The sequence below is a fragment of the Nicotiana tabacum genome, chromosome 5 (assembly GCF_000715075.1).
Source record: "Nicotiana tabacum cultivar K326 chromosome 5, ASM71507v2, whole genome shotgun sequence".
NCBI lineage: Eukaryota > Viridiplantae > Streptophyta > Magnoliopsida > Solanales > Solanaceae > Nicotiana > Nicotiana tabacum.
Window position 1 is genome coordinate 74,601,768 of NC_134084.1, and position 72,089 is coordinate 74,673,856.

The 72,089-nt window shown below is 39.2% G+C and overlaps 1 protein-coding gene and 2 long non-coding RNA genes across 5 annotated transcripts; all 3 read right to left on the reverse strand.

Moving 5' to 3' along the window:
* Positions 1 to 20,075: 20,075 nt before the first annotated feature.
* Positions 20,076 to 20,690, reverse strand: LOC107815178 (uncharacterized). The gene is made up of 2 exons (XR_012709226.1): positions 20,491 to 20,690; positions 20,076 to 20,309 (listed from the first exon to the last, which is right to left on the reverse strand). It is a non-coding gene; the product is annotated as an uncharacterized LOC107815178 (long non-coding RNA).
* Positions 20,691 to 53,950: 33,260 nt separating this feature from the next.
* LOC107758907 (uncharacterized) lies at positions 53,951 to 54,805 on the reverse strand. Its single transcript, XR_012709227.1, has 2 exons — positions 54,522 to 54,805; positions 53,951 to 54,333 (listed from the first exon to the last, which is right to left on the reverse strand). It is a non-coding gene; the product is annotated as an uncharacterized LOC107758907 (long non-coding RNA).
* Positions 54,806 to 58,393: 3,588 nt separating this feature from the next.
* LOC107774946 (uncharacterized) lies at positions 58,394 to 64,723 on the reverse strand. Of its 3 annotated transcripts, none has more exons than XR_012709578.1 (3): positions 64,579 to 64,716; positions 61,007 to 63,147; positions 58,394 to 59,263 (listed from the first exon to the last, which is right to left on the reverse strand). XR_012709578.1 is itself a non-coding variant. In XM_075253684.1 (2 exons), exon 2 carries the CDS (start codon positions 63,109 to 63,111, stop codon positions 61,165 to 61,167), a length of 1,947 nt encoding a protein of 648 aa, XP_075109785.1. In that variant the 5' UTR covers positions 63,112 to 63,147; positions 64,579 to 64,723; the 3' UTR covers positions 60,889 to 61,164. The 3 variants fall into 3 exon arrangements, 1 of the variants encoding a protein (XP_075109785.1); XR_012709579.1 differs by having other exon boundaries at positions 64,525 to 64,661; XM_075253684.1 differs by lacking the exon at positions 58,394 to 59,263 and having other exon boundaries at positions 60,889 to 63,147; positions 64,579 to 64,723.
* Between the last annotated feature and the right edge of the window lie 7,366 nt (positions 64,724 to 72,089).

The following is a 72,089-nucleotide window of genomic DNA, read 5'->3' on the forward strand; positions in this document are numbered from 1 at the left end:
GTTGCTTGTTTGGTTAGTATGATTTTGACATGTATTATTTGGTATGGCGGGATTCTATCCTGAACATTATGAAAATTATGTATTCTTAGAGGCTTGTAGATAGATGTCATATACATAAAAGATTGTATGGCCTTATCAACCTATGTTCAGTATACGAGCGGTTATTTTGGTCTTATAGGCTTGCACGTCTTATGTATAAGTTGGTATCACATGTTGTATTCTACTTATCTCATGGCAGCCTTCCGTCTTAGTTATGTATGATAGTATGACATGAAAAGATACTTTATGTTGGTACTCGGTTGAGTAAGGTATTGGGTACCCGTCGCGGTTCATCAGTTTAGGTCGTGACAAAAGTGGTATCAGAGCAGTTCTGTCCTAGGGGGTATATAAGTCGTGTCTAGTAGAATCTTGTTTATGGGTGTGTCGTGCACCACACTTATAAGCAGGAGGCTACGGGGCTTTTAGGACTATCACTCTTTCTTTTTACTCTAGATCGTGTGGTAGAGTTCAGTTGTAAGAACTCAATTTTCTAAACTCTATCTTATTCATAATACGACAATGCCTACATCCAGAAAGACGGTTGGTAAGAGATATAGTTGTGGAAGAGTTGAGTCATAGGAACTTGATTTTGTATAATTTTTATAATGGATAAATGTGAAGTTTTCAGCAGAACATGGGTGTACTAAGACGTGTAAGCCTTTGATAAGGAGCCTTAAGGCAGGAATATCTATCCACCCCTATAGTGAAAGGTAATGAAGAGATTCAGAAGATATATACAAGTTTTAACAAGTAAAAAAAAAGCAAAACGAAAAAGGGTACGAGGCGCTCAGCAATGAAGATTGTCGATATTTACAATTCATGTAGAGTAATATAAGTCTTTTGAGTTACATTCAACAGTAACAGAGTATGTACAATTGGTCACACCCATCTCATTTATGCCCAATGGGGGCTAACAGAAGTAGTATAAGAGAAGGACAAATATCAAGATCCAACTGGGGTTAGAGTAACCCAAAATGATGAATGGATTGTCTGCATTAGTTGACATTTCCGAAGGATATTGCAAGTGTGCTAATAGATCTCCTTGTGAGACACCCAGATGGTACACTCTAAAATAGTGCAGCCAGATATGAGTATTACAAAGACATGCACTAGAAGCCTTGAAGGGATAAATATTACCTTAGTGTGGCCTGCGTCCCTAGTAAAGCGAGAACGTTAAGCAACTTGAAGAGCCACTAGATGGAGCAAAAGGAAACTAAAAGCAAAAGAATATCTTGTTCTGAAGGCATAAATGTTAGCGGAAAATAAGAAAAGAGTTAATGAAGCATTATGAGTAAGATGTTATACATGGATGACAACGGTAGATCAAAAGATGACAGTATTACAAAATCTATAGTCAAGTGAAGGAAGAGACGAGAGGTGACAGGTCTTAGAACAACAAAAAAGTATAGGCCATACAATCATGTCCTTATTTCGAGAAATAAGTTCGCAATTCTAGCGCGATTACTAAGAGGAAAAGTTAGACCCCAGAGTAATAGAACCAGTATGGATTGGTGAACAAGATAAACTAAATATGAATTAGTGACTGAGTGATTGATAATAGTCGGCATCATAATAATTTCAGATTTTGTTCCGGCAATAATAGAATGGATGACAAAAGAAGATTCATGAGAAATTTAGAGAATGGTCATTCAGGAAGACGCTTCCCTAAAGCAAACAATGTGAGCAAAGTTCAGCTTAAGGGAATGTATATGCCAGTTATACTAAGTGTCACCCTCGTGAGTAAGCAATTTTGCTATCCTTGGTACGGGAGGATTACCGCAAGGCGAGTAAGGGTCATCGATGATGTGAAAGGATGCCAAAGATGAAGAGGTAAAACATCTATAAGTAGGTCATCATAGCTCTAACTCTTAGTACTCCCCAAAAGGGGGGAATATGGAATGATGTGGCGTTAAGCCAGAATTAAGTGATTCTAGTAATTATAGAATGGTAAAGGAAGAATGTGAAAAAATGAAAAAGGGATGAGATTGCAATTATCCCAAGCCTAAATATATGCTATGATTCCAGAACATTATGCAAACACGACTTCAAGGAGAGGAAGTAAAAGTTCCTGCTCGAAATGTTATTGATAGATAAGGAGCCGATGCAAGTGGGAAGTTAAAATAAAGGAAATAACCCAAGAAAGGTTACGCAGAAAATTGATATGAGAATGGGCCAACGAGTAGTTGGTAGTTGATTAAGGAAGAGCCTTGTTATTGCTAAACATGAGGTTACAGACGAGTCAGCAGATCGTGCAAGATAAACATAGTAAAACCCAATATAGTGAATTCAGCCTCGCAGTAACGTCATTGTAATACTTAAGAAGTATTTATATAGGAGTAGGGTTGTTAAAGGTACCGTATGAGTATTGTGGGAATGAAAGATAGTGCCACTAGGAAGACAGTCAAAATATCAGTTCAGAAGCAACCCTATAAGCACAAAGGCATGAAGGTAAGTAACTACGCATAATTGTAGGCGAGGAAGGACATCAAAATTTTTGTCGGGTACACGATGTAATAAGCTCACATCTTTACAATAGTCAGAGGGTCCTCTCTAAGTACTACAGTGAAATACTAGCTGAGGAGATGAGGAAGAAGGCTTCAACGTAAGCACAGTGACCTAAAAAGGAAATGGTCTTGTAACAACAGTTTCACAACAACATTGTACGTCCTCCATAAGAAAGAGAAACCTACCGTGGCTAGTGAACGGGAAGTAAAGTCAAAAGTAATATTCAAGATCATATGAGTTGCACAAAAATTCCGGCATGCGTAGGAACTAAGATACGCTAAGTATGCACGCAACAAGGAGGCAGAAGACCAGGAAAAAGTAATAGCTTACGTTTAAAGAAAGTTGAGAAGGAATGAGAGGAACTATTCGATCAATGATCCAGAGTTGGTTACGTTATAAGAGCACTTGCGATTTCGGAGTATACATATATGTTGACAATCATACAGCCATAGAAGACTCCAATATAAGTTAAAAGGAAGAATTGAGTCCAGGTTCTAGACAAAGAATTGGATTGTTAGAAGATTATATCCTGGATATTATATAGCGTCCATGCAGGACTAAAGTAATAGCTAATACCATGAGCCGCATATCATAATCTACCTTAAGCCTACACGAAGGTTGATCAAAGGGAAGAGGAAACTAAAGAGTTACATCAACTAAGTAAATCAAGAGTCTGATTATTCGACCTAGAAAATTATAGAAATCATGATCGAGAACATTGCAGGACCAACCTTAATCTCAGAATTACAAGAGAGATAGTACAACAACCATAGTCTACAACAACTCTACGATAAAGCCAGTTAGAAAAGTAATAGCCTCATAAGAAGTCAGTATGAAGCTCCTACCGGATTATAGTATTATAATAAAGCTCCAAGTTGTGGTTGTGAATCATACCTATGTGCAAGGGAGGTTATGAAAGAGACACAAGATCTGATGCGAGATTTTAAGGTAAGTAAGGTAAAGGTGAACAACGTACGCGATACTCAAATGCAAAAGGCTGTGAATAGTCCATACTTCGGATAGAAGGCTAGAAGCACAAGGATTCAGTATCCAGGAACAATAGCAACATCGTCAATGGTATATTTTTCAGCCTATGGTTTCTAGGTACCGAGAGATCTAGCCAATAGATTAAAGAAGAGATAGAGACGATGAGATGTCACTCTTGATGTTCCAGAGTAATACAAGGAAATCTATGGTGAAGCAAGATTTCGAGTAATATAAATGGATATATATAGGTCACAAGCTAAAGTATGATAAAACGACAAGGTTTTAAGAAGACAAGAGTAAGAACAAGAAAGGGTGAGTGAGAAGGTGACGAGAATGAATAAGTTCTCGAGGTTAAGCCTATGAAACAAGAGAGCTGATGGGTTCTCTAAGTTATAGAAGGCTCAATATAGTCGAATGAACTTAGAAGAGTCTAGACTAGCAGCATTTAGAAGAGATGGAATGCTGCCCTGGTAGTGAAATAAAGGTGTAATTGTGACAGATAAAAGATAACGTTTGGGCATGCGATTGAATAATGATTTGATGAAAAAAAGGGAGAAGGAGAAAAGATTTCGCGGACGGTACGAGATCAGAATAGCCCTATAAGGTGAATCACATCGAGATACTATGAAATACGATTATGGAAATCACTTCAAATATTCCTCGATGCAATGTAAGCCCTAGTGGCAAGGTTTTACGTAAGAAGTTTCAAGGTATCAGTTGTATATTGTAAGTCAATATTGCGGTAAATCATAATGGATGGACAAAAGTCACAAAGTATGAGCTGAGATTAGGTCGTCATTCTTAAGATGAATAGTAATGAGGAAGTGTCACGACCCTAAGACCGACCCGGTCGTGATGACGCCTATCGTGAAACTAGGCCAGCCGACACAACTCTCGAATTAACCATTTAATCAATAAAAATCATTTTTAAGCCTTTAATTAATCAGATATCTCATAATGAAAGTCTAAATGAACAGTACAGAATAAATACACAAGCCCGACATCAGGGTAACACAAGTCACGAGCATCTACTAAAGTCTGAATATAAAGAAGAATCTGAAAATGTGCTAAATACAATCTAAGGAAGGCAAGAGGGAGAAGAGCAGGGCTGCGAACGCCCGGAAGCTACCTTGCTAACCCCGCTGACTCTGCCACTGAGCAATCAACACCCGCTACCGGGTTCAGAAATACCTGGATCTGCACACAAGGTGTAGAGAGTAATGTGAGTACGCCAACTCAGTAAGTAATAAAAGTAAATGAAAGTTGAGCAGTAAGAAAACACGCAAGCCACGTCAGAACGCTACAACAAATGCAGAATATTTCCAAAACAGTACAGAAATCATTTAATTTGTAAATAAAGCTCAATTTCAGTAAAACCTTTTAAAACAATTTTCAATAGTTCCAAACAAGTGATAAAATAGTGAGTAAAAAGGATGGAAACATAAACAGCCTCTCGGGCAAAATATGTACCATAAATTGCCCCTCGAGCATAACATCAATAGAACCAGTCCCTTGGGCTACCTCACAATCACTCATAATCAGCCCCTCGGGCATAACATGAATCAAGAACCGCCCCTCGTTCAAATATGGATCAGGAACAACCCCTCGGACTTCAATATTAAACAACAATAGCCCCTTGGGCTACAACATATCACTCACACTGGGTATTCGAGCTCACTAGGGGTGTACAGACTTCGAGAGGGGCCCTTTACGGCCCAAGCGCAATATCAAGCCATCTTGTGGCATAATTAACAGGCTCTCAGCCTCATATCAAGCCACCTTGTAGAGTACAACTCAGGCCCTCGACCTCATAATCATGAATCAACACAATATCGCTGCGGCGCACAGCCCGATCCCATATTAACCTCAAAATAGAGGCCCTCGGCCCTACTTAGTCAGAAATCTCTAGAAGCCACTCAGGCACAGTAAAATATAATTCTCAGCTTAAAATATCATTTAAGATGTCAAAATAGAGTAAACATGGATGAGTTATGAAAACAGTAGAATGTAGCATGACTGAGTACAAGTATAAAGTCAAAACAGTGAGGAATAGTAGTAAAAATCCCCAAGGGTCCAAAACAGTTGGCACGAGGCCCAAATATGGCATTCAGCCCAAAACATGATGATAGTAAACAGTTTTAAATCAATACACAGTTAAACAGTCATACGGGACGAACAAAGTCACAACCCCCAATGGTGCACGACCCCACACTCGTCAGCTAGCGTATGCATCACCTCAAAATAGCACAATGATGTGAAGTCCGGGTTTTCATACCCTCAGGACAGACATTTACAATCATTACTTACCTCAATCCTCAGGGTAGGGGTAAGGTCTGCGTACACACTACCCTCCCCAGATCCCACTAAGTGGGATTATACTGGGTTGTTGTTGTTGTACTTACCTCAATCCGGTCCAAACTATAGCCCGCGATACCCTTGCCTCTCGACTTGGTCTCCAAATGCTCCAAATCTAACCAAATAGAGATTTATACCATCAAAATATGCTAAGGGGACAAAGCCCACTCGAAAATAACCAATTTACATCAAAAATCTCGAAATTAGCCAAACCCGACCCTCGGGCACACATCTCGGAATCCGATAAAAATCACATCAATAAAATCCTCATCCTCTCACGAGTTCATACATATCAAGAATACCAAAATCTGACCACAAATGACCCCTCACATCCCTAGAGTAAGATCTCCAATTTCCAAGCCCTAAACCCCCAATTTTGCTACTGATTTTCCATAGATTTCAAGCTTACAATGTTAAAATTCATCATAGAAACAAGTTTAGGGTCCAAAAATCTTACCTCCACGAAATTCTCTTGAATTTCCTCTTCAATTGGCTCTCCAAAGCTTTCCCCCGAAGGAGATATGGTGAAAACCCACTCAATATCGTGAAGGGTGAAATTTATATGTTCTGACCCAGCAAAATCGCATCTGCGGTCCAATTATTGCACCAGCAGACCCGCACTTGCGGTCCCAGGTGCGCATCTACAGATTCCACTTATCCGCCCAGCCACCGCATCTGCGATCATAAACTCGCACCTGCGCCATCGCAGATGCGCCCAAAGTTCCGCTTCTGCGGTTCCCGCCTTTCCCTCTCCTAGCCGTATTTGCGACTTCACTTCCACTTCTGCGGGCTCGCACCTGTGGTCCCCAAGTCGCAGGTGCAGTTATGACAGAAAACGCAGCAGCTTTGGCTACAAATTCACAACTCCAAACTTCCCGTCAACTATCCGAAATCATCCCGAGGCCCCCGAGACCTCAACCAAAAGCACGAACAAGTTATATACCACTAAACAAACCTACACCAATCTCCAAAACAACTCAAACCAATCGAATCAACCAAATAACATCGGATTCAAGTCTAAGGTTCCAAAATCTTCCGAATTCTGCTTTTGATCAAAGAGTCTATCAAATCACTTCCGAACGACCTGAAATTTTGCACACACATCACAAATGACAAAACGGACCTACTCCAACTTCCGGAATTTCATTCCGACCCCTATATCAAAATCTCACCTATCAACCGGAAAATGCCAAAATTCCAATTTTACCAATTCAGCCTAAATCTACTCCGGACCTCCAAAACACATTTCGATCACGCTCCTAAGTCCCAAATCACCTAACGGAGCTAACCAAATCATAAAAATTCCAATCCGAAATCATATACCAACAAGTCAAAACTTTCAAATTTTAAGCATCAAACTGAGGACCGTTCTTCCAAATTCATTCTGATTATCCTGAAAACTAAAACCAACGATTTACATAAGTCACGATACATCACACGGGGCTAGACATGCCCGAGAATTGGCGAGCGAAATGCAAAAGCTCAAAATAACCGGTCGGGTTCGTTACATCCTCCCCCATTTAAACATACGTTCGTCCTCTAATGTGCCCAGAGTTGTTCCGAAAACCATCAAATCGCTGTGTAACCTTACCATGCACATACCCGGGGGTGATCCCACGTCACCGTATCTCATATAGGCCCGATAACATAATGTAACTGAAATTTCACAATTCAACCTAACCCATAAACCTTAGAACCACATTTCCACTTGTGAAATAATCTACAAGATCAGAATCTCACATCTATACTCTGAATAAGTCTGAACAAGCTGTAACAAACCATACATGCAACCCTAGATGCAATCATAGATATACCGCATAACTCAGACACTTGTAGCGATAACTCCCAATCACGACAGCTGTACACAACAACCAAATACAATTAATAACCTCTTATCAACTAAAGTCTCATTACAACACTTTCATATACTGCCAATGATAAATGAAACACGTAGAAAGTCATAACCATTTCTCAGATCAACCATTTGTGAAGCCACTTCTCCTTTGGCAAGGACTATCGCAAACTCCTGAGCCGAACATCAATATTATCTTTCCAACACGTTAAAACTGAATCAGTTTGTATTCATTCTAGATCCCAACAATCTCATCTAATTCTAACACAACTACTCTGGTGACATGACACATCAATACAATCTAAAGCCAGAACTCGTGCAATTCGCGCACCAATAAGCAACAATCTGAACGTACTCAAACATGAAAATGACTCAAATGAGAGAGCCGTACCGCAAGCTCATCGGTACCACCACACCAAATGCTGAGAGCCCATCACATATCGTAGAAATAGAAAACAAGAATCTAACCCGAAGGATCATACCTCCACATAACTTTGCTACAATGCGCGACCCTATACAAACACTGGTCCACATGAAACACCTCAAGTCACTATGCTCAAAATTGACAACCACGCGGAATTTGATGTCTAGAACACAAGCAAATCATCACAACCACGACAAAGCAATTGACATAACATTACACAAACCTGAAAGGACACAACCGATACGCCATCCGCTGAGAAATACCCAATACTCTTCCCGCTCGAATTCCACTGATAGACCTCAATTAAAACCGCACCACATGCGCCTATAACCAACAAATTCCAACACCTCGCAACACGTAAAGGTAACTTATAGATCTCCCCAGGTCACTAATAAGCTCAACAACAATCAAATCAACACATCCCTCAACAATACAACTCGGAGTCAACCAAGCCGACTCAAGTTATAACACACATCCATATTGGCCTGCCAATGAACCCCTTATCAAGGAGTCCTATTCCTTCAACTCCTTTAACTCCGCCGGTTCCATACGCTACGATGCTCGGCACCAAATCAATACCAAAATCAACAACCTTGCTCGGCGACATGCCGGGCAACAGGAAACACATCAGGAAGAATCCCTCATCACCGGAACTGAATCAATGGTAGGAGTCTCTGCACTGACATCCATCACGAAGGCCAAATAAGAAAAACAACCCTTTCCGCTGGGTCTTCAAAAATGAAACCACCCTATTGAAAACATAATCCGTCGAACCTCGCCACCCAATCCGTGGTATTCCCAGCATAGCCAATGGTGAGGCCCTAGTGCAACAGCCCAAATAACACAACACTGAGACAACAAGTCTATACCCAATATCATACCACAATCTAGCATACTAAGCAACAAGGATCCACTCGGGTCTCCAAACCCTCAATAGTTACCACATCAGGCCGATACGCGTGACCCATAACCACAACCTAACCTGTTTATGAAAACTCCCAATCTCTAAATCCGTATAGCACGCGAATCACCATATCCGATCCCAACTCCACCGACCGAATATACAACACACCTCTAATTCCCAATCATCCCATGAGAGGTACTCCTATAATTCTTCTGTGCCACCAAGAAAACCTGAACATCAGCAGCCGATCCAACCAGAGAGTGCCGCAATACTAATAAAGTATCAACAACTCAATCACATTGCCCTTTTTCTGAAATGTATACCTTCATCAAGCCACACAAATTAGTAATATCATTTCCCTAATCATCTAAAGCTGGTTGTGCTGCCTAAGAATTTGTGACCTTCTTTTCAAAACTGAACTGTGACCTTACACTTGCAAATATCAATCCTACAAAACATACTGCATATACCATACTATCGTAGGATAAATGTGAGAACTTCATATCCATTCCGAGCCAAAAGCAACTACGTACTTAACTAGCCATGAACCTTCTGATAATCCCATCTAGAAGAAAATCACTATCCAGCCCAAGGTCCTCACGCTCGTAGAAAATATACATCTCTAATCGTGGTAGAAACCATCAAGAACTCTCCGAATTCCAGTTTCACAAACTAAACTGTCCAGACTGAATCCTTCTAACCCAACCAGCTACGCAGGCCACTAAGACCCAAGAGCATTGCCGTGAAACACCTGTGGAAACACATTACCTCGCAAGCACCCAAAGAACTAATCATATCCTTACCATGTTGATCCGGCCTACTACCTAGCTATCCCATGTATCCAAGTTCCTTCCGATTTACCTTCAATTTTATACTTCTTCTTGCTATAATACCGCAGTCTTCGACCCAAACTCACCATACGAGAGCCGAGCATAAGACCATACTGCCTAAGGCCCATAAGCCGCTGACTACTCTCTTAAATATCCCCAAGAGCACCATATTCCAAATACTTACTCTGAAGAGACTTCATGTGAACCTCAAGCCATTTCCTTCACCTTCTTGATACTGATGTGTAGAATTCATGATGATATAGAAATGGCACAAGTCATGACACCCTCCAATGCAAACCTCAGTTTCTAGCTAAATATACAACCTGAAAATCTCCAATTATTACATGTAAAATCTTGAACCCATTAGAACCGTTCTCGAGAGTCATCCACTCTACTCAAACCACAATTAGACCGATCAAACGGATCGGACGACCTATGCTCCAATAGCACTCCGACACCACAGAATGTAACCTCACCTTAATGCAACCAAGCAACTTTCTATTATATGCACCATACATCCTTTACCAATAACAACTCAAGGCATTCTGTGATTCTCATACACCCATAACGCATAACATAACCTTTGTTGGAATTTCCTTTAATCGAGCCATTATTGATCTCAACCTCCGTAAGCCTTAACTGATTCACCAGTATGCCTCATACTGGAACCAACATAGCACATAACCGTGCAATTAACTAATCAATAACAGACTCCCCCACTTGGCTCAAATCCATAAATCAAAACACACAATAACTCATAATGTATATACTCTATTACTGCCATAATACCATAGTGAGATTAAACTCAATCCTTCATAAGCTCGTGCAACACAGACCATCTAGTACTTCAAATTTTCTATAAATCTCGCGATCACCCTCATAACAGTCAAGCCCACTCTCTTAGGCGACCCAAATTCAACTTGCAGCACATACATTTCGCTGGTAACAGAGATCTTCCAACAAATCACATAAGGATCACACAACTTCAGAACACCCTGCAGGAGATAACCCACCTGCTTCGCCTCAAACTAACATCTCTTTATACCCTTCCACCGTCATAAACATTACGTAGTCACTTAATTTTCCTGAGTCCGAACTCATAACATAACATGAAATCTACTTCACTCCCCAACTAGAAAACATGAAAAGGTTCTTCACACACCCATAACTCAGGGCTATACCTTAAATCAAGATGGAAATCAAGCACCAAATAGTTCTTCTATCCTCAAGCAGACCCTTCTCATCTCGTTCAAATCATATGAATACATCTCACAGTCATATCATACTCATCACATAGTCATCCAGCCATCACTTCTAATAATAGGGACACTACCGAACATATAAATTCAAAAACATGTGCTCACACAATCAGCACCTCGGTGCTCAAGCTACAGGCAAAATCCAGCCTCAAGTCCTCCAAACTGGCCCAATATCAACACACGGAAATCACATCTCGTCTCTCGATTAGGGAATCACAAGCCGTCAATGCATAGCTGATACCGAGCGCACATACGAACACGTGGAAGGATTTTAAAGAGTTACATTCCAATCTGAATCTAGGACGCACGATAAGAATTCAAGAATGTGAATTTTTTACTAAAGGTTCTGCAGCCTCCTGAAGATAAGTACAGACGTCTCCGTACCGATCCGTGAGAATTTACTAAACCTGCTCATGACTCATAAGACCTATGTAACCTAGGCTCTGATACCAACTTGTCACGACCCTAAAACCAACCCGGTCGTGATGACGCCTATCGTGAAACTAGGCCAGCCAAAACAAATCTCGAATTAACCATTTAATCAATAAAAATCATTTTTAAGCCTTTAATTAATCAAATATCTCATAATGAAAGTCTAAATGAACATTGCGGAATAAATACACAAGATCGACATTGGGGTGTCACAAGTCACAAGCATCTACTAAGGTCTGAATATAAAGAAGAGTCTGAAAATGTGCTAAATAGGAGGGAGTAATGTGAATGCCGGGCAACTACCATGCTAACCCCGCTGACTCTGCCACTGAGCAATCAACACCTACTACCGGGTTCAGAAATACCTGGATCTGCACACAAGGTGCATGGAGTAATGTGAGTACGCCAACTCAGTAAGTAATAAAAGTAAATGAAAGCTGAGCAGTAAGAAAACATGTAAGCCACGTCATAACATTACAGCAAATGCAGTATATCTCCAAAACAGTATAGAACTCATTTAATTTGTTAATCAAGCTCAGTTTCAGTAAAATATTTTAAAACAACTTTCAATAGTTCCAAACGAGTGATAAAATAGTGAGTAAAAAGGATGAAAACATAAACAGCCTCTCAGGCAAAACATGTACCATAAACCGCCCCTCGAGCATAACATCAACAGAACCATCTCCTCGGGCTACCTCACAATCACTCATAATCTGCCCCTCGGGCATAACATGAATCAAGAACCACCCTTCGGGCAAACATGGATCAGGAAAAGCCCCTCGGGCTTCAATATGAAATAATAACAGCCCCTCGGGCTACAACATATCACTCACACTGGGTACTCATGCTCAATGGGGGTGTACAGACTCCGGGGGGGGAGGGGGGCACCCTGCGGCCCAAGCGCAATATCAAGCCATCTTGTGTCATAATTAACAGGCTCTTGGCCTCATATCAAGCCACCTTGTGGCGTACAACTCAGGCCCTCGGCTTCATAATCATGAATCGACACAATATCGCTACAGCGCGCAGCCCGATCCCATATTAACCTCACAACACAGGCCCTCGACCCTACTCAGTCAGAAATCTCTAAAAGTCACTCGGGCACAGTAAAATATGATGCTTAGCTCAAAATATCATTTAAGATGTCAAACACAGAGTAAACATAGCTGAGTTATGAAAACAGTAGAATATAGCATGACTGAGTACAAGTATAAAGTCAAAACAATGAGTAATAGTAGTAAAAATCCCCTAAGGGTCCAAAATAGTTGATACGAGGCCCAAATATGGCATTCAGCCCAAAACATGATGATATCAAATAGTTTTCAATCAAATACGTAGTTAAACAGTCATACGGGACGGACTAAGTCACAATCCCAAATGGTGCACAACTCCACGCTCGTCATCTAGTGTGTACATCACCTCAAAATAGCACAATGATGTGAAGTCCGGGGTTTCATACCCCCAGGACAGACATTTACAATCATTACTTACCTCAATCCAGTCCAAACTCTAGCCCGCGATGCCCTTGCCTCTCGACTTGGTCTCCAAATGCTCCAAATCTAATCAAATACAGATTTATACCATCAAAATATGCTAAGGGAACAAATCCCACTCGAAAATAACCAATTTACATAAAAAATCCTGAAATTGGCCAAACCCGACCCCCAGTCCCACGTCTCGAAATCCGATAAAAATCACATCAATAAAATCCTCATCCTCTCACGAGTTCATACATATCAAGAATACCAAAATCCGACCACAAATGGCCCCTCAAATCCCTAGATTAAGGTCTCCAATTTCCAAGCCCTAAACCCCCAATTTTGCTACTGATTTTCCATAGATATCAAGCTTACAATGTTAACATTAATCATAGAAACAAGTTTAGGTTCCAAAAATCTTACCTCCAAAAAATCCTCTTGAATTCCCTCTTCAATTAGCTCTCCAAAGCTTTCTCCCGAATAAAATATGGTGAAAACCCACTCAAAATCATGAAGGGTGAAATTTATATGTTCTGACCCAGCAAAACCGCTTCTGCGGTCCAATTATTGCACCTGCGGATTCCACTTATCTGCCCAGCCACCGCATCTGCGATCATAAACTCGCACCTACGCCATTGCAGATGCACCCAAAGTTCCGCTTTTACGGTTCCATCCTTTCCCTCTCCTAGCCGCATCTGTAACTTCACTTCTGCTTTTGCGGGCTTGCACCTGCGGTCCCCAAGCCGCATTTGCGGTTATGATAGAAAATCAGCAGCTTTGGCTGCAAATTCACAACTCCAAACTTCCCGTCAACCATCCGAAATCACCCCGAGGCCCCCGAGACCTCAACCAAAAGCACGAACAAGTCATATACCACTAAAAAACCTACACCAATCTCCAAAACACCTTAAACAACATCGAAGCAACCAAATAACATCGGATTCAAGTCTAAGGTTCCAAAATCTTCCGAATTCTGCTTTTTATCAAAGAGTCTATCAAACCACCTCTGAACGACCTGAAATTTTACACACACGTCACAAATGACACAATGGACCTACTCAAACTTCCGGAATTTCATTCCAGCCCTTATATCAAAATCTCACCTATCAACCGGAAAATGCCAAAATTCCAATTTCGCCAATTCAGCCTAAATCTACTTCGGACCTCCAAAACATATTTCGATCACGCTCCTAAGTCCCAAATCACCTAACGGAGCTAACAAAATCATAAAAATTCCAATCCGAGATCATATACCAACAAGTCAAAACTTGGTCAAATCTTTCAAATTTTAAGCTTCAAACTGAGGAATGTTCTTCCAAATTCATTCCGATTATCCTAAAAACTAAAACTGACGATTTACATAAGTCACGATACATCACCAGAGGCTAGACATTCCCGATAACTGGCAAGCGAAATGTAAAAGCTCAAAGCGATCGGTCGGGTCGTTATAGGAAGCATTAAAGGACTTGGATTTATACATATGGGATAAGCAACAAGAGTAAGCTGGAATTCGGTAGCAGACCTCCACAACGATAAATCACGGTAAGAATTATGGTATAGTATGGCCTACTTAGATGTAGTAAAGCTAATGACACCCAGAGCGACAGCTTGACATAATTTTGTATATGTTCACAAAGTAAAGCCTAGAGATTGGCTAAAAGCTGGAGGAAAGAGAAGAAAAGAGTCGCATAAGCGCACATACAAAGTTAGAGTTGTAAAGGCTGCATGATAGAAGGTAGCAACAATTACGAGATTAGAAGGATTCCGACTATAAATCGTGGTGTGAGAAAGAGTCTTAAAGGAGGGAATGCCCTGGCCTTTAGGATTCATTCACAGAACAGTTGCCTAAATGGCAAGAAGAGTATTAAAGTTTTTGCAAGAGCTATGAGTTATGAGAATGATAAGAGCATCAGTCAACATTCGAGGACAAATTTTCCAAAGGGGAAAATGATGTTACACCCCAAGTTTCGTACGTAAAAGTATGCCATAAGGAAATTGGTGAAAGCTCGGAAATGAAATATTACATCCTGCATTTTTCGTACGTTAAAGTTTCATTGTAAGTTAATCGACGTAAGTTCGGGAATGAGATTATTTTAAGATTATAAGCATTTTATTCTATTTCAAACAAATAATGAGTAAATTCGTGAAGGTGAGAAGGTAAGCAGATCGAAGAAAAAGAATTTCGTCGATGTAGGGCATTTTGGGATAAAATACGGCCCGAACTAAAATATCGGGTATTTATGGACTAATACCATACAAGGTACCCCATGGCCATGATAGTAAGGTATATAAGGTGTGTTAAAAGTGAGTAGTATTTTAAGCAATTTGAGATAATTCTCAGTTATGTGGATATTCGATTAATTGTGGATTTTTGGCGGAAGATTAACCATGTAATTAACGAATAAGTGGATAATTTTTTGAATAAGCCTTATAAAAAAACGTGGCAGCCAAATATGTGCAAACTAATGACTATTAATGTCACACGAAATATGACAAAAATTTGAAGGAATTAGTGGCCAACTAAGCTATCAAGTGGGGCCACTCATAAAGGTCAAGAAATCCTTTCTAAGTTATTTTGTAAATCTCTGCATATAACATGAAACCTTCAGCCAAACACCGAAACATTACCCACCCAAATCACTAAACATAGCAATGTTAATTCCATTTCCAAATAGCAACGTTGTTGCAAAATTCTTAAGGAAAGGTTTCAGCCAAGATTTTCTTTGCATAAGCAACATGATTGCTTCAAGCTTTTTATACGATTTGTTCCGTATTTTGTCACAATTAATGTGTGTTAGAGGAATTTCCAAGAGAATCAGCTCAGGTATGTTAAGGCTATCCCTTCTTTCTTTTGGCATGATCTATACGGCATAAACGAAACGAGCAAATGCACAATTTCCATAAATGACTCTATTCATAGAAATACTAGAGATGCTTACGTTCTTGATTCCCCATGTATCATATTATTTTATCATCTATTCATGGGTCTCAGAAGAATACGTAAGTTGAAAAAAGTTTATTTCATGAAATTACTCAAAGGCATAATGGTCTTATGACATTCCGAAAGATTTTATTAATGTACTTCTCATGCATTGCATTCATGTACATTGACCCATGACCAGATGGCGTTATATACGCGTATATATGTATATTATATGTATATACGCGTATATGGCATTATATACGCACCACCACCTGATCAGCTGGTATACGTTGATGATTTGCCCACAGTGGCCGAGATGATATGATGGGATGCCCTCAGAGGCTTGATGGTATTATGAATGCATATACCCATGAATGGTATGACTTTTATATGTATATGCATGACATTTTAAACATTAAAAGATTCACAAAGTTATTCAGACTTACATGTCAAGTCTTTTACTCCACGTTTCTCTCATGTCTATTTATTACTAATTTTCATTCCTTACATACTCGGTTCATTATTTGTACTGACGTTACTTTTGCCTGGGGACGTTGTATTTCATGCCCGCAGGTCTCGATAGACAGGTCGAGAGCCTTCCAAGTAGGCTATCAACTCAGCGGAAGATGTTGTTGCGCTCCATTTGCTTCGGAGTTGGTAGTTTGGTTAATATGATTTAGACATGTATTGTTTGGTATGGCGGGATTCTGTCCTGACCTTTATGAAAATTATGTATTCTTAGAGGCTTGTAGACAAATTTCATATACATAAAAGATTGTATGGCCTTGTCGGCCTATGTTCAGTATACGAGCGGTTATTTTGGTTTTATAGGCCTGTACATTTTATGTATAAGTTGGTGTCCCATGATGTATTCTACTTATATCATGGCAGCCTTTCGACTTAGTTACCTATGATAGTATGACATGAAAAGATATATTATGTTGGTACTCGATTGAGTAAGGTATTGGGTGCCCGTCGCGGCCCATCTGTTTGGGTCGTGATAAATCCTCTGCTGGATATCAATCCCGTCTATAGTAGGGGCTCGTCAAATTGAGTATCTGCATCTGCAGGCATAAAATGCAATGCCCCAACAATGGGATGTCAGTACAACAAAATGTTCCAAACATATAAGGCAGAAAATAATACTCCCTCTGTTCCAGTTTATGTGAACCTATTTTCTTTTTGGTCCGTTCCAAAAAGAATGACCCCTTTCTAAATTTGGTAACAATTTAGCTTAAAATCATAATTCTACCCTTAATGAGAAGCTTTTATAACCACAGAAATACTCTGGGCCCTTTTTTGACTTGTTTAGGACCACAACTTCCAAAAATCTTTATTTTTTCTTAAACTCCGGTCCCAGTCAAACAGGTTCACATAAAGTGGAACGAAGGGAGTATATATAAACTCGAAACTAAAGAACATGTATGAATACAGTAGAATCCCTACTAAAAGATAAGAACTAGAGTGGACTTATCACTTACTTTCGATCGACTTACCTGATCACATTCGGTTGGACCACTTGGTCCCTCTGTCTAACTACACAACTTATTCTATCATGGTACTTTGAACTATCTCTAATGACTGAATTTCTGATCTTTTACTATATCATCGTCTATTCATAAAAATTGAACATAAAGTAGTTCTTATGCATAGCAAGTCAGACCATCCCTAAGGCGCACTACAACCATAAGTATTTGGTGGAACGTACGCGTAGCTAAGAAGATCGTCCTTACGATTCACAAATTTGGGTTTGGCTATGCGTGCTCTTGACCGTCCATAACCACCCTTACCGTGCACTTAGGCGATCACTACTGATTGTCCATAGGGCCCACACTTATGTATATGCAAAATCAAACAACATCTAGCAATCAACAATATATAAGCTAGGTATTAGTACTTTTAAAAAAATAAACTTGTCCAGTACTCTCTGTAACTCATGATTCGTATTTGATAACTAGTTTCCTTTAAACTGATTCTTACGTTCATTAATCATATCCTACTTCCCTTAGATTTAGGAAGTTCATGTCTATCCTAGGATGTGTACGACTATCTTGTGGCCCTATTACAATCTAATTGTACAATTTATATAACTTTATCTTCTTCTACTTTCATGTTACCATTCGTTGGTTAGCTCATTTGTCCAAAATCTTTAATCTACAAGGGGACTCGTGTTTAGGCAGCTTATTACCTTTCTTAACTTAAATTTCGCTCTCCCTAACATTAGGGAGATTATGGCTATCTTTATTTAACTATCATGATCTGTTTCTAGCGATTAAGTCATTCTATCGACTGTGCAAGACCTCTAGCTCGTTAAGCCATTTATAGGTAAAAGAATACACTTCTTATTTTATATTCAATACAAAATTCCCGGAGCTCTACTCATTTCTAGGGAATATTCATGAAGTACAACTACAGAAAGTTTACAACTTATCTATATTAACGTCATGAACTTATAGACGACCTTAATTTGTCGACAAAGAACTTGTCCCCTTAACTCTCTTATAAGGGTGGCATGACTTACGAAATCATGCTAAAATAAGGAAGGAAAATCTTACATAAATCAAACGTCGCTATTCTTTACGATACCACAAGAGACTCATCAACACGCTGGGCTACAAGATGAAAACATAGCTTTTATCAATATTAAGAACATATCGATAGCCGACAAGCGGCAAGCTTGCTTATACAAAATCGGGCAGTACTTCCCCTATGTCTATCTACTTTCCCCAAGCCCTTAATAACATCAACAACAAAAAACTAGAACAACATTAACCACGTCATATCCAAGTTATTCCACCTATTTCCAGCCACAACACATCACAAACCTGGGTTCAAAACAGTCTACTACAACACAACACTTTAAATAAGATTTCCGACCTTTATCTCATGAGTTCTTAATCAAACAACACTTCAAAGACTTCACTAAACTCTTACACATGTAGGAGAGAGTGAGTCTACCATAGATGCACGAAACCATCACTTTATACCTTGCTTCAACTTGAGATAACTTCAATCTCACCACAATAAGGGAAGAACAAGTTTTCTCTTACACTTGTATAATCTCCATGGGAAAAACCACTTTGATTTCTTTTAGAACTTTACTTGAACGGTTGGAGAAGGTCTTGGGAGCTTTTTATGAGCTTAGGGTTCAGTTTTGGGCAAAAAATGGGGTGGTAAAAGGGTTGCATCGCTTTAATAGAAAGGTGAAACTTTTCACCACCTCTGTGGGTCCCAATGGGGCAGTCTACATAGTCTCGCAAAAATATAAATATTTTGTCTACTCCGATATTGTATCGGTGAACGGTTTAATGCATTGCAAAAGAGACTCATAGACCTTCAATTTGGTGGGTGAATGACCTCGTAACTCTAAGTATATTGGGAGAAAAACTCAGTGACATAAATTTCAGTAAATTTAAGCTTATAAACGTAACTTGCGATAACTTTTGCCAACTTTTGTTTTACAACTTACTTGACTTTAAAACTTAACATATCACTATTATATGATTCAAATACCTCATAACATAACCTTCTTACCATCTTAAACACTCCTAATCTCACCTCGAAAGTATGAGTTGTAACATTCCCAATTTGCCAACTTTGACGAAGTTGTTTTTTTCACTTCGTTTAGCCTCCAATCTTTACAACACTTGCTTATCACTTGCGTAAACATCAATAAAACACTTGTACCCTAAAAGATAATCTCATTCTTCCGGCTTATGTCGATTAACTTACGATTCACTTTGATGTATGAAAATACGGGGTGTACATTAGCTCACTCACAACACAAACAACATAAAGGTGCAAAGTGTAACATACTAGACATGAGCTTAAGTGCTTGTAATTAACCTCAAAAGTATGTCTCGTAATTACGTAGACTAACTTACGATGAACATGACGTACAAAGACTGTAACTCTTATAGTGTACTTACGTAGACTAACTTACGATCAACATTTTTTATCTTTTATTAAATTTTCATGGTTAACAAAGATGTTGTCTTTGACATATTGTCCAACATAATATGTAACATATTACATAAAGATTAAAGACAGAAAAATGCGTAACCAGAAAAAAGATGCAACACAATGATTCAAGCTCCAGATAAGATGTCCGGTTCTTAATTTGTCATTCAAAAAAAGAATGAGCCAGCAATGGCAACAGAGACAACAGTGGTGGCAATGGAGAAAAAGTCAAGGGTGCCAATTGTGGCACCACTATTTGGTGGTGATGGAAAACTTATGTTAGGGAAAGCATTTGCAGGAACTGGTCCGCCAATTGGTGCAGCAACTAAAACTCCATTTTCTGCGGTTCCATCAACGATACCTGAGACATAATATAAATTAATAATTAAAAATATGTTCGTTCTGCAACTTAAGCCCATTTCCATGTGTTTGACCCATAAATAAAAATGCAAGCTCAGGTGAAGGGCCATGTTGAAACATAACATAAGTAATTAAAAATGTGCGTAAAATATTTAGATGAGATGATCACAATTCAACCATACCAATGACATCATTATTTTCAACTGCAATCGGAGCGTTTGCGGCGTCTTTCAAAGCTGCCGGGCCATCAATGGCTGAGGCCATGCATACCATGCCGAAGAAAACGAGGGCAAGAATCATGATTTTACGTGCCATTATATATTGTTCTTGCTAGAACGTACGCTTTCCTCTTAACTTATTGGAGAAATTAAAATACTGCAGTTGAAAAGGAAGAGGAAAATGCAGGGTCTAATATAAGGATGCATGGAACGTAAAAGTAGAAATGCATGGTCATGGTTTACCGGAGTCCAAGGGTAGCCATGAAAGGTTTTAAGATAATAACCACAAATATAAACCAGTACTATTTATTATGTCATTTGACCAGATGTTTGATTATCTGAGTCCACGAATGATGCCACAACTTAAAAAAAGCTATGGAGGAGTTGTTTTTTCTTATCAACAATGTTACTGGTTTCATTTAAAAAATATTTTTAAAAAATTTTTGAATTAAGTTTTGGAAATACAACCTTTTCTTTTAAACTTATGAATGCCAAAGAAATAAAAACTTAAGTTTGGATGTATACACCAAACAAATAAATTTATGACATTTGTTTTTTCTATAAATTATATATTTTTACGGGCTTAAGTCTTAACTATAGTTAAATTATAAAAATATCTAAGAAACTTAAATATTAGAATAAAGCACCTTAAAATTTCACTGTGGGATTAATTGTCAATACGAGAAGATAAAATAAAGGAACGCTGAAATGAATTTATAAACCTGAGTCACAAAAGCAACTTTTTAAGATTATTTCAGGTAAAAATAGATGCCTATTCTAATTGTTTAATCTTTACTCTTTACTCATGTAGTTAAATTTACTAAACTTAATGCATAGGCGTTAGTAAACAGTTCATGATTTGTGTAACATAAAAGGGACAGTTGTTCCGGGTAAAAAGTTACCTGCATTAAATGTTTACACCAACCTGATAAACACATCACATCGTAACCATGATAAATTAGTATGATTTTATATAAACACCCCCTCTACTTTGACACGAGAGAGATTGGCTTAAAGATATGAACCTCAATTTCAGTAATAAGTCACCATTGATTAAGTTACATTCTTGGATGCATCATCTCAATTTTCATTCTTGAAGTCTAACAAATTGTTAATTTCGATGAATATATATTAAGAACCTATTTGGTTTAAATTTTACTAGACTGCTTAGTTTTTCTTTCTTTTTTTCATACGGAACTGTTTGTTATTTACTTAGAGATAGTTATGGAGTATTATGTCTCGTTAAACCATCCTTGCAAACATCTTTCTAGCTAAGCTATCATTTTTTACAAAACTTGGTCAAATCTTTCAAATTTTAAGCTTCAAACTGAGGACCGTTCTTCCAAATTCATTCTGATTATCTTGAAAACTAAAACCGACGATTTACATAAGTCACGATACATCACACGGGGCTAGACATGCCCGAGAACTGGCGAGCGAAATGCAAAAGCTCAAAACGACTGGTTGGGTTCGTTACATCCTCCCCCACTTAAACATACGTTCGTCCTCTAACATGCCCAGAGTTGTTCCGGAAACCATCAAATCGCTGTGTAACCTTACCATGCACATACCCGAGGGTGATACCACATCACCCTATCTCATATAGGTCCGATAACATAATGTAACTGAAATTTTACAATCCAACCTAACCCATAAACCTTAGAACCACATTTCCACTTCTGAAATCATCTACAAGATCATAATCTCATATCTATACTCTGAATAAGTCTGAACAAGCTGTAACAAACCATATCTGCAACCCTAGATGCAATCACAGATATACCGCATAACTCAGACACTTGTAGCGATAACTCCCAATCACGACATCTGCACACAACAACCGAGTACCAATAATAACCTCTTATCAACTGAAGTCTCATTCCAACACTTTCATATACTGCCAATGATAAATGAAACACGTAGAACGTCATAACCATTTCTCAGATCAACCATTCGTGAAGCCACTTCTCCTTTGGCAAGGCCTTTCGCAAACTCCTGAGCCGAACATCAATATTATCTTTCCAACATATTAAAACCGAATCCGTTTGTATTCATTCTAGATCCCAACAATCTCATCTAATTCCAACACAACTACTCTGGTGACATGACACATCAATAAAATCTAAAGCCAGAACTCGTGCAATCCGCGCACCAATAAGCAACAATCTGAACGTACTCAAATCATGAAAATGACTCAAATGAGAGAGTCGTACTACAAGCTCATCGTTGTTGATACCCAATTTTTCCCTATGTATTTCTTTTACATACAAATACTTTCAAATATACATACATATATAAGTATGCCCAAGTGTTTTAGTATTTTTCCAATTTTTTAAAAGATTTTTAAATTGATTTATTGCTCAATAATTATTCCCAAAATTATCACTTTGGTGAATAACTTATTTTATTCTCATATTTATACCAAAATATAGGTAGGTTACTTTTCATATATTTTTACAAATTAATTTGGTATTTTAAAAGCTAAATTGCATATAATTGCAATTTTAGCCTGCTTTAAGATTTAATAATATTTTATAATTATGAAACTGGTTCAAATATTATTAAATTAATATTTATATATTATTAACGGATCCATTGCTTTTAATTTGCTTTCAAAATCATTTTTTACTATTTTTATAAAATAAAAAGGGAAAACTGGCTATTTAAATTTTGGCCTCAGTTCGTTTCAATTATAGCCCCATTACATTTCGATTTTAGCCTAAAATTGACCCAATTTAAAACTCAAATTCGGACCAACCCAATTCCTTTTGACCCAACCCGGTTCCCCACCTACCTTCTTAAATCTAGGCCGTTGATCATTCGGATCAACATCCACTATTCGCCCTACCATAATTAAACACAAGTGACTACCCTAATCCCTCATTCTCACCTGGCCCGCCGCCTTTGAATCCCAAACCCTCTCAAATCCTCTCAAAAACTCTCCGAAACCCTAGCCTCCTCCTACCCCCTTTTCAACCACCGGTCACCGGAATCCATGGCTTCTCAGGCCATGGATAGTTGGTACTCACCTATCTTCACCAGTAAGCCAGGGTTGTTCGAAGCTTCGAGGCCTGACCTCGTCGATTCCCTCTCCAATCTTCTCAGACCTTTGATTTCATGGCTCCTCCGGCCATGCTCCAGCATATTCAAGACTCAGGAGCCTGATTCTTGACCTCTCCGACTCAAGATCGGACCTGTTTCCAAGCCTTTCTCATTTCTAGGGTTTCCCCGAAACCCTAAGCTATTCAAGGTCCTTTCACCGTTATTTGCGTAGATCTATACTGTATCTATGCTTTTCTTTCCATCTAAAGTGTTTTCCCCAAAAGTTTTTTTTTCAAAATCGTTTCTCTTTGATTTTAGGGTTTCTGAAAGGATTTTTTGGGAAAAATCTTTCTGATTTTTATTCTTCTTTACTTTATGTGTGTTTGTCCATACCCTGCTGGTGTGATTACTCTTTATTACGCATGTACTATCTTCTACCTTTTCTTTTCTGCTATGCATGTTAATCCCTGCTTAGTTTTCTTTACTCTTTTACTATGTGTGTTTACCGTTAAGTTATTTGATCTTGTTTACTGGACTCTGTTCATGTTCTTACATGCTTCATCTACTTGTGTTCACGTTTGTATTATCTCCTTCTTATGAACTTGTTTAGCTTCCGAGTTTTCTCAAATATGTTCTTCATAATTTTTCTTCCTTTGTCATTCAAACATGCTATCATATCTGTTTTGTTGAGATTCTAAAACAATGACTTACTTTCTCACTTCCATGTCTGATTCAATTTTGAAACCCTAGGATTTGGGGGGGTTTCCTTTGACGATTTTGATTTTTGAGTTCGGGTTAAGGCTCCACTTTAGGACCCTGAACTCTCAGACTCACTATGAGTCTACAAATTGAACCTGTATCTTTTTGCTTATGATTTTGAACTTCTCTTCGATTAAACTCTCTTCTAAATAATTTGATAGCCTCTTTTTGATTCACATATTTGTGTGCTTTAAATATGAGAACTCTTCTTTCAAAAGGTCTTGCCAACTACTAATTGATTCCGAATTACTTTAATGGTGTTTACTTGATTGTTACTGATTTTCCCTAATAGAACCTTTCTTTACCCTTTTTCTGACTTGGTTCATTCGAACAAAGCTTGCAGCTTTGATTTTACTAGCTGTTTGATTGATTCCCTTTCCTTATTTTTCACAAACCATGTACCATTGGACTTTTGCCTTAAATAAACCCTGTGTATTTACCCTTATTATGTTACTTTGGAATAGGTTTTAATCAAATTCTTTCCTTAATTGTCTTATGCCCGTTCGAAATCAGAATCCCTTAACCAAAGGGAGACTTTATGTGATTGATTGCAAACTATTTCCTTACCTTTTCTTACTTGTTTTCTGCACTATAACAGGGGACTACCCTTCTGCACTTGAACACACTTTGAATTGCATACTCTTACACACACACACACTCTCAATTACAATACTCTTTCAATTCTTTACTCTCTTCTGAGATCTTTTGTACTGCTTGCTTGCAATTTGGCTTATAAGACTTCTGCTTTCACTTATTTGTTTCCATGAAACTGGTATGTCATAATTTTGATTCCAGCATCATCCCTATGTGTTTACTTTACAGTTGCTACACTCTTGGATACTTTCCTATTCATGTTCTGTATTGAATATGCTACTCTCTCTTTGCATCTGCTGTTTGTTGTGAATTCCCCATACCCCTACTCCCTTCTATGTGTTTGAGTTAAGTTTTATGGCCTGGCAGTATCCAAATTGCTGCTCAGGTCTGAACCTGATCCTCAATGGATCTTAACTCCAAAATGTGGCCTAGTAGACTGTTAGGGTATGCCAGCACTCCTTATTGTTGGGTATGACCACCAGTTTACGCTGGACTTCCCCTAATTCCCCTCTATTGCACTTGCACTTACTCCTAGCCTCTAAGTTCTGCCCCCCTCCTATGAGCCTTGCCTTGGGACTTTGAGTTCCCTCTGAGCTTGGACATTTGAGGGCTGGCCCTTCCACACTGCACTATAATCTGATTCTGCAATGATATTTGGGGGTGTAAGCATTTCCTGGAGTTCTTGAAGCTCCTTGGAACTTTGACACATCCCAAATAAGAGAAAGGCTTTGGAAATCGGATCTTTGGAAGTTGGTTTATTTCATATTTCAGACCTGGGGTCTGAATTAGGCTCTCCTTGGTTGGAATCTTTAATTTCTGATATATTTCTTATCTTTTTCTTATTCATTTTGGTTTGTAATAATCTTGTAATAAGCTGCTGGGGTGTTAGTGAAAAAGGGAGGGTCAGTCATGCATGCAAAGGGGTAGATACCATGTTCATAGGAAATTACTATACTTCTGAAATTCTGCATCTCATGTAGATACCATGTTCATAGGGAATTACTATACTTCTGAAATTCTATATGTCATGTAGGTACCATGTTCATAGAGAATTCCTATGCTTCTAAAATTCTGCATTTCATGTAGATACCATGTTCATAGGTTTTTCTGCACTTCATATAGATACCATGTCTATAAGTTGTTTTTGAAATTCTGCATATCATATAGGTAATATGCCTATAGGACTTCCTGCATTTTGCATATGCATCTGTCACTAGGCAAACCTGTTTATAAGATTTAAATAACTAACTGCATATAGATGACCTGCCTATAGGATTTCTGCATGACAATAACAACGCTTAAAATCAGTAACGCCTAGAAAGCATGCCTATAGGAGCTGTCAACCAAACCTGAATCGTCAACTCGCTTATAAGCCTAAAATCAGTAGCAATCATGTTTAATGCCTGCAGATCTTATGTCCCTGTAATTGACAATTCTTTTTTCTGCAATCAGTTTGCTTCTTTATTTTTGAAACTAATAGATATCATGCCTATAGGTTCCGTTTAACACCTAGGCAAGCTTTAGGGTAAAAACTATAATTGCATTAGTCTTTGATAATTACAACCAGCAGGCAGGCCTAATTCGGACTTCTTATCTGAAAATATGTGATAAATTAGCCTGCCTTAATGTTTAAATTTAATTCAGAACTAATCAGTACGTGTAAGACATGCTAAACTATATGATTTTCTCTGATTTAAGGAGGTTTATTTGAGCCGTATCTGCTTACTTGCTTTCCCAATACTTGTTGTATATGTTTTGAATGTCGCCTTAGAATTTTATCCTTTTTAAAAACTACAAAAGCCCCAGCTCCCTTCCCTTTAGGATTAGTAGTTCCATATGCCTCCGGGACTGATAGGATTGGGACGGGTAATAGTATGCAATAAGTAACGATACTATTCCATGCTTTAATACCTTAACGGGGTGGGAAGGGTAGATATGGATATGATGACCGATGCGCTAATATCATGTGCGACCCCTCTTTTTTGATGAGTGATTGCTGGGTATTGCATTGAAGTGATCCATATTAATCGTAAACCTATGACCCCCCTCCCCTTATTTGCTTTCATCTCTTCTCGTGAAACCATTCAAATTTTTTTTTTCATAAATTTCTGTCCTCTCTACTTACCTTCAAAAGTTTTCAACCTAATTGCAATGTTGTATGCAAGTCCTTATTTAAGCCTTGATTGTTTACTTGTAAAGTCACAATTGTAACATGGCTGGAACCACACTAGTGGATCTTGAGGGGTGACTAACACCTTCCCCTCGAGATAATTTCTAGCCCTTACCCGAACTCTGGTTTTTTCCAACTCAAAACTTTCTTAAAGTGTCCTAATGCACTATAATCATTAGGTGGAGACTCTTCACAATTCCAAAACCTAATTCTCGAAAGGGAATAGAGTTGTCCTTCAAATGTCGTATACCCGATTTCGACCCGTAGAAAAAGGGGGCGTCGACAACATGGCGACTCTGCTGGGGAACTTCTTTAGGCTTTTACCATTGCATGTTGCTTGTGACTTTACTATCTCATTAATTGCTTTATTTACTGTCTTTTATTCTTTCACTACGAAACTGACTTGGCTCTTCATGTCTTTTCTTTCCTTTAACTGCTTTCCTTTACTGCTTTATTTCAATACTGTTGTGATTACTGCAATTATTGTAATCATTTATCTTATGAACGTGGAAATACATGTCAATTTGTTTCATTCTTGTAAACTGCATCTTCAACATCATATTCCACTCGTGCCAAACAAATACCATAGCAACGCTTATAATGAGTGGTTGCGCTCTTCCAATATTATCACCCTTTAAATTCGACAAAGGCATATTTGCAGTAAAACCAGTCGATCAGCGGTGCAGTCGACGGTTCCGTGCCTTTCCCTCTTGAGTTGTCCACTCAAGGGTACATGTCTAATACCCCAATAGAAACCTTGCTCTGTTTAATTGTACATGCATCATGGTCAAACCTAGCCGAGTCAGTTATGTTGTCCGCATAATGACTCATTAAGATAACCTTGTCCAAAGTCCATCGGGTTTCCTTGAAACCCAAATGGACACCACCATATTCTGTATATTTATTTAGAGAACTAAATGCTTTTTATGCTGATTATTGGTATTAAATAGTCGAGTTCGGTGGGGGTGAGGTCTTAACCCTTTTGTTTTGCAGAAAATGAATGACAAAGTTCCTAACTTCGGTATGGTAAACATACCTTCACTCTTGCAGACTTGGTGGAGAAACCTCCCATTGAGCAACCAAATCAACGAATGGAAAGAGAGAGTCACCAAGGCTAGTGAGAAGCTAGAATACCTAGAGTACAGCTTGCTGGAATTGGAAGGGAAAGTGAGGAAAAGAGTCATCGACTGTCAAAATGCTGAGGAAGGCAAAGGAGAACGTCTGGCGATAGCATTTTTACTGGAAAATATGCGTGAGCTAGAGGACTTGATCAACGAGAACATTCAACCTGAAGAAGGTTCTTCTGGGACCAAGTAGTTAGGACTTAGGAGTCTTTCTTTTCGCTTTTAATGTAATAAGGCCAATGACCATTAGTGACATTTTTACTTTCCGCTATTTTAGTGTCGTTTTGGGATTCGTCTTATTTTTGTCAATAAAATGAGGCATTTAGCATTATAAGTTCTCCAAATTAATTTGTCGCTAGGCCTACCTCGGGCACAACGAGGCACCCAAATTAGGACACGATTTACATCCTTGCACAATGTGTTTAAATACTGTGACATTTTTCTTCATAATCCTTACTAACTTGTTACCTTTTTTGTTTTTGTTTTCTTTTATTATTCCCCTCCCCAAAGGTTAGTTCGTGCATTCTAGCACCATCATCATACAGTACAAGATCTAAGGGCCCTCCACCTCCTCCTCCTCCGAGTCCTATCCGGAACAAGAACAAAGGTAGAATGGGAGATTCAAGCACCAGAAAGGAAATTGAAAGAATTGAGATTCCTCAGGGTACCCCGATTTCTAAGAAACTGCTGCCCAACTTGAGCAGAAATTATTGAAGTTTCGAGAAGAACTGGACCAAGTTCGGAACTTGGCAAATTTATCATTCTCTCTCACCGCTCCTGATGTCAACTTTCCAAATGCTCAAAATCCCGCACCTCCATAGAACACCCCACAACCACAGATGCAACCCACTCATGCTCAACACTGCAACACATGCCACACTCCAAACAACACTCCACTACTCATTCCTGAACCACTGAACACCATAAATTACCACCTCCACAACACTCCCATCTACGTAGATAACGTACCCCACTACACTCAACCAATCTCAAGTGCACCTGAGTCTGATGACAAGAACTCTCTTATCAGAAACGTAGCAGCAGAACTCAAGAAGTTGACCAGCCGAGTTCAGGGCATGGAAGGAAACAAAGGTATAGAGGGGCTGGATTATGAGGACCTCTGCATTCAGCCAGATGTTGAACTTCCGGAGGGGTACAAACCTCCCAAGTTCGAAATGTTCGATGGCACGGGAGATCCCAGAGTCCATTTGAGGACATATTGTGATAAGCTGGTCGGAGTCGGAAGGAATGAGAAAATCCGTATGAAACTCTTCATGAGAAGTCTGAAGGGGGATGTTTTATCCTGGTACATCAGTTGGGACCCCAAGAAATGGACAAGCTGGGTAGGTATGGCATCAGATTTCATGGATAGGTTCCGATTCAATACAGAGAATGCACCAGATGTATTCTACATCCAGAATTTGAAGAAGAAGCCTACCGAGACATTCCGCGAGTATGCTACTCGTTGGAGATCAGAGGCTGCTAAGCTCAGGCCGGCCTTAGAAGAGGAACAAATGAACAAATTCTTCGTCCGAGCTCAGGATCCACAATATTATGAGAGGTTGATGCTGATCGAGGGCCAGAAATTCTCCGATATCATCAAGCTGGGAGAAAGAATTGAGGAAGGCATTAAGAATGGTATGGTTACTAATCTTGAAGCATTGCAGGCCACCAACAAGGCTTTACAGTCTGGTGGCACGTCCAAGAAGAAGGATGTGAGTGCCGTGATGGTCGCACAGGGAGCCAAATCACCACTAAAATACCACACTTACCCGTCACCTCCACTTACATATCAGCCTATTCCGAATTACCAAGCACCCGCACCCTCTTACCAAAATCCACCACCTATTTACCAATCATCTCCACCTCCCACATATCAACCGACTCACCCAGATACTCTCAACCTACACCTGTTTACCAAGCTTATAATGCCCAACCCTCTCACTACCAATCACCTCCCACTCGCCAAAATTTCCCTAGACCCAGACCAAATTTTGACCGCAGACCTCCAGACAATATACAACCATCGCTGAGCCAATTGACCAGCTGTATTTGAAACTTAAAGCTACTGGTTACGTCTCCCCTATCCCTGCCATAACTTTAGAAAACCATTCCCAGTGGGTCAACCCTAATAAGACATGTGCGTACCACTCTGGCATGAAGGGACATACCATTGACGAGTGCCGCTCGTTGAAGGACAAGATTCAAACTCTGATCGAAAATAAGGTTATCGTAGCAAAGGAGCCTGCTCCTAATGTCCACAACAACCCTCTGCCTGATCACAAAGGTGGAGGCATTCACATGATCGAGATCGAAGATGATTGGGACCCCAAGAGGTCGATAGGATTGATTGCTGAGGGCGATGAGCCAAAGAAACCGGCGGTCACGCTTAACCCAATTGTTGTGCAGAATCAGCCCTCCAAGGGCGATGAAGTAAATATGTCTATACCTCTCGAATTTGAAGCACCTTCTTCTGAAAAGGCGCCCGGACCAATTAAGGTTGAGTTTGGAGTCCCGAAGGCACCTGCACCTTTCGAAGTTACTGTGTTACCACCAATGGTACCTATTCCTGTAGCAATGTCAGACATAACACCGTCCCACTCAAATGCCATACCATGGGATTACACAGCTGAAGCAAGGAGGAAAGGGAAGACCAAGGCGGGAGAAGCAATTGCTGCACAGGGTATGACCAGAACAGACAGGGTTTACACTCCAAAGCACCTAGCTGAGTCCAGTAAGCAAGCCTCTGGACGGACTACTGAAACTAGGCCCGATGATCTTTGGAGGAAAATACAAGCTAAGGAGTATTCGGTCGTTGAGCAGTTAAACAAAACACCAGCGCAGATCTCCATCCTAGCTCTTCTGCAGAGCTTTGACGCACACAAAAATGCCTTGATAAAGATATTGAGCGAAGCTTATGTGCCCAGCAACATAACTGGAGGCGAAATGGCAAATATGGTAGGGCAAATACTGGAAAGCCGCAAAATCACCTTCCACGAAGATGAGCTGCCACCAGAAGGACTGAGTCACAACATGGCCCTGCACATCACCGTGCAATGCGAGGATTACTTTATCACTAGAGTCCTAATCGGCAGAGGATCCACCCTCAACATCTGTCCACTGATCACTCTCAGAACATTGGGAAAGAGCCTGCACGAGATCAAAGATGGAGCCATCAATGTTAAAGCCTTCGATGGGTCCCAAAGGTCTACTATTGGGGAGATTAGCCTATGCCTGCAAATGGGACCAACTTGGTTCGATGTTGACTTTCAAGTGATAGATGTCCCAGCATTCTACAACTTGCTGTTGGGACGACCATGGATCCACGTCGCTGGAGCTGTAGCATCGACCCTGCATCAGGCAGTAAAGTTTGAATGGAATCACCAAGAGGTGATTATTCATGGCGATGGTAGCAACCCCATATATAGTCGTCAAACCATCCCGATGATTGGAGGCAGAAGGAGAATAGGCGGAGAAACATACCACCACATTGAAAGGGTCAACGTTGTAGACAAGGATAAATGATGGGATAACAAGATTGAAAGTATCTTGAATTATTGTGGGTACGAACCCGGAAAGGGACTCGGCAAAAACCTCCAGAGAATCACCAAACCCATTAAGCTGAAGAAACATGGTACTACATTTGGTTTAGGGTATGAATACACTTGGAAGGAGTTCAATGACTGGTCGCCACCATGGCGCGGTCCCTATATCCACTGGAGCATCCGATACCTCGCCTGAAGCAGACTTTCCAGCCGGCAAACATCATATATGGATCAGAGGAAGATGAAGCATTGGCAGCCATAAAGAATCTGTTTCTGGAAGACAATGATATGGACTGCTGTGTTATTTTCGAGGAGGAAGGGGAGGAAGACCCTTCTATACAAGATTCGGGGTAGCAAGGCTAAACAAAAGCACCATGCATCACATTTTTACTTTTTACTAGCTGATTTTATTTCCGCATTGTCTTTAATTTTGAAAAGAGCTCTGATATTCAAAACAATTATGAATTCAGTCGAAGCATTTCAGTTTGTTATATATCTCGCTCTTATTATTTTTTCTATCATTCACTTTATTTTACACGGCATTACTATTACTTGCCTTGACGATGAACCAACGATTGTGATTTGCAACAAGACAACGCAACAAACGGATATGGATTCAGAAGAGGATGATATACCAGAAGAGGTCGTCATAGAGGTTGAGAATTTTGAGAATAGGCCTAAGTCTAACTTGGACGAAACTGAGGTCGTTAATCTGGGAGATACAGAGAATGTCAAAGAAACGCGCATCAGTGTTCACCTGTCACCATCAGAAAAGAAAGAGTACACGGAATTCCTAAAGGAATATGAAGACATATTCGCCTGGTCGTATGATGATATGACTGGTCTCAGTACATCCATTGTAGCTCACAAACTGCCAACAGATCCAACATGTCCGCCGGTAAAGCAGAAGCTCAGGAAATTCAAACTCGACATGAGTTTGAAAATCAAAGAAGAGGTTACCAAGCAAGTCAAAGACAAGGTTCTCAGGGTAGTAGAGTATCCTACATGGTTAGCCAACATCGTGCCAGTGCCAAAAAAGGATGGGAAAGTTAGAGTTTGTGTTGACTACCAGGATCTTAACCGGGCCAGTCCTAAAGATGACTTTTCCTTGCCGAACATACACATTCTAATTAACAATTGTGCCAAGCATGAGTTGCAGTCTTTCATTGATTGTTTCGCTAGGTATCATCAGATATGGATGGACGAGGAAGATGCAGAGAAAATGGCTTTCATCACGCCATGGGGAATATACTGTTACAAAATGATGCCATTAGGTTTGAAGAATGCTGGTGCCACCTACATGAGAGTCATGACTACCATCTTTCATGACATGATACACAAGGAGATCGAGGTATATGTGGATAACGTCATCATCAAATCCAAGAAAGTCAGGGATCATATGGAAGACCTAAGAAAGTTCTTCAACAGACTGAGGAGGTACAATCTGAAACTGAATCCCGCCAAGTGTGCATTCGGGGTTCCTGCTGGTAAATTATTGGGTTTCATCGTGAGTCGTCGAGGAATAGAATTGGATCCGTCAAAGCTATCTAAGAATTGTCGCTGCCAAAGAACAAGAAGGACGTGATGAGTTTCCTAGGGATACTCAACTATATCAGCTGGTTCATAGCTCAGTCCACGGTCATTTGTGAACCTATCTTTAAAATGTTGAAAAAGGACATTGCCACCAAGTGGACTGATGATTGTCAGAAAGCTTTTGACAGAATTAAAGAATACCTGTCAACGCCGCCGGTCTTGGTTCCGCCTGAGCCAAGAAGACCCCTATTGCTTTACCTTGCGGTATTGGATGGAGCATTCGGTTGTGTTCTGGGACAACATGATGAAATAGGGAGAAAGGAGCAAGCCATCTACTATCTCAGTAAGAAGTTCACACCGTACGAGGCTCGGTATTCTCTTTTAGAACGCACTTGTTGTGCTCTAACTTGGGTCGCGCAGAAGTTGAGGCATTACTTCTGTGCTTACACTACTTATCTCATATCCAGAATGGACCCTTTGAAGTATATCTTCCAGAAACCCATGTCCACTAGCAAGCTTGCCAAGTGGCAAATCCTGCTAAGTGAATTCGACATTGTTTATGTGATCCAAAAAGCAATCAAAGGGAAAGCTTTGGCGGATCATCTCGCCGAGAATCCCGTGGACGGAGAATACGAGCACCTAAAAACGTATTTTCCCGATGAAGAGGTATCTTTCATAGGAGAAGATATTGCAGAATCCTATGATGGTTGGAGGTTATTTTTTGATGGAGCTGAAAATTTCAAAAGAATTGTCATAGGAGCAGTCCTAGTATCAGAAACCGGCCAGCACTACCCGGTATCCGCCAAGCTCAGGTTCCATTGCACCAATAATATGGCCGAATATGAAGCCTGCATCTTGGGGCTCAAAATGGCCATTGACATGAACGTTCAGGAGTTGCTAGTGATCGGGGATTTAGACTTGCTCATACATCAAGTTCGAGAAGAGTGGGTAACCAAGAACTCTAAGATACTTCCCTACTTGCATCACATATAGGAGTTGAGGAAAAGGTTCACAAAGACAGAATTTTAGCACGTCCCTAGAGTCCAGAACGAGTTTGCTGATGCATTAGCTACTTTATCGTCCATGATCCAGCATCCAGATACAAATTTCATTGATCCCATCCCAGTAAAAATTCATGATCAGCCAGCTTATTGCGCCCACGTTGAGGAAGAAGCGGATGGAAAACCATGGTTCCATGATATCATGGAGTACTTAACAATAGGGGAATATCCAGAACTTGCCAATGCTACTCAGAAGCGCACACTTCGTAGGTTATCCAACAACTTCTTTCATAGTGGAGGAATCCTGTACAGGAGGACTCTCGATTTGGGTTTACTAAGGTGTGTCGAAGCAAAAGAAGCATCCAGGCTATTGGACGAAGTGCATGCAGGGACCTGCGGGCCGCACATGAATGGTTTTGTCTTAGCAAAGAAGATACTCCGAGTAGGGTATTTTTGGATGACTATGGAAACAGACTGTATCCGGTATATTCGCAAATGCCATCATTGTCAGATACATACAGATATGATAAAGGTGCCTCCAAACAAGCTTACTGCAACAAGCTCACCATGGCCATTCGCCGCTTGGGGAATGGATGTTATCGGACCTATCGAGCCTGCCACATCAAATGAGCATAGGTTCATCTTAGTGGCAATCGATTATTTTACCAAATGGGTCGAAGTAGCATTCAAGGTGGTCACTAAGAAGGTTGTGGTAGATTTCGTCCGTGACCGCATTGTTTGTCGGTTCGGAATTCCGGAATCAATCATCACCGATAATGGTTCCAATCTCAACAACGACTTGATGAAAGCAATGTGTGAAACATTCAAGATCAAACACAAGAACTCTACAACCTACAGGCCTTAGATGAATGGAGTTGTGGAGGCAACCAATAAGAATATCAAGAAGATACTAAGGAAGATGGTCGAAAGGCACAAACAATGGCATGAGAAATTATCATTCTCCTTATTGGGATACCGCACCACAGTCCGCACATCGACCGGAGCAACTCCCTACATGCTGGTTTATGGTACAGAGGCAGTCATCCCCGCCGAGGTAGAATTCCCTTCTTAAGGATCATACAAGAAGCAGAGATGGATGATGCAGAATGGGTAAAAGGTCTCTACGAGCAGTTAGCCCTTATAGATGGGAAAAGGATGAATGCAGTTTGCCATGGTCAGTTGTATTAGAACAGAATGTCCAAAGCCTTCAACAAAAGAGTTAAGCCAAGGAAGTTTACACCGGGGCAGCTGGTGTTGAAAAAAATATTCCCACATCAAGATGAAGCCAAGGGGAAGTTCTCTCCCAATTGGCAGGGTCCGTACATGGTTCACCGGGTTCTAACTGGAGGAGTCCTTATTCTTGCAGAAATGGACAGAGAAGTCTGGCCAAAGCCGATCAATTCAGATGCAGTAAAATGATATTATGTGTAACCACTTATGATTCCCTCTATGATGTAATTTGAACTATGCCTGACCTGATTTCCGTTTAAGAGAAGATACGTAGGCAATCCTATGGGTTCGGTCATAATTTAATAAAAAATCCATTTTCCCCGCTATTGGAACTGGGGCAGAATTTTGAGGAGGACCCTCAAAATTCCGAAGTTGATTTTAGTCCATGCATTGCCAGAAGCGCCAGCCCAGTAAACTGGGGTAGAATTTTGAGGAGGACCCTCAAAATTCCGAAGACGATTTTTTTAGTCATTCAGCACAGCCGTCAGAAATGTCCACTCAGCAAACTGGGGCAGAATTTTTAGGAGGACCCTCAAAATTCCGGAGCGAAAGAGGTTGCAATGTCTTGAACCACGTCGCAGTCGTTGGTTCATCTAAAGAAAACTATTTTCGATTATATACTTATGTTATATTTACTAAATCATGCATAACTATTATCCGAATTGCTGTTCTTTAGCGATGCTACCCCAATGACACACAACGTCAAGAGCCCGGGGAAGACGAACTAACCTTTTCCCCTTACAGAACTCACGATTTTTCTTTGGATGCAGGCATTCGACTTGCAGTATCGTTAAGTATATTTATGTACGCATACTTTCCCAAGAATTCAACTTCTCAGAATCATCACTTGCCCGCAATTGCTATCCGTACACAATCTCCCTAGAAGTCATATTGTCGTAATCAGCTATCAGCTAAGAGATCTTACTAATAATCGTCCTTTTACATTCTTGCACTGCATAAGGCTACTCTTCTGCCTTTCGAGACTAAGCCATGTCTCCATCTGCATTTTGCATAAGGCTACTTTTCTACCTTTCGAGGTTAAGCTCTACCTCCATCATCATCTGCATAAGGCTACTTATCTGCCTTTCGAGACTAAGCCCTGTCTCCATCTTCATTTTGCATAAGGCTACTTTTCTGCCTTCCGAGGTTAAGCTCTACCTCCATCATTATCTGCATAAGGCTACTCTTTTACCTTTCGAGACTAAGCCCTGTCTCCATCTACATTTTGCATAAGGCTACTTTTCTGCCTTCCGAGGTTAAGCTCTACCTCCATCATTATCTGCATAAGGCTAATTATCTTCCTTTCGAGACTAAGCCCTGTCTCCATCTGCATAAGGCTACTCTATCTGCCTTTCGAGACTAAGCATTGTCTCCATCCTGCATGGCTGAAATATTGCCTCTTTACTTTTCTCGCACGGCTGCAACATCGCCACCTTCATTTAAATTCTTTACCGGCTAAAAGATCGCCACCTTTTGCATTTCATGGGCTGAAAGATCGCCAACCTATTCAAAGGCATCATAGTTTGGAGGCACCATCTATATGGCCCGAGAACATCATTTCATGGCCTGCAAATTTTTATTTACGCTCTTCATATCCCGGGACGTCATGGCCCAAGGACGTCATCCTAACCGTCCAAAAACAGCATTCATGGTCCAATGGGAACTTGCATCACATTTAAATTTATGTACAATCTATGCTGTATTGCCCACTTGCAGGTACACCGGCTAGCAAACGGCTGTCTCAGTGGTAGCGATCCCACTCCGGTTCTCGCAGCCTATCAGACTTCAACTATCCTTCTCAACTTAGGCATCGCGTCCGTTTCATTCAATAACTCTATCGACATATTTTGCCGATGGATCCTGAACTACATATGGCCTGATTCCTGTAAGACCAGGGATATGTAGGCAGCTCAAGAGCCAGAGCTCGGTCAAAATTCTTTGCAAATTGTCTCTTTTGGTCAAAATTGGCCATCATATCTTTACCCGACAACTCTTTCATCCTTCTCGGGTAAAAAGGGGCAGCTGTTGATACCCAATTTTTTCCTATGTATTTCTTTTACATGCAAATACTTTCAAATATCATATACATACATATATAAGTATGCCCAAGTGTTTTAGTATTTTTCCAATTTTTTAAAAAGATTTTTAAATTGATTTATTGCTCAATAATTATTCCCAAAATTATCACTTTGGTGAATAACTTATTTTATTCTCATATTTATACCAAAATATAGGTAGGTTACTTTTCATATATTTTTACAAATTAATTTGGTATTTTAAAAGCTAAATTGCATATAATTGCAATTTTAGTCTGCTTTAAGATTTAATAGCATTTTATAATTACGAAACTGGTTCCAATATTTTTAAATTAATATTTATATACTATTAACGGATCCAGTGCTTTTAATTTGCTTTCAAAATCATTTTTTACTATTTTTATAAAGTAAAAAGGGAAAACTGGCTATTTAAATTTTGGCCTCAGCTCGTTTTAGTTATAGCCCCATTACATTTCGATTTTAGCCTAAAATTGACCCAATTTCAAACACAAATTCGGACCAGACCAATTCCTTTTGACCCAACCCGGTTCCCCACCTACCTTCTTAAATCTAGGCCGTTGATCATTCGGATCAACGACCACTATTCGCCCTACCATAATTAAACACAAGTGACTACCCTAATCCCTCATTCTCACCTGGCCCGCCGCCTTTGAATCCCAAACCCTCTCAAATCCTCTCAAAAACTCTCCGAAACCCTAGCCTCTTCCTACCCCCTTTTCAACCACCGATCACCGGAATCCATGGCTTCTCAGGCCATGGATAGTTGGTACTCACCTATCTTCACCAGTAAGCCAGGGTTGTTCGAAGCTTCGAGGCCTGACCTCGACGATTCCCTCTCCGATCTTCTCAGACCTTTGATTTCATGGCTCCTCCGGCCATGCTCCGGCATATTCAAGACTCAGGAGCCTGATTCTTGACCTCTCCAACTCAAGATCGGACCTGTTTCCAAGCCTTTCTCATTTCTAGGGTTCTCCGAAACCCTAAGCTATTCAAGGTCCTTTCACCGTTATTTGCTTAGATCTATACTGTATCTATGTTTTTCTTGCCATCTAAAGTATTTTCCCCAAAAGTTTTTTTCAAAATCGTTTCTCTTATATTTTAGGGTTTTTGAAAGGATTTTTGGGAAAAATCTTTCTTGTTTTTATTCTTCTTTACTTTATGTGTGTTTGTCCATACCCTGCTGGTGTGATTACTCTTTATTACACATGTACTGTCTTCTTCCTTTTCTTTTCTACTATGCATGTTAATCCCTGCTTAGTTTTCTTTACTCTTTACTATGTGTGTTTACCGTTAAGTTATTTGATCTTGTTTACTAGACTCTGTTCATGTTCTTACATGCTTCATCTACTTGTGTTCACGTTTGTATTATCTCCTTCTTCTGAACTTGTTTAGCTTCCGAGTTTTCTCAAATATGTTCTTCATGATTTTTCTTCCTTTGTCATTCAAACATTCTATCATATCTGTTTTGTTGAGACTCTAAAACAAATGACTTGCTTTCTCACTTTCATGTCTGATTCAATTTTGAAACCCTAGGATTTGGGGGGTTTCCTTTGACGATTTTGATTTTTGAGTTCGAGTTAAGGCTCCACTTTAGTACCCCGAACTCTTTGACTCACTATGAGTTTGCAAATTGAACCTGTATCTTTTTGCTTATGATTCTGAACTTCTCTTCGATTAAACTCTCTTCTAAATAATTTGACAGCCTCTTCTTGATTTACATATTTGTGTGCTTTATATATGAGAACTCTTTTTTCAAAAGGTTTTGCCAACTACTAATTGATTCTAAATTCCTTTAATGGTGTTTAATTGATTGTTACTGCTTTTCCCTAATTGAACCTTTCTTTACCCTTTTTCTGACTTGGTTCATTCGAACAAAGCTTGCAGCTTTGATTTTACTCGTTGTTTGATTGATTCCCTTCCCTTATTTTTCACAAACCATGTACCATTGGACTTTTGCCTTAAATAAACCCTGTGTATTTACCCTTATTATGTTACTTTGAAAAGATTTTAATCAAATTCTTTCCTTAATTATCTTATGCCCGTTCGAAATCAGAATCCCTTAACCAAAGGGAGACTTTATGTGATTGATTGCAAACTATTTCCTTACCTTTTCTTACTTGTTTTCTGCACTATAAAAGGGGACTACTCCTCTGCACTTGAACACACTTTGAATTTCATACTCTTACACACACACTGTCAATTACAATACTCTTTCAATTCTCTACTCTCTTCTGAGATCTTTTGTACTGCTTACTTGCAATTTGGCTTACAAGACTTCTGCTTTCACTTATTTGTTTCCCTGAAACTGGTATGTCCTAATTTTGATTCCAGCATCATCCCTATGTGTTTACTTTACAGTTGCTACACTCTTGGCTACTTTCCTATTCATGTTCTGTATTGAATATGCTACTCTCTCTTTACATCTACTGTTTGTTGTGAATTCCCCATACCCCTACTCCCTTCTATGTGTTTGAGTTAAGGTTTATGGCCTGGCAGTATTCAAATTGCTGCTCAGGTCTAAACCTGATCTTCAATGGATCTTAACTCCCAAAATGTGGCCTAGTAGACTGGTTAGGGTGTGCCAGCACTCCTTATTGTTGGGTATGACCACCAGTTTACGCTGGACATCCCCTAATTCCCCTCTATTGCACTTGCACTTACTTCTAGCCTCTAATTTCTGCCCCCGCCCCCCACCTATAAGCCTTGCCTTGGGACTTTGAGTTCCCTCTGAGCTTGGACATTTGAGGGCTGGCCCTTCCACACTGCACTATAATCTGATTCTGCAATGATATTTGGGGGTGTAAGCATCGCCTGGAGTTCTTGAAGCTCCTTGGAACTTTGACACATCCCAAATAAGAGAAAGGCTTTGGAAATCTGATCTTTGGAAGTTGGTTTATTTCATATTTCAGACCTGGGGTCTGAATTAGGCTCTCCTTGGTTGGAATCTTTAATTTCTGATATATTTCTTATCTTTTTCTTATTCATTTTGGTTTGTAATAATCTTGTAATAAGCTGCTGGGGTGTTAGTGAAAAAGGGAGGGTCAGTCCTGCATGCAAAGGGGTAGATACCATGTTCATAGGGAATTACTATACTTCTGAAATTCTGCATCTCATGTAGATACCATGTTCATAGGGAATTCCTATACTTCTGAAATTTTGCATTTCATGTAGATACCATGTTCATAGGTTTTTCTGCACTTCATATAGATACCATGTCTATAAGTCGTTTTTGAAATTCTGCATATCATATAGGTAATATGCCTATAGGACTTCCTGCATTTTGCATATGCATCTCTCACTAGGCAAACATGTTTATAAGATTTAAATAACTAACTGTATATAGATGACCTACCTATAGGATTTCTGCATGACAATAACAACGCTTAAAATCAGTAACGCCTAGAAAGCATGCCTATAGGAGCTGTCAACCAAACCTGAATCGTCAACTGGCTTATAAGCCTAAAATCAGTAGCAATAATGTTTAATGCCTGCAGATCTTATGTCCCTGTAATTGACAATTCTTTTTTCTGCAATCAGTTTGCTTCTTTATTTTTGAAACTAATAGATATCATGCCTATAGGTTCCGTTTAACACCTAGGCAAGCTTTAGGGTAAAAACTATAATTGCATCAGTCTTTGATAATTACAACCAGCAGGCAGGCCTAATTCGGACTTCTTATATGAAAATATGTGATAAATCAGCCTGCCTTAATGTTTAAGTTTAATTCAGAACTAATCAGTATATGTAAGACATGCTAAACTATATGATTTTCTCTGATTTAAGGAGGTTTATTTGAGCCATATCTGCTTACTTGCATTCCCAATACTTGTTGTATATGTTTTGAATGTCGCCTTAGAATTTTATCCTTTTTAAAAACTGCAAAAGCCCCAGCTCCCTCCCCTTTAGGATTAGTAGTCCCATATACCTCCGGGACTGATAGGATTGGGACGGGTAATAGCATGCAATAAGTAACGATACTATTCCGCGCTTTAATACCTTAAGGGGTGGGAAGGGTAGATATGGAGATTATGACCGATGCGCTAATATCACGTGCGACCCCTCTTTTTTGAGGAGTGATTGGTAGGTATTGCATTGAAGTGATCTGTATTAATCGTAAACCTAGGACCCCCTCCCCTTATTTGCTTTCATCTTTTCTCGTGAAACCATTCAAATCTTTTTTTCATAAATTTCTGTCCTCTCTAATTACCTTCAAAAGTTTTCAACCTAATTGCAATGTTGTATGCAAGTCCTTATTTGAGCCTTGATTGTTTACTTGTAAAGTCACAATTGTAACATGGCCGGGACCACACTAGTGGATCTTGAGGGGTGCCTAACACCTTCCCCTCGAGATAATTTCTAGCCCTTACCCGAACTCTGGTTTTTTCCAACTCAAACCTTTCTTAAAGTGTCCTAATGCACTATAATCATTAGGTGGCGACTCTTCAAAATTCCAAAACCCAATTCTCGAAAGGGAATAGAGTTGTCCTCCCAATGTCGTATACCCGATTTCGACCCATAGAGAAAGGGGGCGTCGACAATCGGTACCACCACACCAAATGCTGAGAGCCCGTCACACATTTTAGAAACAGAACACACAGATCTAACCTGAAGGATCATACCTCTACATAACTTTGCTACAATGCGCGACCCTATCCAAACACTGGTCCACATGAAACACCTCAAGTCACTATGCTCAAAATCGACAACCACACGCAATTTGATGTCTAGAACCCAAGCAAATCATCACAACCACGACAAAGCAATTGACATAACATTACACAAACCTAAAAGGACACAACCGATACGCCATCCGCCGAGCAATACCCAATACTCTTCCCGCTCGAATTCCACTGATAGACCTCAATTAAAACTGCACCACATGCGCCTATAACCAACAAATCCCAACGCCTCGCCACACGTAAAGGTAACTCATAGATCTCCCAAGGTCATTAATAATCTCAACAACAATCGAATCAATACATCCCTCAACAATACAACTCGGAGTCAACCAAGCTGACTCAAGTTAGAACACACATCCACATTGGCCTACCAATGAGCCCCTTATCAAGGCGTCCTTGAAGCTATTCCTTTAACTCCTTTAACTTTGCCGGTGCCATACGCTACGATGTCCGGCATCAAATCAATACCAAAATCAACAACCTTTTTCGATGACATGCCCGACAACAGGAAACACATCAGGAAGAATCCCTCATCACTGGAACTGAATCAATGGTAGGAGTCTCTGCACTGACATCCATCACGAAGGCCAAATAAGAAAAACAACCCTTTCTGCTGGGTCTTTATAAATGAAACCACCCTATTGAAAATATAATCCGTCGAACCTCGCCACCCAATCCGTGGCATTCCCAGCATAGCCAACGGTGAGGCCCTAGTGCAACGGCCCAAATAACACAATACTAAGACAACAAGTCTATACCCAATATCACACCACAATCTAGCATACTAAGCAACAAGGATCCACTCGGGTCTCCAAACTCTCAATAGTTACCATACCAGGCCGATACGCGTGACCCACAACCACAACCTAACCTGTTTATGAAAACTCCCAATCTCTAAATCCATACAGCATGAGAATCACCATATTCGATCCCAACTCCACCGTCCGAATATACAACACACCTCTAATTCCCAATCATCCCACGAGAGGTACTCCTATAATTCTTCTATGCCACCAAGCAAACCTGAACATCAACAGCCGATCCAACCAGATAGTGCCGCAATACTAATAAAGTATCAACAACTCAATCACATTGCCCTTTTTCTGAAACGTATACCCTCATCAAGCCACACAAATTAATAATATCATTTCCCTAATCATTTGAAGCTGGCTGTGCTGCCAAAGAATTTGTGACCTTCCTTTCAAAACTGAACTGTGACCTTACACTTGCAAATCTCAATCCTACACAACATACTGCATATACCATACCATCGTAGGATAAATGTGAGAACTTCATATCCATTCCGAGCCAAAAGCAACTACGTACTTAACTATCCATGAACCTTCTGATAATCCCATCTAGGAGAAAATCACTATCCAGCCCAAGCTCCTCACGCTCGTAGAAAATATACATCTCTAACCGTGGTAGAAACCATCAAGAACTCTCCGAATTCCAGTTTCACAAACTAAACCGTCCGGACTGAATCCTTCTAACCCAACCAGCTACGTAGGCCACTAAGACCTAAGAGCATTGCCGTGAAACACCTGTGGAAACACATTACCTCGCAAGCACCCAAAGAACTAATCATATCCTTACCATGTCGATCCGGCCTACTACCTAGCTATCCTATCTATCTAAGTTCCTTCCGATTTACCTTCAATTTGATTTTTCTTCTCGCTATAATACTGCAGTCTTCGACCCAGACTCACCATACGAGACCCGAGCATAAGACCACACTGCCTAAGGCCCATAAGCCGTTGACTACTCTCTTAAATATCCCCAAGAGCACCATATTCCAAATACTTACTCTGAAGAGACTTCCTGTGAACCTCAAGCCATTACCTTTACCTTCTTGATAGTGATGTGTAGAATTCATGATGATATAGAAATGGCATAAGTCCTGACACCCTCCAATGCAAACCTCAGTTTCTAGCTAAATATACAACCTGAAAATCTCCAATTATTACATGTAAAATCTTGAACCCATTAGAACCGTTCTCGAGAGTCATCCACTCTACTCAAACCGCAATTAGACCGATCAAATGGACCGGATGACATGTGCTCCAATAGCACTCCTACACCACAGAATGTAACCTCACCTTAATGCAACCAAGCAACTTCCTGTTCTATGCACCGTACATCCTTTACCAATAACAACTCAAGGCATTCTGTGATTCTCATACACTCATAACGCATAACATAACCTTTATTGGAATTTCCTTTAATCGAGCCATTATCGGTCTCAACCTCCGTAAGCCTTAACTAATTCACCAGTCTGCCTCATACTGGAACCAACATAGCACATAACCGTGCAATCAACTAATCAATAGCAGACTCCCCCACTTGGCTCAAAGCCATAAATCAAAACACACAATAACTCATAATGCATATACTCTATTACTGCCATAATACCGTGGTGAGATTAAACTCAATCCTTCATAAGCTCGTACAACACAGACCATCTAGTACTTCAAATTTTCTATAAATCTCGCGATCACCCTCATAACAGTCAAGCCCACTCTCTTAGGCGACCCAAATTCAACTTGCAGCACATACATTTCTCTGGTAACAGAGATCTTCCAACAAATCACATAAGGATCACACAACTTCAGAACACCCTGCAGGAGATAACCCACCTGCTTCGCCTCAAACTAACATCTCTTTATACCCTTCTACCATCATAAACATTACGTAGTCATTTAATCTTCCCGAGTCCGAACTCATAACATAACATGAAATCTACTTCACTCCCCAACTAGAAAACATGAAAAGGTTCTTCACACACCCATAACTCAGGGCTATACCTTAAATCAAGATGGAAATCAAGCAGCAAATAGTTCTTCTATCCTCAAGCAAACCCTTCTCATCTCGTTCAAATCATATGAATACATCTCGCAGTCATATCATACTCATCACATAGTCATTCAGCCATCACTTCCAATAATAGGGACACTACCGAACATATAAGTTCAAAAATACGTGCTCACACAATCAGCACCTCGGTGCTCAAGCTACAGGCAAAATCCGGCCTCAAGTCCTCCAGACTGGCCCAACATCAACACACGAAAATCACATCTCGCCCCTCGATTAGGGAATCACAAGCCGTCAATGCATAGCTGATACTGAGCGCGCATACGAACACGTGGAAGGATTTTAAAGAGTTACATTCCAAGCTGAATCTAGGACGCACGATAAGAATTCAAGAATGTGAATTTTTTCCTAAAGGTTCTGCAGCCTCCTGAGGATAAGTACAGACGTCTCCGTACCGATCCGTGAGACTCTACTAAACCTGCTTATGACTCATAAGACCTATGTAACCTAGGCTCTGATACCAACTTTTCATGACCCTAAAACTAACCCGGTCGTGATGACGCCTATCATGAAACTAGGACAGCCAAAACAAATCCCGAATTAACCATTTAATCAATAAAAATCATTTTTAATCCTTTAATTAATCAAATATCTCATAATGAAAGTCTAAATGAACATTGCGGAATAAATACACAAGATCGACATCGGGGTGTCACAAGTCACGAGCATCTACTAAGGTCTGAATATAAAGAAGAGTCTGAAAATGTGCTAAATAAGAGGGAGTAATGTGAACGCCGGGCAGCTACCATGCTAACCCCGCTGACTCTGCCACTGAGCAATCAACACCCACTACCGGGTTCAGAAATACCTGGATCTGCACACAAGGTGCAGGGAGTAATGTGAGCATGCCAACTCAGTAAGTAATAAAAGTAAATGAAAGTTGAGCAGTAAGAAAACATGTAAGCCACGTCATAACGTTACAGCAAATGCAGTATATCTCCAAAATAGTATAGAAATCATTTAATTTGTAAATCAAGCTCAGTTTCAGTAAAATATTTTAAAACAACTTTCAATAGTTCCAAACGAGTGATAAAACAGTGAGTAAAAAGGATGGAAACATAAACAGCCTCTCAGGCAAAACATGTACCATAAACCGCCCCTCGAGCATAACATCAACAGAACCATCCCCTCGGGCTACCTCACAATCACTCGTAATCAGCCCCTCGGGCATAACGCGAATCAAGAACCACCCATCGGGCAAACATGGATCAAGAAAAGCCCCTCGGGCTTTAATATGAAATAATAACAGCCCCTTGGGCTATAACATATCACTCACACTGGGTACCCGCGCTCAATGGGGGTGTACAGACTCCGGGGGGCACGTTACGACCCAAGCGCAATATCAAGCCATCTTGTGGCATAATTAACAGGCTCTCGGCCTCATATCAAGCCACCTTATGGCGTACAACTCAGGCCCTCGGCCTCAAAATCATGAATCAGCACAATATCGCTGCAGCGCGCAGCCCGATCCCATATTAACATCACAACACAGGCCCTCGGCCCTACTCAGTCAGAAATCTCTAAAAGTCACTCGGGCACAGTAAAATATGATGCTTAGCTCAAAATATCATTTAAGATGTCAAAAACAGAGTAAACATGGCTGAGTTATGAAAACAGTAGAATAAAGCATGACTGAGTACAAGTATAAAGTCAAATAATGAGGAATAGTAGTAAAAATCCCCTAAGGGTCCAAAACGGTTGATACGAGGCCCAAATATGGCATTCAGCCCAAAACATGATGATAGCAAACAGTTTTCAATCAAATACATAGTTAAACAGTCATACGGGATGGACTAAGTCACAATCTCCAACGGTGCACAACCTCAAGCTCGTCATCTAGCGTGTGCATCACCTCAAAATAGCACAACGATGTGAAGTCCGGGGTTTCATACCCTCAGGACAGACATTTACAATCATTACTTACCTCAATCCGGTCCAAACTCTAGCCCACGATGCCCTTGCCTCTCGACTTGGTCTCCAAATGCTCCAAATCTAATCAAATATAGATTTATACTATCAAAATATGCTAAGGGGACAAAGCCCACTCGAAAATAACCAATTTACATAAAAAATCCCGAAATTGGCCAAACCCGACCCCCAGTCCCACATCTTGGAATCTGATAAAAATCACATCAATAAAATCCTCATCCTCTCACGAGTTCATACATATCAAGAATACCAAAATCCGACCACAAATGACCCCTCAAATCCCTATATTAAGGTCTCCAATTTCCAAGCCCTAAACCCCCAATTTTGCTACTGATTTTCCATAGATTTCAAGATTACAATGTTAAAATTCATCATAGAAACAAGTTTAGGTTCCAAAAATCTTACCTCCAAAAAATCCTCTTGAATTCCCTCTTCAATTAGCTCTCCAAAGCTTTCTCCCGAATGAAATATGGTGAAAACCCACTCAAAATCATAAAGGGTGAAATTTATATATTCTGACCCAGCAAAACCGCATTTGCGGTCCAATTATTGCACCTGCGGACCCGCACCTGCGGTCCCAGGTGCGCATCTACGAATTCCACTTATCCGCCCAGCCACAGCATCTGCGATCATAAACTCGCACCTACGCCATTGCAGATGCGCCCAAAGTTCCGCTTTTGTGGTTCCAACCTTTCCCTCTCCTAGCCGCATCTGCGACTTCACTTCCGCTTCTGCAGGCTCGTACCTGCGGTCCCCAAGCCGCAGGTGCGGTTATGATAGAAAATCAGCAGCTTTGGCTGCAAATTCACAACTCCAAACTTCCTGTCAACCATCTGAAATCACCCCGAGGCCCCCGGGACCTCAACCAAAAGCACGAACAAGTCATATACCACTAAAAAAATCTACACCAATCTCCAAAACACCTCAAACAACATCAAATCAACCAAATAACATCGGATTCAAGTCTAAGGTTCCAAAATCTTCCGAATTCTGCTTTTGATCAAAGAGTCTATCAAACCACCTCCGAACGACCTGAAATTTTACACACACGTCACAAATGACACAACGGACCTACTCCAACTTCTGGAATTTCATTCCAACCCCTATATCAAAATCTCACCTATCAACCGGAAAATGCCAAAATTCCAATTTCGCCAATTCGGCCTAAATCTACTCTGGACCTCCAAAACACATTTCGATCATGCTGCTAAGTCCCAAATCACCTAACAGAGATAACCAAATCATAAAAATTTCAATCCGAGATCATATACCAACAAGTCAAAACTTGGTCAAATCTTTCAAATTTTAAGCTTCAAACTGAGGACTGTTCTTCCAAATTCATTCCGATTATCCTAAAAACCAAAACTGACGATTTACATAAGTCACGATACATCACCCGAGGCTAGACATGCCCGATAACTGGCAAGCGAAATGCAAAAGCTCAAAGCGATCGGTCAGGTCGTTATAGGAAGCATTAAAGGACTTGTATTTATACATATGGGATAAGCAACAAAAGTAAGCTGGAATTCGGTAGCAGACCTCCACAACGATAAATCAAGGTAAGAATTATGGTATAGTATGGCCTACTTAGATGTAGTAAAGCTAATGACACCCAGAGCGACAGCTTGACATAATTTTGTATATGTTCACAAAGTAAAGCCTAGAGATTGGCTAAAAGCTGGAGGAAAGAGAAGAAAAGAGTCGCATAAGCGCACATACAAAGTTAGAGTTGTAAAGGCTGCATGATAGAAGGTAGCAACAATTACGAGATTAGAAGGATTCTGACTATAAATCGTGGTGTGAGAAAGAGTCTTAAAGGAAGGAATGCCCTGGCCTTTGGGATTCATTCACAGAACAGTTGCCTAAATGGCAAGAAGAGTATTAATGTTTTTGCAAGAGCTATGGGTTATGAGAATGATAAGAGCATCAGTCAACATTCGAGGACGAATTTTCCAAAGGGGAAAATGATGTTACACCCCATGTTTCGTACGTAAAAGTATGCCATAAGAAAATTGGTGAAAGCTTAGAAATTAAATATTACATCCCGCATTTTTCGTACGTTAAAGTTTCATTGTAAGTTAATCAACGTAAGTTCGGGAATGAGATTATTTTAAGATTATAAGCATTTTATGCTATTTCAAACAAGTAATGAGTAAATTCGTGAAGGTGAGAAGGTAAGCAGATCGAAGAAAAAGAATTTCGTCGATGTAGGGCATTTTGGGATAAAATACGGCCCGAACTAAAATACCGGATATTTATGGACTAATATCATACAAGGTACCCCATGGCCATGATAGTAAGGTATATAAGGTGTGTTAAAAGTGAGTAGTATTTTAAGTAATTTGAGATAATTCTCAGTTATGTGGATATTCGATTAATTGTGGATTTTTGGTGGAAGATTAACCATGTAATTAAGGAATAAGTGGATAATTTTTTGGATAAGCCTTACAAAAAAAACGTGGCAGCCAAATATGTGCAAACTAATGACTATTAATGTCACATGAAATGTGGCAAAAATTTGAAGGAATTAGTGGCCAACTAAGCCATCAAGTGGGGCCACTCATAAAGGTCAAGAAATCCTTTCTAAGTTATTTTGTAAGTCTCTACATATAACATGAAACCTTCAGCCAAACACAGAAACATTACCCACCCAAATCACTAAACATAGCAATGTTAATTCCATTTCCAAATAGCAACGTTGTTGCAAAATTCTTAAGGAAAGGTTTCGGCCAAGATTTTCTCTGCATATGCAACGTGATTGCTTCAAGCTTTTTATATGACTTGTTCCGTATTTTGTTGCAATTAATGTGTGTTAGAGGAATTTCCAAGAGAATCGGTTTAGGTATGTTAAGGCTATCCCTTCTTTCTTTTGGCATGATCTATACGGCATAAACGAAACGAGCAAATGCACAATTTTCATAAATGACTCTATTCATAGAAATACTAGAGATGCTTACATTCTTGATTCCCCATGTATCATATTATTTTATCATCTATTCATGGGTCTCAGAAGAATACGTAAGTTAAAAAAAGTTTATTTCATGATATTACTCAAAGGCATAATGGTCTTATGACATTCCGAAAGATTTTATTAATGTACTTCTCATGCATTGCATTCATGTACATTGACCCATGACCAGATGGCGTTATATACGTGTATATATATATGTGTGTTGTATATATATATATATATATATATATTATAACGCACATAATCAGCTGGTATACGTTGATGATTTGCCCACAGTGGTCGAGATGATATGATGGGATGTCCTCAGAGGTTTGATGGTATTATGAATGCATATAGCCATGCATGGTATGAATTTTATAGGCATATGCATGACATTTTAAATATTAAAAGATTCACAAAGTTTTTCAGACTTACATGTCAAGTCTTTTACTCCACGTTTTTCTTATGTCTATTTATTACTAATTTTCATTCCTTACATACTCGGTACATTATTTGTACCGACGTCCCTTTTGCCTAGGAACACTGCGTTGCATGCCCACAGGTCCCGATAGACAGGTCGAGAGCCCTCCAAGTAGGCTATCAACTCAGTGGAAGATGTTGTTGCGCTCCATTTGCTTCGGAGTTGCTAGTTTGGTTAGTATGATTTAGACATGTATTGTTTGGTATGGTGGGATTCTGTCCTGACCTTTATGAAAATTATGTATTCTTAGAGGCTTGTAGACAGATGTCATATACGTAAAAGATTGTATGGCCTTGTCGGCCTATGTTCAGTATACGAGCGGTTATTTTGGTTTTATAAGCCTGTACATTTTATGTATAAGTTGGTGTCACATGATGTATTCTACTTATATCATGACAGCCTTTCGACTTAGTTACCTATGATAGTATGACATGAAAAAATATATTATGTTGGTACTCGGTTGAGTAAGGTATTGGGTGCCCGTCGCGGCCCATCTGTTTGGGTCGTGATAAATCCTCTACTAGATATCAACCCCGTCTATAGTAAGGGCTAGTCAAATTGATTATCTGCATCTGCAGGCATGAAATGCAGTGCCCCAACAATGGGACGTCAGTACAAAAAAATGTTCCAAACATGTAAGGCAGAAAATAATACTCCCTCTGTTCTAGTTTATGTGAACCTATTTCCTTTTTGGTCCATTCCAAAAAGAATGACCCCTTTCTAAATTTGGTTATAATTTAGCTTAAAATTACAATTCTACCCTTAATGAGAAGCTTTTATAACCACAGAAATACTCTGAGCCCTTTTTTGACTTGTTTAGGACCACAAATTCCAAAAATCTTTATTTTTTCTTAAACTCCGGTCCCAGTCAAACAGGTTCACATAAAGTGGAACGGAGGGAGTATATATAAACTCGAAACTAAAGAACATAAATGAATACAGTAGAATCCCTACTAAAATATAAGAACTAGAGTGGACTTACCACTTACTTTCGATCGACTTACCTGATCACATTCGGTTGGACCGCTTGGTCCCTCTGTCTAACTACACAACTTATTCTGTCATGGTACTCTGAACTATCTCTAATGACTGAATTTCTGATCTTTTACTATATCATCGTCTATTCATAAAAATTGAACATAAAGTGGTTCTTATGCATAGCAAGTCAGACCATCCTTAAGGCGCACTACAACCATAAGTATTTGGTGGAACGGACGCGTAGCTAAGAAGATCGTCCTTACGGTTACATATTTGGGTTTGGCTATGCGTGCTCTTGGCCGTCCATAACCACCCTTACCGTGCACTTAGGCGATCACTACTAATCGTCCATAGGTCCCACACTTATGTATATGCAACATCAAACAACATCCAGCAATCAACAATATATAAGCTAGGTATTAGTACTTATTAAAAAATAAACTTGTCCAGTACTCTTTGTAACTCATGATTCGTATTTGATAACTAGTTTCCTTTAAACTGCTTCTTACGTTCATTACTCATATCCTACTTCCCTTAGATTTAGGAAGTTCATGTCTATCCTAGGATGTGTACGACTATCTTGTGGCCCTATTACAATCTAATTCTACAATTTATATAACTTTATCTTTTTCTACTTTCATGTTACCATTCGTTGGTTAGCTCATTTGTCCAAAATCTTTAATCTACAAGGGGACTCATGTTTAGGCAGCTTATTACCTTTTTTAACTTATATTTCGCTCTCCCTAACATTAGGGAGATTATGGCTATCTTTATTTAACTATCATGATCTGTTTCTAGCGATTAAGTCATTCTATCGATTGTGCAAGACCTGTAGCTCGTTAAGCCATTTATAGGTAACAGAATACACTTCTTATCTTATATTCAATACAAGCTTCCCGAAGCTCTACTCATTTATAGGGAATATTCATGAAGTACAACTACAGAAAGTTTACAACTTATCTATATTAACGTCATGAACTTATAGACGGCCTTAATTTGTTGACAAAGAACATACATAAGAACTTGTCCCCTTAATTCTCTTATATAGGTGGCATGACTTACGAAATCATGCTAAAATAAGGAAGGAAGACCTTACATAAATCAAACATAGCTATTCTTCACGATACCACAAGCGACTCATCAACATGCTGGTCTACAAGATGAAAACATAGCTTTTATCAATATTAAGAACATATCAATAGCCGACAAGCGGCAAGCTTGCTTATACAAAATCGGGCAGTACTTCCCCTATGTCTATCTACTTTCCCCAAGCCCTTAACAACATCAACAACAAAAAACTAGAACAACATTAACCACGTCATATCCAAGTTATTCCACCTATTTCCAGCCACAACACATCACAAACCTGGGTTTAAAACAGTCTACTACAACACAAGACTTTAAATAAGATTTCCGACCTTTATCTCATAAGTTCTTAATCAAACAACACTTCAAAGACTTCACTAAACTCTTACACATGTAGGAGAGAGTGAGTCTTACCATAGATGCACGAAACCATCACTTTATACCTTGCTTCAACTTGAGATAACTTCAATCTCACCACAATAAGGGAAGAACAAGTTTTCTCTTACACTTGTATAATCTCCATGGGAAAAACCACTTTGATTTCTTTTAGAACTTTACTTGAACGGTTGGAGAAGGTCTTGGGAGCTTTTTATGAGCTTGGGGTTCAGTTTTGGGCAAAAAATGGGGTGGTAAAAGGGTTGCATCGCTTTAATAGAAAGTTGAAATTTTTCACCACCTCTGTGGGTCCCAATGGAGCAGTCTACATAGTCTCGTAAAAATAAAAATATTTTGTCTACTTCGATATTGTATCGGTGAACGGTTTAATACATTGCAAAAGAGACTCATAGACCTTCAATTTGGTGGGTTAATGACCTCGTAACTCTAAGTATATTGGGAGAAAAACTCAGTGACATAAATTTCAGTAAATTTAAACTTATAAACGTAATTTGCGATAACTTTTGCCGACTTTTGTTTTACAACTTACTTGACTTTAAAACTTAACATATCACTATTATATGATTCAAATACCTCATAACATGACCTTCTTACCATCTTAAACACTCCTAATCTCACCTCGAAAGTATGAGTTGTAACATTCCCAATTTGCCAACTTTGACGAAGTTGTTTTTTTCACTTCGTTTAGCCTCCAATCTTTACAACACTTGCTTATCACTTGCGTAAACATCAATAAAACACTTGTACCCTAAAAGATAATCTTATTCTCCCGGCTTATGTCGATTAACTTACGATGCACTTTGATGTATGAAAATACGGGGTGTACATTAGCTCACTCACGACACAAACAACATAAAGGTGCAAAGTGTAACGTACTAGACACAAGCTTAAGTGCTTGTAATTAACCTCAAAAGTATGTCTCGTAATTACGTAGACTAACTTACGATGAACATGACGTACAAAGACTGCAACTCTTATAGTGTACTTACGTAGACTAACTTACAATCAACAGTTTTTTATCTTTTATTAAATTTTCATGGTTAACAAAGATGTTGTCTTTGACATATTGTCCAACATAATATGTAACACATTACATAAAGATTAAAGACAGAAAAATGTGTAACCAGAAAAAAGATGCAACACAATGATTCAAGCTCCAGATAAGATGTCCGGTTCTTAATTTGTCATTCAAAAAAAGAATGAACCAGCAATGGCAACAAAGACAACAGTGGTGGCAATGGAGAAAAAGTCAAGGGTGCCAATTGTGGCACCACTATTTGGTGGTGATGGCAAACTTATGGTAGGGAAAGCATTTGCAGGAACTGGTCCGCCAATTGGTGCAGCAGCTAAAACTCCATTTTCCGCGGTTCCATCAACGATACCTGAGACATAATATAAATTAATAATTAAAAATATGTTCGTTCTGCAACTTAAGCCCATAAAACATTTCCATGTGTTTGACCCATAAATAAAAATGCAAGCCCACGTGAAGGGCCATGTTGAAACATAACATAAGTAATTAAAAATGCACGTAAAATATTTAGATGAGATGATCAAAATTCAACCGTACCAATGACATCGTTATTTTCAACTGCAATCGGAGCGTTTGCGGCGTCTTTCAAAGCTGTCGGGCCATCAATGGCTGAGGCCATGCATACCATGCCGAAGAAAACGAGGGCAAGAATCATGATTTTACGTGCCATTATATATTATTCTTGCTAGAACGTACGCTTTCCTCTTAACTTATTGGAGAAATTAAAATATTGCAGTTGAAAAGGAAGAGGAAAATGCAGGGTCTAATATAAGGATGCATGGAACGTAAAAGTAGAAATGCATGGTCATGGTTTACGGAGTCCAAGGGTAGCCATGAAAGGTTTTAAGATAATAACCACAAATATAAACCAGTACTATTTATTATGTCATTTGACCAGATGTTTGATTATCTGAGTCCACGAATGATGCCACAACGTAAAATAAGCTATGGAGGAGTTGTTTTTTCTTATCAACAATGTTACTGGTTTCATTTAAAAAATATTTTTAAAAAAAAAATTGAATTAAGTTTTGGAAATACAACCTTTTCTTTTAAACTTATGAATGCCAAAGAAATAAAAACTTAAGTTTGGATGTATACACCAAACAAATAAATTTATGACATTTGTTTTTTCTATAAATTGTATATTTTTATGGGCTTAAGTCTTAACTATAGTTAAATTATAAAAATATCTAAGAAACTTCAATATTAGAATAAAGCACCTTAAAATTTCATTGTGGGATTAATTGTCAATACGAGAAGATAAAATAAAGGAACGCTGAAATGAATTTATAAACCTGAGTCACAAAAGCAACTTTTTAAGATTATTTCACGTAAAAATAGATATCTATTCTAATTGTTTAATCTTTACTCTTTATTCATGTAGTTAAATTTACTAAACTTAATGCATAGGCGTTAGCAAACAGTTCATGATTTGTGTAACATAAAAGGGACAGTTGTTCCGGGTAAAAAGTTACCTACATTAAATGTTTACACCAACCTGATAAACACATCACATTGTAACCATGATAAATTAGTATGATTTTATATAAACACCCCCTCTACTTTGACACGAGAGAGATTGGCTTAAAGATATGAACCTCAATTTCAGTAATAAGTCACCATTGATTAAGTTACATTCTTGGATGCATCATCTCAATTTTCATTCTTGAAGTCTAACAAATTGTTAATTTCGATGAATATATATTAAGAACCTATTTGGTTTAAATTTTACTAGACTGCTTAGTTTTTCTTTCTTTTTTTCATACGGAACTGTTTGTTATTTACTTAGAGATAGTTATGGAGTATTATGTCTCGTTAAACCATCCTTGCGAACATCTTTCTAGCTAAGCTATCATTTTGGACAAAATATTATTTTGTCAAACATTATTGGAAATTTTACACCCTATAGAAAAGCTTAGTACCCTATTTATTTTAAATAAATACCATTTTAAAATATTACATCCTATAAATACCTTTTATCCTTTATAGCAAAATATCTAATTATAGTTACATCCTACATTTAAGGCACCATATATGCTAAATAATATTTTTCTCTCTCCTTTTTAGTCTTTTCTCTCACATAATCACCGTAAATCTTACTAACCACGTTCTCTCTCTCTTTTTGCATACACTTTACTCTCTTCTCCCACAAACCCACGATTCATACCTCTTCTCCCACCCAAATTCTCTAGGTTTCTGCCATTATCACTCCTCATTTCTTTTCTCTCTAAAATCACTGTTTTAGAGCCGATACAAGTGCTTAGGGTAAGTTTAATTTTTAGATTTTATCCAAGGTTTTATTGATTTCTCTTTTCTCCCAGTAAAACTGTAAAGATCCTCAATGGAATATGACGGCACCGGAGGCAGTTTTACCTCCAGCAGCGGCGACGACGATGCCTCTGAAACTCACCGGAAAAAGAAACGTTTCTATCGGCACACAGTGCACCAAATTCAAAGGCTTGAAGCGTAAGATACTGCAACTTTAGAAACACAATATGTGCCAATATGTCCAGCAGTGACCTTTAAACATTTGGATAAGAAGATAAACAATAAATTGGGGCTGACAATAAAATTTTCGTATAGCTAGGTTCGAAATCTGCTATCGACGAGACGACATTAGGGTTACTCTTGAACAAACACGACGGAGTTTGGGGCTGAGCAACTTGAAGAGTCTATTACCTTTTTTTCATTGTATTTCAATGTATCTCGATGTATTCTATGTATTTCATTGTATTCATTGTCTTTTTTTTATTGTATTTCAATGTATCATATTGTATTCCATGTATTTCATTGTATTCACTGTCTCGCTATATTCCATGAATGTATTCATATGTTTTTTCAATTAATATAATTTATGTATTCAGATGTATTATATAATTTCTCTGAAGATTGCTATGTTTTTGGGGTATTTTTCGGTTGAGAATCTTTTTTATAACTGAAAATACAAAATTTGTGTGTTATAATTGAGTTTGTTGAGTTATATTAGGAGTCTATTATGTTAATTGATTCACTTTCCGTTTTAAAAACAGTGTAATACCCTATTTCACGCGGTGAATACAGTCGAATACAATAATCTGTCCAGCTGTAATCCCATGTTTCACTCCATGAATACAGTCGAATACACTCGAATACAACAACTGATTAGCTGGACTTCCCTGACTCACGCCTATTTTTGCTACTGTATTCATGAATACAATAGCTTAAATACATCAAATACATCATATAAGCACACAAAAGGTATCTATAATCCATAATATAGCAAATGATATCTATAAATGACTAATTACTACTAAAAGATAGTGCTTTATGAAAATTTCTCAACATTATTTAGTCCAAAATGGAAATATTTTGGTTCATATTTTACAAAGGGCCCGGGAAAAGGGTGAAATTCAAAATAGCCAGATTTATAAATGGTAATTCAAAAATAACCACAATTTCAAAAGTAATCAAAATTTAGCCACTTTTTATGTAAAGATAAATCTGAACGTAAACACTGTTCAAAATCAGAAAAATATTCCAGCATAATATACTGAGTTCCATAATATGCTGGAAGTTCATACACAGATGCTCCAATCTTCAGTATATATTATGCTAGAACTTTCTGTGAGCATAATATACTGAAAGTTTTCATACACAAATGCACCAATCTCCAGTATATTATGCTAGAACTTTCCATGTTGCAGCAAAATAGTGGCTATAATGACCATACAAACGCTGGCTATTTTTCAATTACCAATCCGAAAACTGGCTAGTCTGTGCTATTTTCACCTGGGAAAACGGTTTAGAGAATGAAAAATAATGAAAGTCCAACGCCAAAATAAAACAACCAATCCATTTATCAAACAGCTTTAGGTTTCAGTGGGAAGCAAATCAACCTTTTCAGCAACGAAGTTTATAAAATCAAAATAACACAACCAAACAGGCAAAGTGAAAGAAAAGAACATGCCAAACTTAAATAAAATTAAGGTAACAGAATTCATTGAACCAAAATAGGGAACCCCCACCAACAAACACAACTACTACTACGCCTCAATCACATTGTCTATGTCATTTCAGTTTTGCTCATGTCAGTCAAATATGAACCAAAATACCCTGTTCAAATGGTGAGGAGCATAAACACTAAATACCCCAAGAAAAGCTGCCAAGAGGAAGGACATGGTTAACTAAACTGGAAAAATCTCAGAGCAGTTAAAAAGCAGCAGATATAGTATAGAATGAGGATACTAGAGAAAATGAATGCAAGACAGATCTCTTAATGCTTCTTTGATCAAATCTAAGTACTTACACCTTCTGGTGAAACATCAAACTCCAGGCCGATTAAAGGATGTCTCGGCTGCTCTGACTTTCAACATCAGAGTTACAATCTATTTTAAGTAACATGCACTTAACTGAAACTAAAAGCAAAAATAGACGAGAAATTGATTTTTGGTAAGCTAGTATTAAAATATAACGGGTTAAAGGCAATGGGAACCTGGTACCTGTTTCCGGCCCCTTTGATACATTTGAACTCACAGCTTCTAACTCCTAACTCAGACTATGTTACAATTATATACAGCCTATACAAGTTCTCGGACTAAGTTACAAGCAAGGAAAATCAAACATTTTCAGATATTACAACAAAAATTTACACTTGGCACATGATCTAACTACAATAAACTTTTTACAGGCCTACAGGCAGTTACAGATGCAATCAGCGGTCATTATCTGTGTCCTGGAAAGTACGTAGTCCATGTTGAATGCATCTTCTAGTATTTTAAACTCATCTCAGAATAATTGCGATGAACAAAAATTGCGGTCTATACAACTCCTCCAAATGTTGCAGCAATCACCTAAATTTCGGTTACAACAAAAAATTACTCTATACAAAAATTGCTAGCTGACAACACCTAACCTAGGCTGGCATTACTTGTACAAACCCAAAATACTTAACAAGTGCTCAGCGGACTTGGTATTACATCTTTACAAAGCTCAAAGTGATACGTGCATGAAACATTACACATTATGGAACCTGCTACAAGATTTACAATACAGAGCTCCAAAAAAAGAGCTTTTACAGACTGCTGGGCCTGCTGATACATCCCTTTCTAAATTGGATGCTCGCAATGCTTTATGCTAAAAAAACAAAAATTACAGCCAATATGAATAATGTTTCCCGGGCACACTAGGCACTAGGCAGAGACTAGCATTTTCAAACATTTGTCCAATTTAACTCATCTTCCTCCAGATAACCAAAATATGCTGACTTAGTCACGAAAAACAGACAGTTGCCTCGCGGCTCCCTGAATACGATAATTAGAGAAATCTCCAAGTTAATACTCATGAGAAATGATACAACCCAAATACTCATATGACTGTGTTAGTTACAGATGCCCATAACAGTAAACAGATGAATTAATATGGACATTGAACCAAAAAGAAAGAAGGAAAAAATCAGCTCCATGCAAATGATCTTTAACTGCCTCAGGAAGCGGGCAACTTAAATAATCTTGCCCTCTCGAACTAGCACATTACAGATAAGAATTGTACAAACAAATACTATAACCTCAAGCAAATAATCTACTAGGTTCAACACTGTTCAAAATTAGAACTTAGAAGTAGCATGAAATGCCTGTATATGCATTTCTTGCCGAATCAATGTCATTCAAGAATAGACGAGACCATACCAATATAACAAACATGACCAAGCAGATTTACTCAGTTTTTTAGTTATACACCATGCAGATTTATAGACTCTTCTAGCTATACCAAGGACAGAGAAATTCAGCTCTAAATCCTTTACATAGACTCATATGAAGGCCAGCTTGAAAACGTGAAGGATCTATAAGTTGGCGCCCCTATCCTCTTCTAGGGTCAGGAGGAGGAGCTGAAGGTAGTGTTAAGACAAGGTACGAAGAAATTTGCTTAAAGCCCTCCAAATGGTACTACTAATAAAGAAATAAATCTTTGCAGCAACAATGCTGATTTAACACAGAGAAAGAAACCACAAAAGACCTAACTAACAGGAGATCTCCCGGTTATTACACACAAAAGACTAACATGTAATAAATTGTCTGCTAACCGATGACTCCGCCATATAAAATCAGTACTCTGACCAATGAGATTTTATTTTAGCTGAAAATGCTCATAAAAATCACCTAGGAGTGCAGCAGAAATTGGAGTGAGTGAAGCTCACAACATGTATGAACTAGTATCGCATAGATTTAAAGTTGCTAAAATAATTACTCAAGACAGGATTTGTACAAATTACCAGCACAACATATCTGACTCCCTAACTAGTTCACAACTAAAAACACTTCAACTTCACAAATCATCTATGCTAGCAGACATCAATAATACTGGAAGATCCACACATATAAGCACCACTATACCACTTAACAGCCATGGCACAACCAATTTATAGGACCACCACACTTGGAATCATTAATTTCACAAAAAAGTCGAAAAATACTATCATGAAAACTCAGTTTCTTCGCCGAACGGATAAACAAATAAGGACTAAGTTTGAATACAAAAGAAATAATACCTACAAGCATACCTAGAAAACAAGGTCTAGCAGCTTAGAAATGAATAACCAAGATAAGACAACCTCCTTCCCCTAGCCAACACTTAAGTGCATCCAAACAAAAGAATAAAAAGAGCACATTTTAAAAATCACATGAGCAGCAGATTGAAAAGCCAAGCATCATGAATCAAAGGCAATTTCTCAGCTTTTGGCTTAAGTAAATATAACTAAGTGACTGAAAGAACTTAACCAGCATACCACCATACACAAAAGGGCAAACTCTAAGATAATAAACAAGAAGATCTAATCAGCTCCAAAGAGCTAATTTATGAGATTATAAAACCTAGAAGATAATCAGTAACTGGGAATTAGAAAGCTCAAACCAGCAAACTCATAAGAGTATTTTAGTAAAGGTACTCATAATCTTAGCACAAATAGTTCTGTATCAAATCATGTTTATGGGGAGTAGAATAAAAGGACCTTTATCTACTTCCTGCAACCTTAGTAATACTTGACTTACTTCTTTAAATCCAGAAACCACAGAGTATCAGCACCAACACAAACAGGAAGAACGCCACTGCATACAAGCACCTGGAGGAAGGACATCTCGAAAGGTTATTGATTGTGCTCATAGTCCTATAAAATACTTGGAACAGATGCATGACAGGATAGATCAGATCATTCAGAAGGCGCACGTCTACGTTTCCCATAATTTGTGTCTCTTGATCTAGACCTATGATCCTCTTCCTGTGCTGCTCGGGATCTGCTACGGGATCTCGAAGAAGACTGTCCACGGTCATAGTCATCCTCATATTCTGATTCACGTTCCTTTTGACGATAGTCCCGGTAACCGTCCCTTTCTTCCTTGTATCTGTGCTCCCTATCATACCTCTCTCTGTCATGCTCTCTTTCATCACGATGTCTCCTCTCAGAGTTGCCTGACCAGTCACGCTCAGATCCACGTTCCTTTTCCCTGGACACAGCACTTGACCTGGCTCCTTTATCATGGCTAACCTCTCCATAGCCATATTCTGATGCATTATCTTCACCACCATAACTGGACTCTCTAGTTCTCCTGCCATGTTCTTCTCCTCCCCATCCACCTCCACTTGTGTCAGTCCACATTCCTGGATGAGGCCCATCCATCCCAGCATTACCCATCATTCCCATTCCGTTTGCAGACATTCCTCGACCAAAGAAAGCAGGGTTGACATGAGGAGCCACCCCAGGAAGGCCCATAGGATTAACAGCTGGAAATTGAGGAATCATCCCTGGAAACGCAGGACCAGAAAACCCTCCATAACCAGCTCCTCGACCCATAAAACCAGGATCAAAACCAGGACCCATCATGCCCTGAGGATGCATTAGACCTGCAGGAGGACCACCAAATGCTGGGCCTGCAAGTCCTTGCCCAAAAGCTCCACCAGGACCAGTGCCAGCTCCAGGATTCCCCATCATATTCTTTGCTCCCATGCCTCCTCTTCCCCTCACTGGTCCACCCCCAGGTCCTCTGTTAGGCATTCCCGGCCCTCCACGCCCCCAGCTACCTCTTCCAAAATTCCTCCCTGCATCTCCAGGGGCGTAATTTGCCCCACCTCTACCAACTCCCTCATTCATGGGTCTTCGCCCCTGTGGTTGAGTCTGCACCTGGTTTTGAGTTTTGTTCATATATGAAGAACCCATCTGTTTTATAGTTTGTGGAGTAGCAAACGCGACAACACAAGCTCGCCCATTGAAAATATGACCATTCATTCCTTCTTTGCAAGAAGCTGCAGCAGCTGGGTCAAAGAACTCAACTTGACAATAGCCTTTAGACTTGCCACTAGCTCTCTCATCAAAGAATTTGATCTCCTTTACATTTCCATATTGTGTCAACACACTCTCAATCTCAGCATCAGTAGTCCACCAGTGCAGCTCTCCCACAAAAAGCATGGTGTTGCCATTCTCCAGAGATGGCCTTATAGGAGTCTCGCTAATAATTGGGCTATTGATGTTAACATTCCCGCTTGAACTCAGTTGATTAGTTGGCATTTGCGTAACAACTCTTGATCCACCCACACCAGAATTCACCAATGGTGTAGCTTCATTGGCATTTTTCTCTGGCATATTGATAGGATCAGCTCCAATTTTCTGCGTCGTTTGTATGGATCCTTGGTACCCAGAGTTTCCCACTTGAGAATCGCGAGTCAACATCATTGCTAAAGGCCTTCCTTTTTGTGCAGCATCAGCCGGTCGTTCAGTTCCCCTTTCAACTACAGGTCCACTCTTTTGCTCGGGGAATCGGACTTCAGTGCCAGCATATTTCCCTTCTGTTGCAACACCAGGGATTTTTGCCTCATCTGATCCTATACCGTCAGCCTTTGCATCAGGAAAACTAGCTTTCTGATCTTGAAAACTCACATTTCCCGCATCAACAGGCGGAACTGGGGCCTCTGACCGCTGGAGCTGTAGGAAACCTTCCCCAACATTAACATCATTGTAAAGATCATCATATTCATCATCTTCACCCATCATTTCATCCTCTGCTAGTGCGGGAATTGTCCCACCTCCATGGTACTGCATCTTGTGGCTTCCTCCATATTCCTCATCACCATAATCCAACTGCTCATCTGCTGTTGGATCCATCAACGGTAACTGAGACTATAAATTAGGAAACACCACCTGATTTTTAAAGGCATAATAGATGATAGTTAAGTTCATTACTTTAAACATTAACAAACAAAGTAACTTGAATTTCCATCTGCAGCAAATATTCACAAGTCTTAATGCATATGGACATTAATGGAAAAAGGATGAAATGCAGACAATTCTGTTATTCTTTTTATAAGACTGGCTATGTTTTTGCCAGTGAATGTTGGGCAGCTAAGTCCAACATATCCACAAGATAGGTGTTGTGGAGATACAAATAATAAGATGGATGTACGGTCATACAAGATTAGATAAAAGTAAAATTGACCACATTGACAAGAGCTGCAAGTAGCACACACTGAGGATAAAATGAAAGAAGATCGCTTAAGATGGTTTGACCAAGTCTTGACCTACAAATGCACCGATTCATATAAAAGAGGATAAGGTAGACCTAAAGTTACATGTTATTTCAAAAAACCTACAATTTCTTGGGATAAATGCAGACTTCGCCAAAGATAGGGCATAATAGAAGAAAATGATCAATATATGTGATATCTACTAGTGGGAAATGGGATTTAGTCGTGTTATAGAACTTCTAATATTATTATTTATTGCTAATATTTATATATATTTAACTTATTTTCACTTTTATTTTTATTTGGTAGCTGACCCCAACTAGTTTGTAACTGAGGCATAGTTATTGTCCTTGTTGACCCCCATTATCCCTACTCCCATGTGCCAAAAATCCTTTTTACAACTTCCACCTTGGTCACTCAAACCCACAACCTCTTCGTTGAAGGTGGAGGGCTCAGCCACTCGAGCAACCCCCTCTTGTCAAAAGATGATGTTTTAGCAGAGAAAAGAAAAAGATCTTAATGTACTGAACAAATATCTGAGAGCATAATAGCATAATCTTAAAACTTTAATTTACAGTTTGAGAATAGAACTGCAGAAACTTGAAGCATCTTTCAAAGCAAGACATCAAGAGATCTGACAGCTAGAAAAGTAACAACAGCACGTAGATCTTTATAAAACCGACAGGCAAAAATTAAATGTGTAACTCAGTAGTAAAAATGGAGACGCACCTACCCACATCAGAAGTCACAAGAAAAAAAAAACGTGATATTTTTCTACATCATGTTAATTAAAACATTAAAAAAAATTGTTGAAAACCCAGATCACAAAAAGTAATCTTGCTCAATACCCATATCACAATTTCAGATATATATGCAAAAAATCTCGTAAGATATCAGAAATTTTGAACATTTACATTAGCCAATGTTACCCAATTGTATGTAACAGTCAACGGATAACAGCATACAAAAAACGATTACAATTTATCATTGACGAATAATAGTTTCCTAATCGAAAGAAAAATTGGGAATCCAAAAGGGACGAAAAGATAATTACCCAAAGAAAGTTGGGGAAAATCGAAAATAGAATTGAGAAAGTCTTTTTTCTTACTTGAGCTTCTCCTCTCAGGCTCAGCTGTAGAGGTTAATCTTCAACTTTGCCTCTCTCTCTCTCTCTCTCTCTCTCTCTCAAACAGCTTCTCGTTTGGTTAATTTTGTAGTCTTCGCCCAATGACTGGCCCAATCTTTAGAGTGGTAACTGGTAATAATTCGAATATAAGAACTTTTTGTAAAAAAATTACATCTGCTTTGTAGATGAAAAATAAAATTATTTTCATGAGCTGTTTCAACTGAAACAATTATCAACTGAAACAATTAATTACAGCTTTTTGTGAGTGTTTCTTTTATCCTTTTTAAGTTAGTTAAAATTCAAAATAAAATAAATAAAATTTTGATCAGATTTTTTATTATTTTATTTATAGCTTGTGTCGCCAAGCTTCTTCAAAGTGGAAGTATTTGGCCAAGTTTTTGAAAGAAAAGAAATATTTTTGAATCGAAGCTGAACCAGAAAAAAATATTTTCTCCCCAAAAGCACTTTTGAAAAGTGTTTTTTTAAATAAAAATACATTTAGAAGTACTTATTAAAAGGTTGGCCAAATGATAATTACTGCTCAGAAGTATTTTTCAAATTAATTAGTCAAACACAAACTGTTTCTCATCAAAAGTACTTTTGAAAAAAATATTTTTTAAAATAAGCTAATTTTTAAAATTTGACCAAACACGCTATTAGAAGAATTTCAGGTGATTTGACGTAAATTCATTATGATTTTTCTTCTAACCAAAATTTAATCACTTTATTTGTCTTGTCAAATCTAGACCTTTGCTCCTGTTATCTGTGGAGTCTTAAATTGTGAATGGTTATGGCTGATTTGGTCTGTGAATAAGTTATACAAAGATTATAATGTGTGAATTATATTGAGATTAAACGACAATAGAATTTTTTGGCGAATATATTTTTAATGATAAATATTTTGTTTATTAGACTGAATATGAAATAATGAGGTATAATCTTTTATTTATATATATATATATAAAAATTAAACTCAAAGTAATAATATGAAATAAGAAAATAGACAAGAGATGTAGAGAGGAAGATAGAACTTTCTTATTTTATCAAGTGTTTTTCTAACTGAAGCTAATCCCGTTTGAATTGTGTCTTTCCATTGTGGCCAATTATTTGTCTGTCTATATTCATCGACAGATTTTGGCTCAAGAATATCATCGTGTTGCATTACTTTAACAGCAACATTATATGTAAAACTATTGTCGATAATAACATTATTTCGATTCACCTTTTTTCGTGGAGACATAACTTATTGAGATCTCTTTATTTTTATCTTTTTTTTCTTGTGTTGAGGGTCTATCGGAAATAGCGTCTCTACCCCCAGGGTAGGGGTAATGTAACGATATAACCAGTCGTTTTGAGTATTTTAGCTCTGATCCCTTATTTATTGCCTCCACTATGTTGTATTATGGTTATGTGACTTGCCGGGAGTGTTTGGTTTTGGTTCGGGTGAGTTTCGGAGTGAAATGAGACACATAGTCCCTAAGCCGGAGGCTTAAGTTAAAATAGTTGACCGTAGTTTGACTTTTGTGTAGATGATTCCGGAATAGAGTTTTGATTGTTCCAATAGCACTGTATGGTGATTTTTGTCTTAGAAGCATGTCTGAATGTTGATTTGGATGCTCGTGGGTCATGACTTGAATTGGCATAAGTTAGGAAGTTGAAGGTTTAGAAGGTTGAAAAGTTTGACCGAGAGTTGACTTTATTGATATCGGGGTCGGATTCTGATTCCAAAAGGTGGAATAGATCTGTCATGTCATTTATGACTTTTATGCAAAAATTTGAGGTCAATCGGAGTTGATTTGGTATGATTCAACGTTAGTTATGGAAGTCGAAAGTTTATAATTTCAATAGGTTTGAATTTGGTTGCAATTCATTGAATCGATGTTGTTTTATGTGATTTTTGGCCTCAAGTAGGTTCGTTATGTGCTTTAAAACTTGTTGGTGTATTCGGAAGGGGTCAAGGGGGCCTCGGGTATGTTTCGAATTGCATCCGAAATAATTTTGGACTTGATCATTTTGCTGAAGCATCAGCCATTTTGGTGTCATCGCACCTGCGGTGGGAATAGCCGCTGGTGCGGACTCACTGGTATGGGTGGTGAAGAGCAGAAGCAGAAAGGGGCAGCCCAGGTCTGGGCTCGCAGGTGCGCCTCCGCAAGCGCGAACTTTTCTTCTGCAGAAGCGAAATTTTGGAAATGGCCTTGGGCAGGACCGCATGTGCAATCGATTTCTCCGTTGAAGCGGGCTCACAGGTGCGAGCAAGTGCTCCGCAGAAGCGAAATCTCAGGACTTTAGTGAGAACCGCACCTGCAATGGAAATTCCGCAGATGCGACTGTGGGTTCGCAGATCTGAATTCACTAGGCAAAAAAGGCTAAGTTCGAGGGTTTGATCTCATTTTTATTTTTGGACCTAGAGATCTCAGTTTGTGGCGATTTTTCGAGAGTTTTTCAAGGAAATCAAGATTCTAACTCGGTTTTGGCTATATTTCATGAATCCATTATTATTTTCATCATTTAATTAGTGATTTGAGTTGGAAATTTGGGGAAAATTGTGAAAACTTCTTAGGCTAAATTTTGGGGATTTGAAAGGCAGTTTGAAGTCAGATTTGGGTAATTCTTGTATGGTTGGACTCGTTATCAAATGTGTGTTCGGATTTTGTAATTTTGGTCGGGTTCGAGATGCAGGCCTAAGGTTGACCTTTTGAGTTGACTTTTTATTTCTCTTTAAAGATCGTAACTTTATTGTTTATAATAGTTTCCTATTGTTTATATTTATAATATATTGTTTTGGATAGATTCGAGCCATTTGGAGTTAGATAATCGAGGAAAGGGCTTACTAGTGGATTGAGTAGCATGTTTTGAGGTAAGTGTCTTGAATAACCTTGTGTGGGAAAATTACCTCTTAAGATTGGTATTGTTTTGTATTAATTATGATATGTGAAAGCCGTGTACGCGAGGTGACGAGTGTGTATACGGGCTAAATGTGATAATTTATCGGTTCTAGCTATGTAGATTCTCCTCTTGCCTTTAATTGAGTTACCATAATATGTTATATTCATCATCATTAATCTATCTTCACATACTTTGCTTGTCTTACCTCTTACTTGTTAATTGCCTTTACATGCCTAGTTGAAATTATTATTTCTTCTATTTCTTATTCGTTATTTAACCGTTGAGTTACTTGAAGTTGTTAATTCTTGAAATATCTTGTTGTTGAAATTTGTATTGAGTTATAATTGTCGCGATTCACGTTGAGGCAAAGTTGTTAAGTTGTGAAATACTATTCGTGTTGAGTTATTCATTTTCGATTGTTATTGTTGAGACTCTTGTGCATTTGTGGTTGAACTATAGGCTATTTATTGTGGAAACACTATTGTTGTTGACTTCTTTGACAAGTTGTGATATTGGGCAGTTGAGGTACGATTTGTGATACGTTGTGATATTGATACACATGCGGTGGTATAAGGTTTTGGGGTTGAAACGCATGCGGTAAGATAAGGTGGGCTTGATACGCATGCTGCTAGTAGGGGAACAACTTGAAGCCACACAGTGTGATAAGGTGGGTTAAAACGCGGGAAGTTATTTTGGAAAAAATGATTTTTAAACTAAATACAAGGCTCACGCAATGATATAAGGAAAGATTGTGAATTATTTTGTGATTTGAGACTACTAGGCGGTACCCCGATAGTGATTCTTGTTGATAATTTTCTATTACCTCACTTGTGTTTTGTTGCTTTGTTTCTATGTCATATCATTCCTTGTTTTCTTCCGTGATGTATTATTTGCCTTAGTTCAATGCAGCAATTCTCGGTATATTTCTTTATTGTTTCATTTCCTTTGTTTATCATTATTATACTGTCATATACCTGTTCATTTTTATTATTATTCCAGTAGGGCCTTGACCTGACCTTCATTATTATATTGTCATATACCTATTTGGTTTTTTTTATTATTCTAGTAGGGCCTTGACCTGACCTCGTCACTACTCTACCGAGATTAGGCTTGGCACTTACTGGGTACCATTATGGTGTACTCATGCTATGATTCTATACAATTTTGTTGTGCAAATACAGGTACCTCCTTTCAGTCCAGGCACTAGTGAGATGAGTTCAGATTCAGAGACTTCAGGGTATACCTGCCGGCGTCTGCAGGCCTCAGATTCACCCTCTATCTAGTATATTTCATTTTCTTATCCTTTTATAGACACTCATGTATAGGGATGTTCAGTAACATCTTATAGAGCTTGTGACTTATATTCGCCGGATTTTGGGAAGTGTTTTCTTTTGAGCTACGAAGTTTCTTTATATGATAGTTGTCGAGATATTTGAAGTTTTTTATAAAGTATCAATTAAATTTTGCACGTATGTTAGGCTTACCTAGTCTTAGAGACTATGTGCCATCACAATATCCTACGGAGGAAAATTGGGGTCATGACAAGTTGGTATCAGAGCTCTAGGTTCATAGGTGTTATAAGTCACAAGCAGGTTTAGTAGAGTCTCGCGGATCGGCACGAAGACGTTTGTACTTATCATCGGGAGGATATGGAACTGTTAGGAAGAGCTTCACTTCTTTGATTTCCTTATCGTGCGAATTTGTTGACTTCGAAATTCTAAATCTCTGTATTTCTATTCTCTCATAGATGGTGAGGACACATACAATTGGATCTGATGATCAGACACCCGGGACCGGGGCAGAGGACGAGGACGGGCACGTGGTGCAGCCATAACACCTGCCCGACCTGCGGCAAAGGAGCCGCTAGTAGCTCCAGTTGGGGGGCAAACACCTGAGACGCCTGTTACTTCCCCTACACTTCAGGAGACCTTCGTCTAGTTTTTGAGCATGTTTGGCACTCTAGCTCAGGCGGGGTTGATTTCACTTGCTCTTGCCTCTCAGGCCGGGGGAGGAGCATAGACTCTCGCTGCCCGTACCCTAGAGCAGCGGGTCCAGGTTGACCAGGTCCCAGAGGTCATACCAGTGCATCCGGCTGTCCTAGTTCAGCCCAAGGTTAGGAAAGCAACATCTGAAGGGGAGCAGCTCAGGCTCGGGAGGTACGACAAGTACCACCCCCTACCTTCAGCGGCTTAGCTTCAAAGGATGCACATGGTTTTCTTGAGGAGTGCCACCATATCCTCTATACTATAGGTATTGTGGAGACGAGTGGGGTTGCTTTCGCTACGTTCCAACTTAAGGGAGCAGCTTATCAGTGGTGGCAAACGTATGAGTTGGGTAGCCCGGTCGAGGCTGCTTCACTTACCTGGGCTTAGTTCTCAAAGATGTTCATGAGAGAGTTTGTTCCCTAGAGACTTCGGAATGCATGGTGCGCAGAGTTTGAGCAGTTGCATTAGGGTGCTATGACCATATCAGAGTATGCTGTTACGTTCAGCGAGCTGTCCAGACATGCACCAGCCTTAATCTCCATATTCAGAGAGCGAGTCCATCAATTTATCGAGGGGTCAACCATGGTATAAGATTCAGCATGGCTAGAGAGTTGGAGACTAATACCCCATACTAGCAGGTGGTGGAGATCACTCAAAGATTGGAGGGTGTGTGGGGTCGAGAGAGAGAGAGAGAGAGAGAGGAGAGAAAGGCCAAGAGACCTCGAGATTCTGGCACATATCGTGGTGCCCGTACTCTAGTTGCAGCCCGTCATGGTAAAGGCTTTGTGAGCCGCCCTATTCATTCAGCACTACCAGCTTTCAATGGTATTTTGACTACTCCGAGGTCTCAGGTTGCCCATTATGCACCGCCACTGTCTAGTGCACCTCCTATACATAGTACTTTCTGTGGCCAGTCCAGCTGACTAGGCTCGAGCTAGTTTTAGCAGCCGCATCCTCCGGTAGATTGTTTTGAGTGTGGTGATACTCGTCATATGGTAAGGGACTACCCTAGACTCAGGAGGGGTGCACCTCCATAGACCACTTAGGCTTCATGTATTCCATAGGGTCCTCAGGCTTCTCAGGACGAGGTTACCGCACCAGTTGCCATTCCACCTACATAGCCAGCTAGAGGTAGAGGTCGGGCGGGTAGGGATCGCCTTAAAGGGGGAGGCCAGGCCAGATGTTATGCTCTTCCGACTAGGACGGAGGCGGTTGCATCAGACTCAGTCATCACATGTATTGTTCCGGTTTGTCATAGACATGCATCAATCTTATTTGATTCAGGCTCCATTTATTCGTACGTATCATCTTACTTTGCTCTGTATTTGGGTATATCCCACGATTTTTTGAGTTATCCTGTTTATGTGTCTATACTTGTGGGAGATTCTATTATTGTTAACCTTGTTTATCGGTCGTGTTTAGTTGTTATTGGTGGTTTTGAGACCAGAGTTGACCTATTATTTCTCAATATGGTAAATTTGATGTTATTTGGGCATGGACTGATTGTCGCCCTATCATACCATTTTTGATTGTCATGCCAAGACGGTGACGTTGGCCCTGCCAGGTTTGTCGCGGTTGAAGTGGAGGGGTACTTTGGATTGTGTTCCTAGCAAGGTGGTATCTTTTCTTAAGGCACATCGGACGGTCGGGAAGGGATGTGATGCGTATCTAGCCTTTGTGAGAGATGTCTGTGTTGACACTCCTACCATACAACCAATTCCGGTAGTGAGGGACTATACAGATGTTTTTCCGGCGGATCTTCCGGACATGCCGCCTGACAGGGATATCAATTTTGGTATTGACTAGTTGCTGGGCTCTCAGCCCATTTCTATTCCACTATATCGTATGGCCCAGACGGAGTTGACGGAGTTAAATGAGCAGTTGCAAGAGTTACTTGCTAAGGGCTTCATTCGGCCTAGCTTGTTGCCTTGGGGTGCTTCGGTATTTTTTGTAATGGAAAAGGTCCAAACATGGCCTTGTACTATACGAAATTGAGCACATTTGTCCTTCGCTAATACTTTAGCCAATATATGCCCTTACCGTCACATAGTTAGTCTATATATGCCCTTTTTGAAACGGAATCCACCCAAACTAATTAGCTCTTTTGTTAATTCTACTAAAATTTATTACAAACACTATTTCCTTTTTATTAATACTTTTTTTTCTTTACCTTTCTCTTTTCTTTCTTCTTTTTTCTTTTCTTCTTTTTTTCCTTTTTCTTTCTCCCATATCCGAGTTTCTCCATTGTTGCTGCCTTCTCCATTTTCGTCACCAATTTAACTTGACAAAACTCATAAGTTCTTACTAATTTTACTATCACAAACCCCACAGTTCTTCTGACCTGAAGGAGATGAAAATTATCGAAGAAATCTTTTCCATGGTGTTAATTGGGTGAAGGTAGGATATAGTTATTCAGATTTTGAAGGTCTTGATCCCTTCAGATCTGAAGCCCATGGTGAATAACACCTTCAAAATCTGAATAACCATATCCTACCTTCACCAAATTAACACCACCGAAAAAATTTCTCCGACAATTTTCATCTCCTTCATTTTAGAAAAACCAGAGCCTTCTCACTGGGAAGCTTTTGGTGGTGTAAATTTGATTTTTAGGAATAAATCATG

What these genes read in the sequence shown, in the direction of transcription:
- LOC107774946 (XM_075253684.1), bottom strand. Translation starts at nt 63,111, where the DNA reads ATGGATCCAACAGCAGATGAGCAGTTGGATTATGGTGATGAGGAATAT.